Raw genomic sequence first — 72,089 nt, 5'->3', positions numbered from 1 at the left:
ATGATTAGATAACTGCCCCCTCCCCTCACTCACATGCACTGACCCCCTTTTTGAGACATGAAGGACAAGCAACAAGTTCCCTCTCTCTCTGTCTATTCTGGAGAGGAGACAACAGTGCGGTTGGTCAACTTCGACATTTCATGGCCACACCACTTCATTCTGGTGCATTTTAAAGGTCTGTTTTGGTCTTCATTTGGTTTCAGTTTATTTGGTTTTGCAAGCCTCAGCTCATCATGCTGAAAACAATGTACCGGCACGCAAAGAAGCATCCAGGAGTAAGTGGAATTTCATTATTATGAATCCGTCAAGAGCTTGAACATCAGATTAATGATATAGTTTATTACCGAAGCCTTTGCATCATCTTTGGTTGATGATTCTTCAGGAAATGATAGGACTTCATTTTGGAATCATATATAGTGATTAGTAACTCTAGAACAAAGATTTAGTATAAAATGTGTCATTGCTTTCAGAACAAAGCCTTGTCTGCCTGTATCTGTATTTTTACATAATCAAAACATCTGCTGCCCTTTACATCGTGTGAAAATTTCAAACTGGACTAACAGAGACGGTCCAGAATCACCTGAAAAAAAATCTTTTTACATCAAGAAACAATATCAGTTCACATATTCTTGTCTTCTCTTGTAAACATACTATTTTGGAGATAAGATTATATTCAGTCAGCAACAATATATTAACAAAGGATGCCACAATGAACGCAAAGGCTTTTATGTTTCATGCTTAATTTTTACTATCTGTCTAAGAGGAGCACTTCAACTGGAACAGATATGCATTTAATTAGTTAACTGCAAATGCTTGCAAATGCTCCAGTATTTTCAAGCTTGTTTGTTCAAATAATTTCTCACAAAAAGTTGCAACAGCACAAAAAAATGTCCTTAATTCTTATTCGTTGAACATCTGCCACGTTTCTGAAAATCAGTTTGCGGTGACCTATATTTTTGTTGGCAGGCTACCAAAAGCAGCCAAAAGTGACAGGGTTATATAATCAAAGTGAAGCACCAAGCGCACTGCATCAGACCGCATCCACAGTCAGACAGCCTACAGCAGTCAGCCTCATTCATGTTAGCATGACTGCATCTACATCCGCAGCAGTTAGCTGAAGCGAGAGCTGTACAGCCAACACTAGTCCAGTGTGAGAACACAGAGTGGGTCTGAAACATATTTAATCAGAATTTTAACCTAACTATTAAAAATTTCTGCTTAATCCTCTCGAGGCGGAAGCGAAGCATCATTTCAGTAGAAGCCCCTGTAAGAATGAAATAAATAACTGAGCAAATAAATAAATAAACCAGGCCTGTTCTGCTTAAGAGTAGTTTCAGGTCAGGAGCAGATGTACCACCAGATGCTGTGAATGCACACAGACAGATTAAGAGTCAGTCACTCCTTTCTCTCTCCGTCTCTCTTCTCCTTGGACAGAACATGAGAACTGCACAGATGTTGAATTCTTCATAAATTAAAGTGAACAAGAAAAAAAAAGAAATGAAAGTGACACTTTCCACCACTTGACAGTGAGATTGTCATGAAAACAGTCCAAACAAACTACTAAATATGTACACAACATACGTACTGTTATGACATTCTTTCTAGAGCACTGTGGGATCTGTGGCATTAAAATACTGAATATTGAAAACACTGAAGGGATAAAAAGCCAGAGAAAAAAAAAAGCAAAAGAGCTTTCAAAGCAATTTTTATTAAAACCAGGATAATAAAACTCTGTGCTATTATATGTAATACCTCTGGGAAAATCAAACTGTGGAAAAAAACAACCACACTTACCTACCTTGAAACAAAACGTACTTCACTACACTAACAAAATGAAATGAAAGCTAACTACTCTATACTCCCCTGGCCAATAATCAAAAATACATGGGACAGTGCCTGGGCCCTGGCCTAGTGAACCAGTCAGAGTAGACGTCTACGTGATGCAGAACCTCTTACCTGTCTGAAACCCCAGGTGGTATAAATGATCAAGCAGCTTTTGTAAACTGAGTTGTGAGTGTGCTGCCAAAATGCACCAAAAAGTTAAAAGTGTGCAGGTAAAATACCAAAACCAAAGTACTCCCCAACTCAAGTGACAAGCTATTGTAAAGTAAGATGAAGGAAGTTTTGATAAAACACTGTGGTGCCTGCCATGAGCAGCTTAAGAGGTGTGGCCATGCAAAGTGGAGATTTAAAACACAAACAGCTAACAAACAAGTTAAAACACAGTACACCTGTGGTAGCCCCCCCACCTCCTCCCCTGATAACCATCCAGCCTCTCATTAGTGAGGTCCTCCTCAGGTGACTGATGGTAGCAAGCAGGTACACCAGAGACAGGGAGAAAAAGACAGACAAAATAATTGTGTTTACACATAACACATACATACAGTGTTCATCTTGCACACCACTAACTACACAAGCTACTGTTCAAAAGTAGTGCAGCTTTACTCCACATTGCAACTCATACAATATGAACCTACTGTGTGTACCATATAGTGTGTATGTTGCTGTAAGTCATCCTGTAAGCCTAAAATAGTAATTTAGAAGTCAGAGATTAAGTGTGATTTCGTGGGAGTTTTTCTGATTATGTCATACATCTTTATGTATTAATGTCACACGCTCAAACTCAACAAGAAGGTCTGGCTCGACATTTATGTCCCAAATATAAAGTCAACATTATACTGATGAAGATGTGATGACAATAGTAGATCATTGACTCACCTCAGACGACACACCCTTCACCAAGTTATCTTTAAATGTTCTTTTTCACAATCATCACACTCATCTGCTTGGGGAAGAAGTCTGAAACACAATCCACATTATAAAATGTTCTTCTGCACATTGCATGCAATTACACGTTTTCACCACAGAGGTCTCCAAATCCTCAAATCTTACATGGCGTGGCTTTACTTAACAAGAAGTTATTTATGGCTGAATAATATACTGTATTAATGTACCTACATGATTTTTGTTTACATCAAATTATCTGCCTTAAAGATTTGATCGATTGAAATGTAATGAATTCATTCTCAATACTATACAGTTTTCGCAGACATACCAGAATCTTTTGTGACTACATTAATCATTCCAGACACATCTAATAATTCTCAATTTTTATTTACAGCTTCCCACAGGTTTACTATGTTTTATTACACTACTATACAAATGTTGTTAATCTTGAGTGATACATTTTTAAGACGGGAGAAAGCTCTCTTGGTGGCATGATGACTTGCCAGTGTGATAAACCAGTGTTAGAACAATGGTAGAATGCAGAGTGTACCAAGAAACATACTGTGTCAAACTATTAAGCAATTATACACACAGACCAGAATCCCACAGTGTCTTTACACATTTTTTTAAATCAGCTCTATCCATCCATGCATCCATCCATCCTCCACCGCTTATCCAAATCCGGGTCGGGGGGGCAGCAGCCTAGGCAAAGAGGCCCAAGCCTCCCTCTCCTCCGTCACCTCCTCCAGCTCTTCTGGAGGGATGCCGAGGCATTCCCAAGACAGTCGATAGATATAATCCCTCCAACATGTCCTGGGTCTTCCCCGGGGTCTCCTCCCCATCGGACATGTCTGGAACACCTCCCTAGGGAGGCATCCAGAGGCCATCCTTACCAGATACTGAACCACCTCAACTGGCTTCTCTCAACGTGGAGGAGCAGCGGCTCTACTCCGAGCCTCTCCCGAAGCGCCGAGCTTCTCACCCTATCTCTAAGGGAGAGCCTGGTGACCCTGCGGAGAAAGCCCATTTCGGCCACTTGTATCTGCGATCTCATTCTTTCGGTCACTACCCAAAGCTCATGACCATAGGTAAGAGTCGGAACATAGATTGAGCGGTAAATTGACAGCTTTGCTTTCTGGCTCAGCTCTCTCTTCACCATGACGGACCGGTTTAGGGTCTGCATTACTGCAGACGCCGCGCCAATCCTCCTGTCAACCTCTTGCTCCATCCTTCCTTCACTCGTGAACAAAATCCCAAAATATTTAAACTCCTCCACTTGGGGTAAGAATTCACTTCCTACCTGGATTCCACCCTTTTCCGACTGAGGACTATGGTCTCAGATTTAGAGGTGCTGATTTTCATCCCAGCCGTCCTGGCCTGATGGCGCTAACAGGACCACATCATCTGCAGAAAGCAGACGTGAAATCCGGAGGCCACCATACTGGACGCCCTCTGCCACTTGGCTGTTCTGAGAAATTCTGTCCATAAAAGTTGTGAACAGAATCGGTGACAACGGACAGCCCTGGCTGAGTCCAACCCTGACTGGAAACCAGTCCGACTTACTGCCGGCTATATAAACCAAGCTCCTGCTCTGTTTGTACAGGGACTGAATGGCCCGTAACAACGAGCCCCTCACCCCGTACTCCTGCAGCACTCCCCACAGGATCCCCCGAGGGACGTTGTCGAATGCCTTCTCCAAATCCACAAAACACATGTAAACTGGTTGGGTAAACTCCCACACATCCTCCAGGACCCTGGTGAGGGTAAAAATCTGGTCCAGTGTTCCACGACCTGGGCAAAACCCGCATTGTTCCTCTTGTATCTGAGATTTAACTATCGGTCAGACTCTCTTCTCCAGTACCCCTGCATAGACCTTACCAGGTAGGCTGAGAAGTGTGAGCCCCCAGTAGTTGGAACACGCCCTCCGGTCCACTTTCTTAAAATGTGGGACAACCACTTCAGTCTGCCATTCCAGTGGGACCGCCCTATATGTCCACACGATGTTGCAGAGGTGTGTCAGCCAGGACAGCCCTACAACATCCAGAGCCCTCAGGAATTCTGGCCGGATCTCATCCACCCCTGGTGCTCTGCCACCAAGGAGTTTTCCAACCACCTTGGTTACCTCAGCCCGAGTGATGGACGGACCCTCACTCGGATCTCCAAGCTCTGCCTCCTCTAGGGAAGGATCATTGGTGGGATTGAGAAGATCCTTGAAGTATTCCTTCCACCGTCCAATGACATCCCCAGTCGAAATCAGCAGCCCCCCAGCCGCACTGTATACAGTGTTGGTTGGGAACCGCTTTTTCTCGCCTGAGGCGCCTGATGGTTGGCCAGAACCTTCTCGGTACCTGTCGATAGTCTTTCTCCATGGCCTCACCAAACTCCTCCCACACCAGAGTTTTTGCCTCAGCCACCGCCAATGCTGCGATCCGCTTGGCCCTTCAGTACCCATCTTTTGCCTCCAGAGTCCCACAAGCCAACCAGGCCCAATAGGACTCTTTCTTCAGCTTGACGGCTTCTATTACCTGAGATGTCCACCAACGGGTTCGGGGATTGCCGCCACGACAGGCACCTACGACTTTGTGGCCACAGCTCCGATCGGCTGCATCGACAATGGAGGCATGGAACAGGGCCCACTCGGACTCTATGTCACCGGCCTCCCTCTGTATGCGGTCGAAGCTTTGTCGGATGTGGGAGTTGAAGATCTTTCTGGTAGGTTCCTCTGCCAGACATACCCAACAAACCCTCACAACTCGTTTGGGTCAGCCAGGTCTGTCTGGTATTTTCCCCCACCATCTGATCCAACTGACATCGGTTGACAGCTCTGCTCCTCTCTTCACCCAGGTGTCCAAAACACCACACAGTCGCAAATCCGATGACACAACTATGAAGTCAATCAATGAACTGCGACCTAAGATGCCATGTGCACTTATGCACACCTTTGTGTTCGAACATAGTGTTTGTTATGAACAGCCTGTGGTAAGCACAGAACTCCAATAACAAAACACCACTCGGGTTCAGATCGGAGAGGCTGTTCCTCCCAATCACGCCCTTCCAGGTCTCACTGTCATTGCCCACGTGACCGTTGAAGTCACCCAGCAAGACAATGGAGTCCCCGCAGGGAACACTTTCCAGTACCCCCTCCAGGGTCTACAAGAAGGCCAGATACTCTGAACTGCCTTCGGTGCATAAGCACAGACAACAGTCAGAGCCCGTTCCCCAACCCAAAGGCACAGGGAAATAACCCTCTCATCCACCAGTGAAAACCCCAACGTACAGGCGCTGAGCCGGGCAGCTATGAGTAAGCCTACTCCTGCACAATGCCTCTCACCCTGGACAACAGCAGAATGGAATAAGGTCCAACCCCTCTCAAGAGAGTCTGTTCCAGAGCCCCTGCCATGTGCTGAGGTGAGCCCAACTATATCTAGTTGGTATCTCTCAGCCTCATACACTAGCTTGGGCTCCTTCCCTGATGGAGAGGTAACATTCCATGTTCCAAGAGCCAGTTTCAGTAGCCGAGGATTGGAAAACACCAAAGCCCCCGCCTTCGGCCACCACCCGATCCACAATGCACAAGACCCCCATAAGCGCCTCTCCCATGGGTGGTGGGTCCGTGGGAGAGTGGTCCCATGTAGCTCTTTTGGGCTGAGCCCGGCCACCAGGCACTCACCGAGGAGCCCCTCCCCCAGGCCTGGCTCCAGGGTGAGACCCAGGTAACCCTAACCTGGGTGAGGGAAGCTGGGTCTTGTTGTTGTTGTTCATGTGGGGTTTTTGGATCACCCTTTGTCTGGCCCATCACCTAGGACCTGTTTGCCTTGGGAGACCCTACCAGGAGCTTTCGCCCCTTACAACATAACTCCTAGGTGGTGATCCAAGGAGAGGTAAAGTCAGCTCAATTTAAGCTATTCAGTGAAATAATAAAATAAACAAAGGAATAAATACATAATGTAGGCCTATTCAACTAGGCTTCATTTGAAAGCTCAGTGTTTTATGGTGGCTACTGGCGTGGGCCATGCCTGCCTGCCACCAACTGCCCTTTGTAAATAATTCAGGTTCTATTGATTGATGGACTGATGATTGATTGATTGATTGATTTGTTTCCAAACCTTCTTCAAAACGTTTTCCCCTAATGTTGTGACAAGGTACATGGCCAGTCATGTGAACAGCAGCTAGACAGTAAAACAAACTTTTTCTCCTCAGTATTAATAACCATGAGGATTAGCCTCTTTGACCCTCCGGTGGGTCTGTGCGAGTGACAGTTACCCAGTGAGGGGTTCCATTCTTGGACCCCCAAGCAGCCAGCAGCCTAGACAAAAGTGCAGCAGCTGTTATCTCAAACAACATTATGAAATACTCGGACAACCCACCTCAGCTCATGGTACGAAATCAACCATATTAAACGATGAGGACTATGACGTGTCCATCACTGTTCTGACCTTAGAGAGGATGAGAGCGACTTAAGTCCACAAGCGCAACATGCTACAGCCATTTAAGGCCATTTTGAACATACTTGATAAGCTAATGTGAATATCTCCCTGAAAGCCCCTTTGGGGATTATGTAAATGTCTGCTATAGGACGTAAAGTTTTGACAGCTCAGGGCTAAGTCTCTCTCTCTCTCTCTCTCTCTCTCTCTCCTGCCTTCTCACTCTCTCTCTCTCTTGTCCTCTTTTTTACATTCAGTTATTTCCTGCATTCGGGGAAAAAAAGGTCTATTTCAGCATCTGAACTGATTTTTCCCATTTACCCTTACTACATATTTATATTCTAATCCCTGTCATCAACTGCACAGATGTACACCCACAGACAGATAGACACCCACTCACTGGTCCCCCTGAAGAATGTCTGTGATCCTGTCACTCAGACTGACAGGCAGCGGGTGCAAGCATACACATACACACACACACACAGACGTCTCTCTATTTGCTGCGTCCTTGCCCGCTCAACCCAGCTTGACACATGCCCCACACTGTCTCTCTCTTATACATATGAATCAGGGAGAGACAGGGAGGAAAAACAACCACACCAGTGTGTGTGTTTATTTATACACTGGAGGTAGACAATATAATGGAAACACAAGGCAATATATGGATACAAGTAATAAGGAGAGCAAGAGTAGCTATGGTTATTATTTGAATATTGTACTGCATACAGTTCTATGCAAAATACCACCCTTAGTATGTTTAATGTCTAGTCAAGTTGGCCATTCAGTTCAAGTTATTTATTTTTCAGGAGATGTTTCTGAGGAGATTAGATATTCCCTTGCATAAAGAAGAGGAAAGGCAAGTTTATAGGTGTTTATATGAGTTTTATTCTATTATTGTTATTAATAATATAATGAGAAAATGGGTCTCCTAATAACCATGCAAGACCTGATAGATCACCAAAGTCATCCACATCAGATATACAGTACTTAACGCTTTCATCTATCCGAGACAGAAGTAGGTGCTGGAAATTTGCCACCTTGCAGAGTTTAGCTCCAACATACCTAATCCAGGTAATGAAGGCCTTCAGGGGTATATCAGAGTATTAGAGCCAGGTGTGTTGAATCCAAACTCTCTAGGGTGGCAGATCACCAGGACCAGGCCTGGGCAAACATTTGGATCAGTTTCGATAATGCATTATTTGGAGTAGTCCTTTGTAGATTATTAATAATCTCTTAACAGATTATCAGTAACACATCAACAACATCAGTGAAGCAGCAGTAGGGAAGCATCTGAATACACTGAAGTAAATATCTTGTAGATGTTCCATTGATGCATTACTAACATTAAGTAGATGTATTGTTAAACTGCTACTTCCATTATGCAAAACCTAACCCTGGCCCTAATCCTAACACTAAACTTAACTTCAACCCAAAACCTAATCCTAATCCATGACATGTTACTGAGAGTCCATTGAGTATTTGTCATCTAAAAAGGTCCACTCAAAATAAAACATCACCTCCATTTCCAGAGGGAAGCTGGACTAGTCTTCAAAAAAGGATCTAGAACAGAAAAACCCACCCAGACCGACAAAAGTAAACAACTTATCAGCCCAAATTTCTCTCCCCTCTGATATGAAAGAAAGTTTGCGCTTATTTGACTTCTATCATTTTCACCCAATCTATTGTTGTACTATGAATAGTAGTTTAAGAAAAAAAGTTTTCAGAATAGAAACCCTATTATAAATGCTAGCATTGCACAGCTAACTGTGTCCAGCTGAGACTGCATAATGGGCCATTGCTCTGTTTTTTAACTGAGTTTCAATGTGTCAAAGTGTCTGCCTGTCTCTTTCTGTGGGAAGCATTACCTGGGAAAATATGTCATATCTTTGGACTAGTCCTGTCTTGCACATTTTTCCTTGTTTCTGATATTCCACTAGTCTGTATGTACAACTGACCACAATCTTTTACAGTCTGCTAACTCAAGAGTTTCATGTCTTTTATATGTCACCACAAAATGAACACCAGGTGAATGCTGGTGCAAACGTGGATTTATGGAATAAATCAGTCCAAAATACTAATGTTGCTAACAGTTAATAAAACTAAAATTCCACTTAGCATTAAACCAATGACCTCATGCTAATTGATGGCTACTACCTTCTGTTCAAAAGTCATGTTAGCATGTTTTGCCTTGCTATTCCACAGATTCAGGGTTGATGCTACACTATCATCTGCTGTTCCATTATTTGGCGAACACTACTTGCATTGTTCAACGAACCTGTATAATTAGAGAAGATTTTCAGTTCAGCGCTCTCATTATGTTGAAAATCTTTTTTGTTTTAACAGCTTATCCCTCAGTTTTTCTTTATGATTCTGGGTATGGGTGGAGCATCTCTCTACCTGATCCGGCTGGCACAAGGACCTCATGTCAGGTGTGTGTCTTCTTATAAATCACTACCACAACTAACTGAACTGTTCTTGCCACTGTTTTGGATGTCATTGCTGATGACCTGATGTTTGTAGTAACTGGAAATCTAGCACTTATAGAGTCGTATGCTAAATTTTGGGCACCCCTGGTCAAATTACTATTCCATTAACACATGTCAGAGAACACATATCTGCATATTTTAGTGCGCAATTACTGTTTATTTGCTAAATTTAACATTGGGAAAATATCTTTTTTGCCACAAATTCACTATGAGCAGCTATTTGTTCAATGAGATTTGGTCAGCACATTTAAAATGTATTCTGGATATATAATTTATTTTTAATTTGTGAATTCTTGATGCTACAGAGCCTTCTTAGTTGTTATGGAATTATCTAGAGTTTGGTTCACAATTGAAAATCTCATTTTTAGAGGTACCTAGTAATTACTTGAAACGTACAGAGTATTAGCATCATCATTAGCATCCATCTGCAAGTAATTTCTTAACCCTTGTGTGCTGTTCAGGTCTGTGAGACCCATTTTCATTGTTTACCAAAAGAAAAAATTCTTCTGTGAAGAACAGATAAAATAAAACATTTTCAATAACTTCACACTGTTCATGCCCTACACATTCATATTACATGTGGTGTTTGGCTTAAACCCATGGATAGTAAAAGTGTTGGATGTGCTGTGTCTTTCACTCTGTTCTTATCCTACATGGCCTGCTGTTAGTGTGTGTGTATGTGTTTGTATATGTGTTTGCATGTGTTTATATATAGGTGTGTGTGTGTGTGTGTGTGTGTGTATGTGTATGTGTTTGTATATATATGTGTGTGTGTGTGTGTATGTGTTTGTATATGCATGTGTGGGTATGAGACAACATGGACATGTTGCTGACTGTCCATGGCCTGCTGTTAGTGTGTGTGTGTATGTGTTTGTATGTGTTTATATATACGTGTGTGTGTGTGTGTGTGTCTGTGTGTGTGTGTGTGTGTATGTGTTTGTATATGCATATGTGGGTATGAGACAACATGGACATGTTGCTGACTGTTCATGGCCTACATGGCCTGCTGTTAGTGTGTGTGTATGTGTTTGTATGTGTTTATATATAGGTGTGTGTGTGTGTGTGTGTGTGTATGTGTATGTGTTTGTATATGCATGTGTGGGTATGAGACAACATGGACAAGTTGCTGACTGGCTACAGCTGCTAAAGGAGAACCCTTCACTGGCCACTTGTGATATTTTAAATTTGTGGTATTTTTATATAAATTGTTATGAATCTATCGATAAAAAAAAAAAAAAGACAGTACTGCAGTGGGCCCACCAGACCACTGAATAACAAAAACATCAATACCACACAAGGGTTGAAGAATCATATCTAAATCATACTATTGTGAAGTCAGAGTTATACAGCCCTAACAACAACAATCATCATTTTATATATTTGTTTATATAAGAAATTAATGCTATAGAGGAAGGGATACCTTGTGTTGTTGGTGAAATGAGGTATTAATTTAAGGGTTGGCTTAGTCATTGATATCTCTGACAGCTGTAATTTATCTGGTAAGCTGAGGTGGTAGCTGAATATCAGTTAAATAAAAGGCTATAAGTCTGAGATTTGGATCCCATACATCTCAGATCTGATGCAGCCTCATGCTTGCATGCATGCTTTGTTTATTGTATACTTCCAGTTACTCTTTTGTTTCCTGTGCACGTGTAAGTGCAACGGGGCATTCAGGCCTGCTGCTCTGTTACTGCGGAGTGCTCTCTCTCTTTCTCTTTCTCTCTCTCTCTCTCTGTCTGTGTGTGTGTGAGAGAAACAAACTTTGTTTAATGATGAGTGGCACTCTGCCAAAATGCTGCCCTCCTTCAACTCCACTGATAATTACTTACCACTCTCTCTGATCTCCCCCTCTCTCCCCTTCTCTCATTCCTGTTTTACTCATCCCTATCCTGCCTCCTGCATTCTCTTTTCTCTCTTCCCCTCATTCCAACTGTCCTCCATTTTTTCCCTTTTTCACCCCTATTGACCCACTCTCTGACTCTCTCTTGCTCCCTCCCTAACTCCTCTTCTCTGCTCTCCACTCCTCCTCTCTCTCTCTCTCTCTCTCTCTCTCTCTCTCTCTCTCTCTCTCTCTCGGGCCTGGCCTTATCCTCATTCTGTCAGCTGGGACAGGAAGAATAACCCAGAGCCGTGGAACAAGCTCAGTCCCACCTATCAGTACAAGGTAAAAGTGCCTGCTGACTGCGCTCAGATCAGTTTCAGCCTGACAGCGGCGACACAACTGTCATCCTTTCTGTTCCTGGTTCAGCCACCATAATATTTACAGTGAAATGCATTCATCTAGACAAAAAAAAAAGCAAAAGAACCCAACCAAAGCATTGCATGACAGGAATGTACTCCTTAAGTCTCACTGCAGCATGTGTGCCTGAGCTAATAGGTAATATTCTAGGTAAAAGTAATACAAATTAAAAGACTGCAAAAAACAAACAAACAAAAGCCCCAAAGCACAAAGTCTTGCAAGCCAGGCTTTTCTCTCTCATCAGAGAGTCTAGTGCGTTTGTTATTTAACATCTTGAAGAACTGCCCATTTTACAGAAATGGGCCGTCAACTGACATGCAAAATAATCAACCACACACTGTTGTTTTGCTGCAGGGAAGTATGATTTTTCAAAGTGGTATGACAGCAAAATGTGCTTTGTTCTTTGTGCTGACAAATATGCAAGAATATCTTACAAACCTCAAAGAAAACTCTTGAATAACTTTTAAAGATCTGATGCCATGAACTTTACACATTTCCAATCCAGCTGTGTTCAAAATAGCTGACTACACACTGCTCACTCCCTGATTACACCCAAAAGTAGCAGGTAGAATGCAGTATGTGACCAACACAACATTTTCCACTGTGCCAAAGATGCTCTAGTGAAATATTCCAGATGCAGCCAGAGATATCTTTATGACAAACTGCATCTCAGAATGCAATGCTGTGCTGGAGGTTCAGGAAGACATAGCCACTGATGGAAATGCCTGGATATTTTTAGAAATTTTTCCAAATGCTGCTGAACTCTTTAATGAAGCTATCTTAACACACAGGTAACGTGGTTAAACCAGCAGCTTACTAAAGTTGGTCTTAGTCAATCAATCTGAACAGCATGAACACACTGCTTATTATTCAGTCAAACTCATCTCACCAACTACGGAGGTTCTGAAAATTAATTTACCCAATTTAGAAAAGACAGGCATCTTTGGAAACCACACAGGTTTACCACATCCAAGTCAATTTTAAGGTTTTGGCTTTGGAGATGGGTAGAAAACACCACCCTGCACTCTGTCATGGTATTGGGTGGCATTTAAAAGTCATACAGGCACATCTTATGATCTAATTATATACACAAAGGCTGCTAAAGAGATGTCTAAGCAAAAGAGAGGTACCCAAAGAACACACAAACAGAGGTTCCAGGCGCACGAGGCATGTTCCTCACTCTGAGGGCCCTGTATCTCCCCCCATGTGAGCTAATGTGGGTGGCTGTTAGCTGACAATGAATTGGCAGTGTGTTGAGCTCACCAATAAAGCTGCATTACCAGCAGTTTGAAAAGGTTCATCTTTACAAATGTGCTAGCCCTCATTCTCCCAGCTTAGCAGCATTGTGTGATGGCAAGATCTACCGAGTGGGTGGAATTGCACTGGGAAGAAAACTGGCCAAAAACAAAACAACAAACTCCAAAGCAGTGCATCACAGAAATGTCAACTGGCACTCTAGAACAGTTAAACAGAAAAATGCATCAGCCTGTAAAACGGTAGGCCTAGCTGCACTAGCCGTGGTTAGAATCTCCTGTCTGGAAGCCTGTCTGTGGTGCGGTGCTGAAAATGGGCTGCTAGAAGGTGCTCGTTAATGACTCTTCAGAGGGAATAATTCAGGATGCAGCAGGTGAACATTTTGTTCCCATTTGGAGTAACAGAACGTGCCAACACCCTGACAAAAAATAAATAAATAAATAAATGCAGACAGCGAATGAAATAACAGGAAGAGATGCATGTGTTTGGGGGTTGGGGGGGGTGGTTGGTGGGTTTAGGGGCAACATATAGGCCACAGCACATAAAAAGGTCACAACACAGCATGTTTAATTCTCAACCGCAGTCAAAGGTCAAGAATCCTTATTCCACTGCCGTCTTAACAATTCAGTGTGTGTTTTAGGGCAGCTGAGAGATCAATGAAAATATGCAAGAGGAAAATAATCAATGCTGTCAGAAAAATGTGTGTGTGTGTGTGGCCGGAGGGGTGGGAGGTGGGGTGGGGGATGTGTGGAAGCCATAGCTTCAACATGCAAAGTGTGATGCAGCGGAAGATTTCATGCTAGGTGTCTTGGGGGTTGAGGTGGGCAGACAGACAATGTATGTGCATGCACATGTTTTGAGGATGTGTGTTTGTTTCACCACCAGCAGCCTTGACGGTCTTAATTTAAGCTAAGCAGATTTAAATGTATTCCCTTTCTCCGTCTCTTCACAGTTGGTGGCCGTCACTACAGACTACGAAAAGCTGAAGAAGGAAGGGCCTGACTTTTAAAGGTCCTCTCTGTGACTCTGGGGGCACATACAAACACACACACACATCTTCTGTGTTATCACTTACCATCTCAAATCCCCGTCTTCCTGAATCCCTTCCTTAAGACAACTGCGACTGCAAGCCTCTCCAATCTATATCCAGTCTTACAGAGAGCAGAATACAGAATATTAAAGTAATATTTCCACAACAGCAGAAACATATTCAACATGCCAGACACACTTAGAGAAAGCATGTATAAAATTATAGCTGGAGGATATTTTTCAAAGAACAAATAGACAATTTTCTGTACTTAGAAGTTTGCAGCAGGTCATATATAATCCAAAAACGAGAAGTGCATAACAACGTTACTGCGCGCTATGATGAAGTGCTGTTTACCATTGTAAACAACCATAAACAAAGACCTACCTACCAACAACAACACAAAGCATGCTTAAGGTATGTAAGAATGGCCAATAATAATGAATTTGACTAAAGATATCACAAAAAACTGTAGCACAAAGGTGAAGAGTATTAAACTAAATTATACACAGTAGTCTGTAAGTAATTGGACGATGACCGTTTTTGTTATTTTGGCTTTTTGCATCCAGCACAGTACTTCTCACAGTGGAAAGATGAACAGAAATGTGACTTTTTTTAGGATCTGAAGCAGGAGTGGACCTTGATTTTCTCCTCTCACTCAAACATGAATGCTTTTAGTACTATTTAAGTGAATGGGACATCATATGAGTTCCACTTTAACTGTATTTTTAAATCATTTTTTGCTCTCCTGTTGTAGAACCTCCTGTTATTTCATCGATTTGCCTTTGGCTCTTCTTACAGTACCCTCCACAAATATTGACACACCTGGTAAATGTGAGCAAAACCATTTTATCTTTCATCAAAATATGAACAAAAATCTAACCTATATTTGAAGTGCATTGATTTGAAAGAAAATCCCAAATCTTATGATGTAGTAAATATTTAAGTATAAACAGATGCCACCTACATTTGTTATGGTGGTGTAGGTAACTTATGGTTACTTACATAACCAGAAGTTGTTTAGGAGTGTTGCCAGATCCCTCAAAACTCAAGCACCTACAGTTTGCCAAACTTTACTCGGACACTAATAGGACTGTGTAAAAAATATAGCTTTTTGTCAACAAATACTGGAGGTGGCCATGCAAAAAAGCCATGCAAAAAAGTACCTCATCCCCACTGTGAATCATGGTGATGAATCTATGATGTTGTTGGGCTGTTTTTCTTCTAAAGGCCCAAGACAGCTTGGTCAGATACATGGTATCATGGACTCCATTAAGTAAAAGTAGATAACAAATTAAAACCTGACTGTCTCAGCCAGGAACCTCAATTTAAAGTGGGCCACTGGAAATATGGAAACTAAGCTGCAAAAACAGTATAACGTATTGAATTCACTATGTTTATGATGTCACAAACACGAATGCATTTACATAAATCAACCTATTCAGCCTACAGCGGTTTAGCTCTGCCCATTAATGCTGACATTACAAGGAGTGTTTCAGCCTAAACTGCTATTTGAATGAGGCATAATATAGGGCAGCCAATCAGCCAATCACTTACATACACTATATAGTCAAAAGTATTCGCTCGTCTGCCTTCACACGCATATGAAACTGAGTGACATGCTATTCTTAATCCATAGGGTTTAATATGATGTTGGTTCATCCTTTGCAGCTATAACAGCTTCAACTCTTCTGGGAAGGCTTTCGACAAGGTTTAGGACTGTGTTTATGGGAATTTTTGACCATTCTTCCAGAAGCACATTTGTAAGGTCAAACACTGAAGTTAGACAAGAAGGCCTGGCTCACAGTCTCTGCTCTAATTCACCCCAAAGTTGTTATATCGGGTTGAGGTCAGGACTCTGCACAGGCCAGTCAAGTTCTTCCACACCAAACTTGCTCATCCATGTCTTTATGGAGTTCGCTTTGTGCACAGGTGCACAGTCATGATAGAACAGGAAGGGGCCATCCCACAAAGTTGGGAGCATGAAATTGTTCAAAATCTCTTGGCCTGCTGAAGCATTAAGAGTTTCTTTCACTGGAACTAAGGGGCCGAGCCCAAAAAACAACCCCACACCATAATCCCCCCTCCACCAAACTTTACATTTGGCACAATGCAGTCAGAGAAGTGCCATTCTGGCCACCGCCAAACCCACTGCAGAGAACACATCTCCACTGCTCTAGAGTCCAGTGGCAGCGCTTTACACCACTGCATTCGACACTTTGCATTGCACTTGGTGATGTAAGGCTTGGATGCAGCTGCTCGGACATAGAAACTCATTCCATGAAGCTCTCTATGCTGTTCTTGAGCTAATTTGAAGGCCACATGAAGTTTTGAGGTCTGTAGTGATTGACTCTGCAGAAAGTTGCCGACCTCTGCGCACGATGTGCCTCAGCATCCGCTGACCCAGCTCTGTCATTTTACATGGCCTAACACTTTGTGGCTGAGTTGCTGTCGTTCCCAATTGCTTCCACTTTGTTATATCACAGACAGTTGACTCTGGAATATTTAGTAGCGAGGAAATTTCATGACAGGGACTTATCACAATATACATTGGAATTCACTGAGCGCCTGATAGTGACCCATTCTTTCACAAATATTTGTAGAAGCAGTCTGCAGGTCTAGGTGCTTGCTTTTATATACCTGTGGCTAAGGAAGTGATTGGAACACCTACATTCAATAATTTGGATGGGTGAGTGAATACTTGTGGCAATATAGTGTATATCTGTCTTAAAGTCAGCCTGTTTAATTCTAAGGTATAATGAGAGGTCAAGTAAATAGTAAAGTAAAAAAAATTATTATAACTTTTTAATTATGAAATTTGGTAAATAAAAAACAGAAATGGTGTAAGTAAACCTCAAAGAAAAAAATTACATACAAGACAAATGTTGGCTAAAACCCTGTAATGGCTGTTTATACAGGAAATTAAATAAATGAAGGACAGTCTCTGATCTCACACAGTACTGTAGTGTTTTCTTGTCTTATAACAATGTACCAAACTGTCAAATAATATTTTGAATGCAGTAGTGCTTAAAAGTTTGTGAACCCTTTAGAAATGTCAACAGTATGTGAACCTTTGCATTCAGTATCTGGTGTGACCCCATTGTTGATCAGTCCTGCACATCAGCCTGCTGGAATTTGAGCCTATTCCTCTGTTGGTGGGTTTTCTCCCATGAACTGCTTGCTTCTGGTCCTTCCACAACATTTCTATAAGATTAAGGTCACGACTTTGACGTGGCCAATACAGAACATTAAACTTCTTTAATCATTCTTTAGTAGAACAACTTGTGTGCTTAAGGTCATTGTCTTGCTGCATGATCCATGTGCTCTTGAGTTTCAGTTCACGGACAGATATCCTGACATTTTCCTTTAGAATTTACTGGTATAATTCAGAGTTCATTGTTCCATCAATGATAGCAAAGCATCTTGGCCGAGATGCAGCAAAACAGATCCAAACCATGATACTACTATTACTGTGTTTCACAAATGGGATAAGGTTTTTATGCTGCAATCCAGTGTTTTCCTTTATCCAAACATACTGTTCTCATTTAAACCAAAAAGATCTGTTGTGGTCTCTGGTTTGTCCATATGAGCTTCAGCAAATGGCAGATGGGCAGCAATGTTCTTTTTGGAGAGCAGCAGCTTTCTGACGTTACCCTGGGTTCCTTTGTGACCCCTCGGACTATTACACGCCTTGCTCTTGGAGTGATCTTTGTTGGTCGACCACTCCTGGGAGCTTAAAAATGGTGTTGAATTTCCTCTATTTGTACACAATCTGTCTGACTGTGGATTGGTGGAGTCCAAACACTTTAGAGATGGTTTTGTAACCTTTTCCAGCCTGAAGAGCATCAATAACTTTTCTTCTGAGGTCCTCAGAAATCTCCATTGTTCATGCCACGAAACAATTTCCACCAGTTTGTGTTGATCCCTGCTCTTTAAATAAAACAGGATGGTCACTCACACCTGATTACCATACCATTGACTGAAAACACCTGACCCTTTAAATTATCTCCTAATCCTAAAGGTTAACAAACATGTATATATATATATATATATTTATTGAGGAGAATGATACTATATATATATATATATATAGTATCATATATATAGTATCATTCTGTAATACTCTTAGGACATGTAAAAATATGATCGTTTTAGGTCAAATTTATGCAGAAATACAAAAAATTCTGAAGGGTTCACAAACTTTCAAGCACCACTGTACGTATATGCTTTATTGATTCATTTTTCAGCCTCATGATACCTTTTTTCCAGACTGTGACACTTCTTTGGTCCTCATGAAAGACAAGAGTAACACTTGCTAGTTGCAAACGAGACATCTAGAATATACTCTACTCTCTATTGCTAGCTCACTTGTGCAACTAACGATGCAACAACGCACAGCTGGCAATGATAAAAGAGAGGCAATCGTCCACTTACTTATGGTCCATTAAAACTGTGGGACTATTTCAAATTAAACTGACATTTACAGTCACTGTGTCATCTGAAATGTGCTGCCAAAGAAAGCCAAAAAGCATTTATGCCACTGTCCACTTACTTATGGACTGCAATTCTTATCATATGTGTCACGTTCTGAGATTTGTGAACCATTTGACAACCAAACTGCAATATCTGGGACTATGAAGCAATAGATGAGTCTTCAGAAATATCCCTAAGTTTGTGGCTGGCTCATTTGAGCAGGCATTATGTGTGAGAATTGGTGGCTAGAGTCAGTGTGGCGAGAATAATACATGCTATCTAGCAGCAATCTCTTCTGTCCTTCACACAGATGAGTACCCATAGAGAAGTGTTCACTCGCGTGCACGCACACACTCACAGAAACAGATCCATGGCCATGATGAACCATTCGGCTCCTCAATAAAGGATGTATTCCAACTCACTTCCCTGTCTGCATGCCTTTAGTGAATCCACATACTAGTCAGCCTGGTAGGAGCACAGAGCCCAGACACAAATGCATGAATTTCCAAATGTTCCACCTGCTGTATGTGTGTGAGAGAGAGGGAAAGGGCTGGGGAGCTCCTGTCAGGGTCCAAGCACATGCTGACAGGTAATCAGGCCAGTTGAAGCAGCGCACCATGAATAAACACACACACATGCACATACACAGGCCGTCACTGCCAAAGTGGAAGGCTTGGTGGCCCATTATGATTGTATTGCCTCCATTTGTTATTCTTTGTATTGTTATTTGCCTGCAGGCCTTCGGCAATCAAATTCACACACAGCACCACTATGCACATGTACTCCAACACAGTGTGGAGAAACCCAAATACCCCAAAATTGCTTTTGTTTCGTCTGTTTTGCCATGTGAGGACTGCAGTATGAGCACTTCAGATGGGGTCGTTTAATGGTTTAGCATCCAGTTGTGGTCGGAAATGCATTTTCTAGTGAATGTGACGATGCATGCTACAAAATGATCACCTTGTAATCTTACTGAGAGCATCCATGTGCTACCTACAAATTTAGCATCCAACAGCTTGAATCATAATAAAGCTGCAGATGTTATCCTTGACCTTAAATGTTTGTTCAGTGCAACCACAATCTACAGTGCCACTAGATGCTAGTTTATCATATCAGAAATGTCTCTTAAGACTGCATTTTAATACTTAAGAACAAGAAGACACATTCCTTCAAGATGCTGGGAAATTAGTTCATCCTTCCATAACTTACAGACTGCTGTAAAATAGTTTCTTCTGTAGCGCCTATACTTCTGAATAGCATTCCAGAGAACATTAGGATTGCAAGCTCAGTAGGTGAATTCTGAACCACACATACAGCATGGTGCGGAAAAACCAAGACCAAATACACATATATAATCATTTCTGTTTTGTCTGCTTTGCTACATGAGAACTGCAATATGTGCACTTCAGATGGTGTCGTTTTGTGGCATAGCTTCCCACTTGTAGTCTGAAATGTCTTTTCTAGTGAACGTGATGATGCATGCTACAAACATATCACTTTATAATTTGACAGAGCATGCACACGCCAGCCACAAACTCTGAATCCAACAGCTTGAAGCATAATAAGGTTGCAGATTATGGTTGTTCAGTGCAACTAAAAGCTACAGTTACAGACCCCCATTTGAGTCTCATATCTGTAATAAAAAGCATTTTTTATTAATTGAGAGAAGTAAGACACCTTTTATACTGACAAAATACTGAGGAATTCGTTAATGCGTTCACCATTACTATATTAGACTACTGACCACTGGCCAGTTTCCCTGCTGTTTCTAAACTGGCTCTAACTAGTTTAGGATGTGGCAGCCCATGTGCTCAACAGGAAAAGAAAGTCTGAGCACATTGTCGCATGTTTGGGAAACGTTTCTCCTGTTAGTTTTGAAGTGATTGTTGTACATTATTTATTTGCTGGGTTTTTCTCTTATTGTAAGGTTGGGCTAGCCCACTGGCTTTGTGTTTATGTGTTGTCGATATAGAGAACCAGGGGGTGTGGGTGGCAACCAGCCTGTTAATAAGCCTGTGTCTGCTTCCATAACGGTAAACATTACAATATTACTTCCCATTTAAAACAATATAAATAAAGTTTAACATGGGGGGGTAAAATAAAATAAACGTTTTTTTCCCCCTCAATATGATACAATGAGCAAATAAACAATAATTGTGCATTAAATTGTGTGGACATGTTCTCTGTAGAGGGCGTCTTAACTTATTTTCACTCAGAAAGTCATCAAAACATGAAATTTTAGCAAAGGCCCCAAAACCTTTGCATGTGACTGGGTGACTAAAAGCGCTGTGTCTCATTTCTCATTTTGCCTTTCCAATGTTTTATTTACATTCCTGTATAAAGCACTTTGAGATGTTGTAACTAAAATAAAAATGTGGTAAAAATAAAGATTATTATTACTATTATTACTTCAATCTAGCAACGTCCATTTTCAGGAATTATAAACAATATCCAAGACAGGCAAAAGACTCCTCTGCCAATTCACTGGCCTCATGTTGCTCTCTTTTGCTCTTTCTTGCATCCAAGACACTCATGAAGCATACCGTTCATGTCCTGCCAAGGCGCCAAAGGGGACGTGGCTGATATTTTCAGACAAGCCAGTGGGATGAGATAAGGACACACATGTAAATAAGAAAACAGAGGGAGATATGAAGGACCTCAGCACTGACGGCAGCAGGTTCACTGATATGGCTTATTGGCTCTCACTTCTCTAATACAGATGAGACAGAGATAAACACACACATTTTCATCTGAACAGCATTCAGAACAAACTACGCTATGCTCACCAGGCAGACGCTCATGTAAAGAGATGTGAATTCAGTAGACAGGAAATGCCAGTGGAAGCTCCAAACTGCCACCAAGGCAAGAGAGCTACTGCCCTCTTCTGTTTAGCTGACCTGGGAGAGCAGCTTCTTGAGGGGTTTAAAGTAGAAGTTCACTGACGTTTTCAGTGTTTCTGCATAATTTAAATGATTCAATGTGGTTCATTGTAGAGAAACGTTTATGGACTCTTTATGATTTCTTTACAGTGCTGGGGCTGGGATCCAGAAGATGTGATGTAAAGTGAAAATATAGCCATTTTATTTACTCTTTTATTTTATTATTTCTAGTACTACTACAAAGTTCTAGTTGGGTACATGTTTTGACAGCATGGAGTAAATTTCCATTGCTATGCTGTACTTCCAAGGAAATCTCTCAAAAACTACAACTCATCCAGACAGGTGCTGTATGTTTGTTGAGAAGGTCCAAGAGAAGAGTTTATACGAGTCCTGTTTTGAAAACCCTACACTGATTTCCTTTAGAACACCTTTAGGATTTAAGATTGATTTGATTTTATTCTGTCTTCATGCTCCACAATTTTTGAATAACTTGTCTGTGGCACTGAGGGTCTGTGGACGCTTTTAAATGTGACATCAAACTTTTAATTTTGAACTTTTTAGAGTACTATTTTTATTCATTTAATGTTGTTTTATCTTTATTTTATTTTTATCTTGTACAAAATTATTTTTATTACTGTATTATCTCGCCACCCTTGACTATCACTTCATCTTTTTTTCCCTGTAAGCCGCTGTTTGAAATCAGTTTTTATTATTCCTTACTACACTTGTATATTTTTCTTAACAGCTGTTATTTCTAAAAATATTTTAAGAATTATTATTATTATTGTTATTATTATTAATTTATAACACACTTTAAATTATAAACACTTTATGAAGGGTGCTGTGCAACTAAATAAGTTTGATTACTTGCTGGTTGTTAACTGATAGGGCATGCTGGTTCAGTTAGGCTTTATACACATTACAGTACATTAATTGACATGCCACTGATACTGTTTTAAATATGGTTGACCACATTGCTTACAGTCTTGGTTGAATGTGTTATCACATTATCAGAGATCAAACTCTGACTGGTGATGCGTCTAACTGGTAAACTCATGTAATACGGAACCTGAGTTCACACCTAGCATTCATGACTTTGTCAGGTGTTCAAGTGCAGCTTTCTTGGGGTTGACTTGGACATTCATAAATTAATGAGGGCCATCTAAATGGCAAAGAACAGTAGCAGTGTTTGCTGGGTCATCAATGTTAGGTTAGTCTAACCTTTAGGACGGCCAAAAGAGTGTTTATTTCCTGTCTTTGAGTACTTTAATAAATCCGGACAAGAGGCCTGTGATAATTTCGCAGTTGGTTCATTTACATGGTCACCTACTTGCTACTTGGTAGAAGTGGTTTAGTCCCCCTACAACTATAAATCCATCAAAAATGTTTCTAATGTTCAGCGGTACAAGAGTCCAGTATGGTCAAGCATGATGGCATGTCACGAGGGCAGAAGGCCTGAAATTTGATGCGAATTGATGAGATTTAATGTGATGGCTGTGTGTTTGTATAACAACCAGTGTGTCTGATATGCATGTTCATTTTGCAGGTTTTGGTGTTTTACAGTGACCTCATTACTGCTAAGCAGCAGACACGCTAACAACTACTTTGGCAGTCAGAATCACTTAAACAGTTATTCCACTCTAAGTAAGAAGGTGAAAAAAACAATGACAATGAAGATGGAAATAATTAAAACTAAAATAAAGTTGGCGTGTGATGTTTAAATGATAGCCTCCAGCTACTTCTCTCTCTGCTGCTGCTACTTTAAAGCTATAGTGAGAACTGACACCACAAGCTGAGAGCTGCAGTCTGTAATATGGTGTGAACATAAGCACAGGTAAGGCTATGCGAGTCTGTGCTGGATGTTCATCTTCAAAACATGCAATATCTCCCAGATGTGCCTTGTGTGAACTGAGTGTGGTTGAAGGTGAAGTCTGAGGACTATATGTAAGTGTGTATATGCATGTGTGAGAAAGCTAGACGCATACGAGAGAGAAAAAACAACAGGACACTCTGCTTTGTGACTTTGAGTACCATGCAAATTTGTGATAAAGCAGGAGAGCATCTTTATGCTATAATATCATCACTGCCTATTGCTGTGGTAAGAAAAAAGCTTGTACCTTGAAACAGATATGTTAATGTAACTTAAAAAAAACATAAGATTTGCTTTTCAGAGTTTCTGTTAGTCAAAAAAAGCATATTTTTTTTTACAAGAGTGGATCTAACTGAGCGCATTTGTTTGGTTATTCTTGGCTGCATCACAAAGCTGTAAAGGTTGTTAATGTATGGGCACCTAGACATAAACAGCAGTAGACCATAAAAGCAATTTAACAACTAAATTGCTTTCCACATGAATTCAATACTAAAATATTGTTTATAATATATACAGCATTTCATCCTAGTGTTTATTTCAAACAAATTCAATCATTTAAATTCAATTTGACCCATCTCATAATTTGAATTTACCAGGTTGAATATTGGCCACAAGGGGGCACCACTAGCACTAAACTAGCTCTTAGTGCCTACAGTGGTGCATCACATCAAAACAGTTTCTAAATCACTGGGTTGGTTTCCAGATTAAGGCTAATCCTAGACTAAAATGAATCTCCAATGGCAATGTACCACTGGCACTACAATTTAGTCTTGGACTGAGCTCAAACTATAAACTGATAAAATAAACGACTAACTCACTCACACACGTTTAAACGTATTGAAGATTCTCCTCCAGGGAGAGCCCTACACTCATTTCACATGACCGCCATGTTGAAATTTGAAACAATCTGTATGTTTTTAACAATGGATACTTTTTATGGATGTGCGTTGTGTGTGGGCTAAACCATAGAAAGAGAAGAAACTGGCATGAACCCACACTGTGCAAGGCTAAAGAAGCATTCACTGTAAAACTGAATCACAAAAAGGAAAGAATGTTACCTGAATGTTTCTTCTAAAGCTTCAAAAGTCCACATCCGAACTAGAATGGCTGTAAGCAGTATTAAAAAAAAATCTAGAACAGTGATGATACTCTACTGTTAGCACAAACACAGGTGCTAGCCTGCCAATGTTAGAAATCAGTGCTGATGCTCAATAATAAATGGATCTAAAATGAAGCAGTTCCTAATTCTAAAAGAACACGGTGGCTATCGAGCATGGCTCATGTAAGTTAGCTACCTGCACCACTGTCTCATAACTATTTTAGAGACGAGGAGACGGTCATAATGTTGATTGATGTACGTGCTTAGACATTTAGAACGTTGTTGCTAGTAGAACAGTGTTAACTGCTTCAGCATTAACTTAATACACATTTGAATGAGGTGAAGTCAAAGCACTACTTTTCTCTGTACAGTCATAGCCTACTGCTAATTAAATCTGTCCTCAGCTGAATTAGATGAATGTGATCTCAATCCAGTCTGGCTGCTTGGATTTGCTCACCAGTGTTACCTGCCACTCACACTCAAGCTGTGTATGGGCCTGGATTGCTTGCTACTAGTGGAGAAACAAAAACTGACTCAAAGCCAGTTTAACTCATTTAGTCCCAAGATTTTTACAGAGGGTACATGAATTTTACTCCTTGACAAACTATATGCCATTTTCAGAAGGTGTCTTGGAAAGTTTAGTGAAACTATACATTTGGTGACACTTTGAGTCCTTTTTAGATTAAAAACACTCAACAGACTCTCAGTGATATATCAGTGATGTATCAGCAGTGACTACCTTAAGTGAATTATCAAGAGACTTTTAATTAACTGCTTAAATAAAAGCTGTTTATATTCTGTTGAAAGTTGTTTTTCAGTTATTTTTTTAAGTGTCTTAATTCATATCTGTAGATATGAACGCGAGAGTTCACTTAACATGTACCAGGTATAATAGACCATCTCAACATCCTCAAAAAGCTGTTACAGACATGCTGCTGACAACATTCAGTAAGATCACTTTAACTGGATCAGATTTTGGTTAAGATTTTGGTTAAGATTAAGGTTAGGATTAGGGCCAGGGTTAGGTTTTGGTTTTGAGTAAGATTTGCTTGCTTAAAGGAAGTACCATATGAAGTCTACTTCATGTTACATATCAACAATACATCTACTTAATGTAAGCAATGTATAAACAGTATATCTTCAAGGTATTTACCTCAATGGCTGTGCTCACATGCAAGGATTTTTGCCCTTTATATGCTCAATCTGCCTGAAAATAGCAGTTTACATGTGCATTAAAGAAATCCAATCCACAATTATGTGCATGTGTAGAAAACCGCTTAGTTTAGACAGTGAGCATCACATGAGTACCATCATAGATGAGCAGCAGTGAGAAGTGCTGGTTTTTAATTACTTTAAAATGATGCCAGACTCAGGGAAAACGTACGAGGGCGAGAGGAAGACATGTTCAGAGATGGACACCCGTCCTGCTGCCGTCTTTTAAAGTTCAAAGTTTGAACTTCGGCTCCTCTGCAGACCAGTTTCTGCTTCCACCATGTTGAACTTTATAAACTTTCAGTATGACGCAAACATGCAGGCGCAGAACATACTTAAACTTTCTGATTGGGAATGTAATCAGATACAGGTGTTGACACGATTATTCTTCTTCTATTTAATGGGATTATTTACAGAATTACCCACCTCAATCAACCATATAGAAGTTGTATTCTGAATGACCTTAATCGGACTAGTCTATTCCAACTGAGGTGTGTACATGAAAGAATTCCATACTGATTGAGCTATTCTTAGGATTATTATGTTGCCTGTAAACATGGGTAATGTATTCAGATGCTGTACTACTATTACTTCACTGTGTTACTGATATTTTGTTAAGAGCTTCTTAATTATCTGTAAAGGACCCCACTAAATAAAAGTGGTACTGTAAGTTTTATTTCTAGTCACAACTATGACTGATGGGAAATTTGAACAATTACACTTTGTCAATGTCCAGATATTTATTGTCCTAAGTATTGTAATTTGAGCTGTCACAGCAACCTGGAGTTTAAATTACAGCGCAAATTTTCAGCTTTAATCTGAGTATATTTGTATTTAAACCAAGTGAACAGTGTAGAAATTTCCATACATAGCCCCTACCCAACCAAAGACATCACCAGATGCTGGGTCTCTGGGTCACCAGATGCTCTGCCTTTACTGTAGCTGTCTTCAGTTCCTGTTTGTTTGTGAGATGTTTACTTAGACTTTTTCAGAACATTCCACTTCTCTGCCTTAAAAAGTATTGGGTGCATTTGCACTGTGAACCGCCATTTAATTTTGAAACATTGGGCTGAATCTGAGCAAATAATACAGGCATAAATATTTCAGAATTCATCCTGCTGTCAAATCATCAAATAAATGGGAACCAGTTCCACTGGCAGCCATACATGACCAAACCTGAACTAAATAAAACTACCTCCATCATGCTTAACAGATTCTTTGGGTCTTGAGCAGTTCTTTCCCTTTTCTATACTCTTCTCATTATTTTGGCACAATTGAAACGTTGTTCCAGAACTGTACATTTCCCATGTACAGGCTTTTTAAACACAATCTAGCAAACTCCAGTCTGGACCTTGAGTTTTTGAGGCTTGCCAATGGTTTACATTTTGTGGTAAACCCTCTGTACTTTGTCTGATAAAGTTTTCTCTTGATTGTTCACTTTGATATAGATACACCTGCCTCCTGTGTTCTTGATCTAGTCAACGGTTGTAAAGGATTCTTTCTATCAGGTAAAGAATTCTGTCACCCACCACAGTTGTTTTCAGGGGGAGGGGTGAAAAAAGTAGGCTTCTTGAGTGCTACGTGGGGCGTGCAGCACACACAATGCGATTCTCCCACTGAAAACACAAAAGCACTACAGTACACAAAACATGCAGTGTGAAGCCTGCTTTAGAAGATCCTATAACTGGATTTGAAAAGTGCTAAAAATATGAGAGTGGAGCTGAAAAGCTGAAAAATGCACCTATCTATGAAAGGAATCATTTAAAATGACAATTTTGCACAAAAAAATCGAAATTACTGAGTGGCAGTTCTGACTAGGAATTCCCTGTTAAGAGGTCTTACCTTATAAGAAAAAGAGTGTGAGAGCAGGAGAGGAGGAAACATGCTCAACCGTAAGCAAGATGGGCGTGCTCCCCTTCAGCGTCTCTCCATGGGGCTGTCAGGCCGTTAATTGATGAGTGGAATGCTTCCTCTCCTCCCTCGCGATCTCACGATTCATCCATCCTTCACTCTCTCTCTCTCTCTCTCTCTCTCTCTCTCAATGGGGGAGCATTATTGCGTTATAAGTGACACTTACACTTTATTATGAGATAATTATGGTGCATTAGGACAGTTTGGAGCTTAACTCTAAAACAGCACTTAAGCCCAAGCAGCCGTCTGTCTGTAATGACTCGTCATGTTGCTATGCGTTTTTAATTATGACAAGCGTCGCGACGACGGTGTGCCACTCCAAATAAACGAGTCCAATTAATTGCGGGCGCTGTCGCTTATCCGTCCCTCGTTGAACATTGGTGATTTATTGTCAAATTAGTGCCTGCCTGTCTCAGCGAAGAGAGAGTGAGGGAGAGAGGGGGGAGAGAGGAGGAGAGGGGAAGAGAGGGAGAGGGAGAGAGAGAGAGGAGGAGGGAGAGGGAGAGAGAGAGGAGGAGAGAGAGGGAGAGAGAGAGAGAGAGGGAGAGAGGGAGAGAGAGAGAGAGAGAGAGAGAGAGAGGGAGAGAGGGAGAGGAAGAGAGGGAGAGAGAGCGGGGAAGAGAGGGAGAGGCAGAGGGAGAGAGAGAGAAGGAGAGAGAGGGAGAGAGAGGAAGAGAGAGGGAGAGAAGGAGAGAGAGGGAGAGAAGGAGAGAGAGGGAGAGAGAGAGAGGGAGAGGGAGAGAGGGAGAGAGAGGGAGAGGGGAAAGAGAGAGAGCGAGGGAGAGGGAGAGAGAGGGAGGGAAAGGGAGAGAGGGAGAGAGAGGGAGGGAAAGGGAGAGAGGGAGAGAGAGAGATAAGAGAGATAGAGAGAGGAAGAGAGGGAGAGGAGGAGAGAGAGGGAGAGAGGGAGAGAGAGACAGTGACAGCTGCAGTGCTGCAATGCTAACAGTGACAGGGTAACGGTGAGGCAAAGAGCAAGGATGACGGGAGAGCTACTGCTCCTTGACACGGAACAGGTAGGTTTGTTGTGCGTGTGTGTGTGTGTCTGTCCTTTCTCAGTTTTTCTGAGTGAGACAATTTCCACTGCTGGCCTGTCATTAAAGCACAGCTGTGGAACAGCACACATTCAGCTGCTGCTGTCACGCACAAGAAAATGCACACAGAGGGATTATTCTTACATGTACCTGTTCAAGCAATCATTATGTTTGTTCCATAATGCATCAGCTTGTTCTTAAATCACCAGATCAAGCCCAAATCACACTGTAATCTAGGAGTACATGTTCCATTCAAATAACCTCCAAAAAATAAAACAAAACTGAATCCAAAACTGGGAACGTATTGTGTTTAAAAACCTGAATTTTCCTCATTTTTTGGAAATAAGAGTTTGATGTAGTATGTAAACATTTTTTAAATGTGAAATAAAAAAAAACATTTGTACCAGATGTATTTCACTCCCCAGTCCATAGTTTGTAAAAAGACACTACTGTAGTTTTGAATCCGTTTCTGAGATTTGACCAAAAAACAAAAAACACAACCATTATCAGCCTACAGCAGTTTAGCACACGGAACTGGTAAACGGTTTCAGCTTTTGGAATGAGGCACGATACAATGCAACCAATCAGAACAGAGCTCATTTATATTTATCAGTCTTAAAAAGCTCCTGTAGTATGCAAACATTATTAAGATTTCAGAACGTTTCATTCATGTCCAAATGGTCTATATATGGAAATTAAGCTGCAAAAACAGTGAGCTTTGAATTCCTAGTTTCTGTGCCATCATAAAAATCAGTCCCACCCATTCAAGCTTAAGTTAAAATGATTTTTTTTGGCTGTAATGTTGCACAATGCAGCCAATCAGAACACAGGTCTTTCACATATATCAGTCTTAATGACTTTAGTCTCTGGTACATCAGCCCGCAAAAACAGGACAAAGTAAAAAAATAAAATACAAGAAAAATGTAGGTTATGGGCCCTTCAAAGGCACAGTTACAAAAACGGGCTTTGTTTAATTCTAAGGGACAAATAGAGGTGGGAAAATAGTCATGTAAAAATGAATTATGTTTTTGGTTCGTAATCTCACAAAAAAGCAAAAGGACCTCAAGGGGAAAAAATAAATGCAAAAGTAGGATATGAGCCCTTTAAAGGACAGGGGCATGGTACACAGCATATTAAACCCATTAAATTGGTTTGGCTTTTGCTGAAATGAAAACAAGAACGGTTTAGCTACTGCACATTTTATTGGGATTAGACTTTCTTATAAAATCACTTTGTAAAGGTCTTTAAAAAAGGTTACAGATAAAAAGTTTCTTAGGCAGCATTCTGGAGAATGATAGATTAGAGCAGAAGTCCTCAAACCCAGACCTTGCACCCAGTTTCTGGATTTTGTGATCGCTCATAGGTATATCACAAGGTGACCAATCAGTTACGTTACAAAATTTAGGAGCAGGAACTGGAATCAAGGTCTGGATGTTAAGACCTCTGAGAGTAAAGGGGAAAACCAGAGGCTACTGTAGGCATTGCTGGTGGACTACTTGTACAGGGAAAAGACAAGACATGAACACCAAAACATCTCTTAGCCTCAGTGTAATTTAACAGTACCCCATATGTTTGGTCACCAATATCATTACATCACAGCAGTTAGTATGAGGTGAGGGCGATTAGCAGATTAATTAAATCAAATATTTGGTTATAATGTGTGCATCTTCACAGTTAAAGAACTTGGCACTACTTATGACCTCCCTAAGCCATTTCCCCATGTAATCTATAATTCCAGTTACTCTGTAATGCATCAATGATCTGCATCATAAGCTCTGTGCTTATAATTACTCTAAAAGTTACACACATGGGTGTTTAGTTTCTAGTTAGTTTCTTTCTACATAAATAGGAATTAATGTTTTTTTTCTCTAAAATGAAAGCAGCAGTAGTTAGGGTGACAAGGAAAATATTCTATGCTGAGGCATAAAGAGATTCATGATAGATATTTGTTCTGCAATTCCACATTAAGACATGAGAAATGAAAAATGATCTGTAAACATTGAATGCCAGGGCAGTGCAACGATCTGTCAGGATTTTTTTGTTCGAGTGGCTGGTCTTAGATATAGTCAGCTGTTAGTTTAGCTGCAGTCTTAGCTAGGATTAGTACAGATCATATACAAATTGTCCATTCTGTATTTCACAAGCTGGATTTTGCCAGCTTTTGTTTGGCAAGTCCATGTAGTTTCAGCTTTTAACTTGGATAGCGTCACAATTTTCAGTCCTGTAACTAACCATGCCAAACCACAATATTTCGATCTCCTGATCTAACCCGTCATACACTTCACTTATTTCTGTTAGAGCTACTCTGAAAGTGAGCCTGCTGGCACTAGAGCAGATTCCAAGAGGTGCCCTCTGGAGCATTAAGAAAACTTTCAGCATGCAAAACAGTGTATTTGTACTATTGGTCTTTTACAAATCTATAATGCATTTGAGTTGAGAAAAGAACAAAAAAAAAAATACTTTTCATTGATTCAGCAAAATTCTGCACTGTCACCACTTATCACCTCCATAGTACTGTCTTCTGTCATTTAACTGTCTATGTTTAACACTTTTGAACAAAGGATAAAAAAAAAAAAAAAAAAAAAAAAAGAAAAAGAAAAAATAAATGTCTGAATACTGTCTGAATACTGACTACCTTGTTTATTTTATTCATTTTCCTGACAAAAGCCAGAAGGCTTGTAGATTGACTCCTGTCTCTCTCTCTCTTCCTGTCTCTGAGCTGGGTTAGTGGTCAAGGAAGCCTGGCATAGGGAAGGGTCGAGCGAAAGCCTCTACGCGGTAGCGCAGGTCTGCGATGCATGCCACTGTCTCCGTGTCCTCCAGCAGGAAGCTCTTAAACTCCGCCAGCTTTTCTGCACAGCGTCAAACAAAAGATGAGAGGATAAGTGGAGTGGAGAAAAGAGGGGGTGAAAAATACAATACAAGACCCTACTGTCTACTCTTGTCATCAGGTCACTGCAATGCATTAGAATGCATCCCCTGAATCACAACGGTCCTCCCTCGCCCCATCCCACTTAGTGCGACACAAACTAGCATGGGCACCTGCTAGATAATTGTATCCCACCTCCAGTCCTGGATGAAGACTTTTTATTGTTTTCCCTGCTCCTAAAACCTGATCCAACAAATCAGCTCATTACCAGCCCATTATTGAGTTAAAGTGGCTGTGTTAATGCAGGAAAAGCACACAAATGTGCAGGGAAGTGGCCCTCCAGGACCAAGGTGGAAACATTGTTAGATGACGTGACAGAACTGATAGTACTCTCCTCAAAGCACATTTAGTTGTCTGAAAATGCTGTATTAGTGGCAGTTCGGAAAGATGCGGTAGAGCTTTATTTGAACCAGAAGAAGCACCAACTGACTAAACTGGACCAAAAAATAAAAAAACTAACAAACAAACAAACAAAAAAAAACACATTGTCTATTTGAGATTACTTAACTATTTTGAGCCAGGTGTGCCTCTAAAACATTTTTTTTACATTACCCTCACAACTTCAGTCTAAAACTAAATAAACAAACTTTAGATCAGACATACCCAGGCTCCTCATACAAAGCTGGAATATGAAGAAATTTCTGCAAATTTGATTTTTTCCCCAAACCATTATTTTACTGTTTTAAGAAAGTGCTGAGGGTCTTGTGAACTCACTGGTCTTTTTTTTGACTTCCAGAGCAATTTTGAAGCCTTCGTCCAAGAATTCCACAACCTGTTCAAAGTCTGCTTCCTTAAACTGGCGAGACGTTAATGCAGGGGCACCTGGGATGCAACAGAAGCCAATGAGAACAAACCGAATGGCACAGATCACCAGCAGTATGGCTGTTATGAATACAGCAAGAGTATTAGAAGCAAGGTTAGTGATTTTGCGTGTTACTAACCCAGTCGTAGGCCTCCTGGTGTAAGGGCACTCTTGTCCCCTGGGCAGGTATTTTTGTTTGCAGTGATTGAGGCAAGCTCCAAGACCCTCTCTGCTCGAGCCCCATCCATTCCCTGAGGCCTCAAATCTACCAGCACCAGGTGATTATCAGTGCCACCTGAGAGAGACCGAGACTTTTAATAAATTTAACAATAATGATAAAAATATAAGAACAGTTTACTTTTAGGGCTGCACAATATATCTCCAAAACAGTTTGCAGAAGAGAGAAAAAAAAAAAACAGAAAAAAGTTCTTAAATGTTTCTTGTTAGTTAAAAACAATATGTTACTTCAGGTAGTTTGGATCATTCCTACTGAGCCATACATACAATATAAAGGGCAGTTGGAATTTACAAGTTATTAAAAAATAAATAAATAAATGAATGAAACAACTGGAGATTTTGTTGACTGCAACAAAAGACTACACAGATAAAAACATTCATATTTATATTCTTTGCAGAATAACAACTTCAAGGCAAGCTTTTTGTGCATTTTGATAAATTAAGTCACCCAACAAAGATAATTTCAATCAAAATCAAAATAATGAAAAATAATGTAGGATAACATTTAAACACATCACATCAAAGGATCATAAGATACCTTCAAATATATACCTTGAGACTATGTTGCAGTATCATTGTAAAATAGTATGTGGTACCCATCAAGTAGATATCACACAGCCATAACTCATAACTCTTTTAGCAATCTAACACTTCAACAAAAAGTGAAGAAAAACATAAGGATGCACTCATACACTCTCAGAAAACAAGGTACGATACTGTCACTGGGGAAGTATCCCTCTTGTCACTGGGGTGGTACCCTCAAGAGTACATCTCAGTACCTTTGTTCAGGGAACATCATTGTACCATAATCCACTGAAATTATATTTTCTTTTTTAGTTTTATTGACACCACACAACCTGTATCATCTTCAGGCTTTTCATTGTGTAGTTGTGGTTTAAAATGTTAGCTTATGAAAAGGCACAAATATGAAATATGTACTTATCCACTGGGAAAAACGTATTTAAGGTTCACAGCTGGACCGTAAAACCACTGTTGTACTTTTGAGGGTAAATTTACATTATTTGTACCTTGATGAATGAAAAATGTACCTGCACAGAACCTTTATTTCCAACAGTGTATCTACAACAATGAATGTAACAATGAATCTGTATGTATGTCCTGGGTGAGCTGTGTTCGTATGTTTACCTGACACAAGAGTGTATCCTTTCTTCAGCAATGCATTGGCCATGGCTTTAGCATTCTTCATCACCTGTGCAATATACTCTTTGAACATTGGGGTGTTGGCCTGAGCAAACAAAGAAAATTAGAAGAGAAGGAAAAAACATCGTACAGTGTTTTCTTTGCTTTGTATCCATCACACGTATTTGCTGGAAAAGAGCAGAAATCGGTTTCATGAATGAAATACAAATTATTAATATGTAACCTCAGTTTGGATCGGTTTTACCAGACGACCTCAGAGGTTTGCCAAAATACAGCAGGCAGTTATTACCTTGGTGGAAGCTGCTGAATCTGAATGAGTCTCGATGACTCTGATAACTGTGCTCTAACTAGACGCGTCACAATTATTACATAAACACCCAATCGCAATTATTTGAGATAATAGCAGGTATTTGATATGATCGCAATTATTTAAGCTGACTGCCTTCACTTTCCACAGTCATTACATTTCACAATAATAAAAATGTAAATTGGGTGGATTGAGGCAAATAAATATAAATAAAATAAATTAGTAAATGCACAGGGCTTCTGAAAACAAAAAAAGCATGGTGCTCTAACATGTTTAGAGGGCAGTACTGAGTAAAATTTGTTTGATGGCTATGTAGCTAATGTATTTTGTAATGTATCTGTGAGCAGTATTGATTCACCAGTACAACCAGTGTTAGCTGCTAAGTAAATACAGTGAGCAAGTAAGCTGATAGCTCTACACTTTAGACTTTGTTAACTGGCAAAAGCAGTTATTGCTTTACTGGGTAACATTTACCTAGGTCACTAAGACTTAAGCACTCACACAGGACCAACACCTCAGCATGCCAGCAATACTTGGAATGCTCTTGTTAATGCTAGTTAATGTTAATGCTTGTGATATATATATATAGAGAGAGAAGAGAGAAGAGAGAGAGAGAGAGAGAGAGACAACAAATTTGGTTTTACACCACGAAAACAATGAATATACCTTCTGGAACATAAGTGTATATGTACATAAACAATTTCACAACAAAACAAGGTGAATAATATAGGGGCAAAAGTTGCTAAAGAAGAAACAAAGAGGTTTGCTTGGGTTGTCATGTTCAGAGCGCACCTGTCTGAGAGCTACAGCGACCCCAGCGATGGCATGATTGTGGGGTCCGCCCTGGAGAGAGGGGAAAACCGAGAAGTTGACCTTGTCTTCAAGGTCATACTTGACTTCAGCACCTTTCTTATCCACTGAGCGTACCCCTTTACGATAATATATCAGCCCAGCTCTGCGAACAGAAAAAGGTCATTTGAAAATTAACCGACAAATGAAGCGCTTGGTTTTTACTCAGTTGTTCCAAGTTCAAAAACTGAACTTCACCTGAGCTGAAATCCAATTAACACCTAATGTGTTGAGGATATTTTACTTAATGAATTCATTCATTTAATTGAAATAAATCTTGTTTATTGGCAATGAGCTGGAAAACTTAGTGTGCTCATTCACTCGTTACATAGTAACGCTCTTCACAGTCACATGCACTCACTCTCACATTCTCTTACCTGGCTCCTCTGAGGGATTTATGCGTGGTTGTGGTGACAAGGTCAGCATGCTCAAATGGAGAGGGAATAGCTTTAGCAGCCACGAGGCCACTAATGTGGGCCATGTCTGCCAGCATATATGCATTTAACTCTGTACATAGCTAGAAGGAGAAAGAGGGAGAAAGAGAGGGAGAGACTTTGAATAAACACAGCTGTTTACAATAAAAATGAACATATGATATTAAGAGTGCTTAACAAAATTAAAGGGAGGAACAGAGAGGGACAGAGAGGGAGAGAGAAGGGGAGAGAGAGAGAGAGAGAGAGAGAGAGAGAGACAGCAGAAGAGAAAAAGAGGTCCAGTGCATTTACATATATCGTGGGTGATCAGAATGTAAGCGGAGAGTGTTAAGTACAGATGTGAATGTGTCTCTGAGACACGTAATCAGATCACTCAAACCACCTTTAGAGGTGATCAGGTATATATATATATATATATATATATATATATATATATATATATATATATATATATATATATATATATATATATACACACACACACACACACACACACACACACACATATGACACCACGTAACATTTATAGCAAGAAAGCTAAAATGCCCGATGTGTGCAACGAAATACTACCTAATCAACTGTGCATTCAAAGCAGTGTCGAAAGCAGCAGCATGGCTTCTTTATTCATCTCCTCTCCTGTGTTAACAGATCATGAGATCTAAATATCTGTAGCAGCCCTTATATGTACATGAACAAGGTGTTTCTGACAAACATAACAGGACTATGGAGTAGTAAATGTGCTTCCCACCCTTCATCCAGTCACAAAATCCAAACAAGGCCCCTGGAAAGAACACGTTAAAGCACCAATACAGCTCTATGCAAAGATTTCAGCTCCCCAGTAATGTTTTGTTGATTATCTAGCTGAAAATAAGATCAACCAATCCATACAGATAACAAACGGCTGCTTATTTTAATGCAAAATTACTGTTCGCTTGCAAACACATGGGGGAAAAAAATAATTTTTAAAAATAAATATAGCACATTTAATACATTTTCCCCAATATGTTAAACTTAGCAAATGAACAGAAAGTGTTTTCTGATATTTTGCCAAATTACATATCTAAAGTTTGTTTATAGTAGGTTATGTGTTCTCATTTTCACCTAGAAAAATCATAAAAATCAACAAAATGTCATTGGACATTGGGGGGGTGTCCCCAAACTTTTGTATACAACTCAGTGTCCATTTATGATCTGATCACTTGAGGCTGATACACACTCAGAGGCAGAAAGACAGGCAGCTGAAGACAGAAATAATGTACCCTCAGAAAAAACTCAAAAATACTTTCCAGGGAAAATATAGTCCTCACATACAGTTTAGAAAGTGACACGTCACTGCACATCACTGGAAGAGATACAAAAGTTTCTTGCCAACTGATTATCAACTGATAATTTCATGCAAGAGTGCTTAATATGCATAATCTGTGTGTGTGTGTTGCTGATCTGGTGTTTATCGAGCAGTAAAATCAGGCCACACTGAGTCCCGGCAACAAACACAACACACACAATCTGGCCCTGCAGGAACAGAGAGGATAAAGATCCATGAAAGAGAGAGGGGAAGAGAGGAGAGGATGAAAGGAAAGGAGGAAGACGCAGAGAGGGAAACCAAGAGAGCGAGAGGGAGAGAGAGTGAGACAAAACGAGAGCGAGCGAGAGAGAGAGGAGTAGCCCCAGGAAAGCTGGAGCAGGTCCCAGTTAAGAAAAGCCCACCAAACTCTTTTAGAAGAGTAGCAAAAAGAGGGCAGAATGCACAGGATGCTGTGCATGAAATCCACACAACACTGATGTCCAGTGTCACAGTGCCACTCTGATATCAGAAGCTGTGTTCATTCACCCATGTTATTTATTGGTAAAAAACAGCCCTAAGCCTTGTGATCCACTTGGCAGAATGAGAATACTGTATATAGGCTGAATTCACTGATAGTTGCGGCACTGTTCTGCCTGTCTATAAGGAAGGTATACATCAGGTGAACTAATGCTGCTCCACTATATACTAAACATGTTCCTTCACCACCATTTAGTAAAGAAGTGGAGAAAAGTGGAGAAAATGCAGCAGCTTGTTTGCAGAGACGGTAATCAGACACAGCCTTTATATCATACATCATAGCATTTCATTAAACGGAGAGGCAGCTTGCAGACTAAGAAACCAACGATTTTGACCCATACTTGCAAAGGCATTGTCGATACTGTAAAAATATTTATTAATATAGGTGTTTTTTTTTATTTGTGCAATGGTAAATGTTTTTTTACAGACAGATTCTGTTGGTTTAGTAAACTGGCTGTGCCTTATGGTTCTGAGATACTGTATAAATAATGCCACTTTTCAACACAGTTTTAAGGCATTAGTTCAGAAATACCTCTAATGATTTAGTCAATAAGATTTATAAGATAATGAGTAAGATTTCAGATGATTTTTTTGCAACCTCATTTTTTTTCTAGCTCTAGGGAGATCTAACGAAAAGTTGGCACTGGCAATCCACCTGATTTTTAATTGATGGTAAGAAGCAGCTCGGTAACAATAGCTAACCATTGTACAAGACAATAAACAAAAGTATGGTATAATTTTAACATTAACATTTTGAGATGAACTTAAGCACTTTTAAAAGAAAGAAAGAAAGAAAATCAAAGTAAACAATGACCTAATTCTTCCACTCCTTTCTTCTCTTCCAAACCTTTCTTCAGTATCCAAAAGCAAAGTGAATCATATTTTCATTAATGCTGCTACTATGATATTTTTGGCATTACACTGAAAATAAACCAGTGACAGCCCAACATAGTTTTGTTATTAGCAGCTGCGGACTCTAATAACGTTTACATCTCATTTTATAAACACAAAACTGCTTAGTTATGATAAAAAATGTGTGCGTGAACAGAGGCAGAGGCAGAGCGGGTGCGAGGACCAAGTCTCACACAGACCTATTCCAGTGAGGAAACACAACACATGGCACAGTGCTAAAAACATCCTACTGATGCAGACAGAATAAGACCAACAGAGCACATGTCTGTGTGAGTGCGTGAGAGATAGAATGAGAAAGAAGAGTGTGTGTGTGTGTAGGGAGGGAGAGAGAGCCGGGGAGGGGGGGTAAGTGTTGTGTGTGTATGTGTTTGTGTGTGTGTGTCTCTGAGAAAGTGGCAGAGAGCATCTGTGTGACAAACAATGTGAGAGGAGAGTAAAAAAAAAAAAGTGCTAAAATCCAGGAGTGTCAAGAATGAGCATTTTAACAAAATGTGTGTCTGGTCTGTGCAGGGGAGAAAAAGAGATAGAGAGATGGTGAGAGAGAGTAAGTGGGGGGAGGGAGGGGGAGAGAGAGAGAGAGAGAGAGAGAGAGAGAGAGAGAGAGAGAGAGAGAGAGAGAGAGAGGAAGAGAGAGAGAGAGAGAGAGAGAGAGAGAGAGAGAGAGAGAGAGAGAGATAAAGACAGAGAGAGAGAGAGAGAGAGAGAGAGAGAGAGAGAGAGAGAGAGAGAGAGAGAGAGAGAGAGAGAGCGCGCTAATGTAATAATAAAAAATGAAAGCCGGTTTGTTAGAGCAAACTGAAAAAGAGAATGAGAAAATGAGAAAAAAGGAAAAGAAAGACAAAGGAGGACAGGTGGAGAGGGACAAAGTGAGAGTGAGTGTGAGATAGTGAGTGAAAGCGAGGTGTGTGGCACCTTCTTGATGCGGGCGTAGTCGATGAGTCTGGCGTAGGCGCTGGTGCCAGCGATGATCAGCTTGGGTCGAAACAGCTTTGCAGTCTTCTCCATCTGGTCATAGTCTATTAGACCTGTTTGAGCCTAGCAATAAAGGAAAAAAAAAGAAAGAACGAGTGAGGGAGGCATATTATTTTTAACATAAATGCCAAAATAAGTAATTTTCACTTTAAATTTGTAAAATAAAATGCATTTTTGGTGCTAAACACACAAATAAATGTTGATGTTGTGTAAACCTTCTTAAAAAACAAGCAAACAAACAAATAAAAACCTTTAAATGTCACAGCTATGGGCATTGCAATTGATTTAAATGATCACAATTAGACATGATCAAGGCAATATTAACTGACAAGTATCAGCTATATTAAGCCCAATCAAATTATGATAATTTCTTCAGAGAACTTTACTCCATTGCACCCATTAACAAATATCTGTTAATGCAAATAAACATTTATACAAGCCCAGTAAAATTAATAAAACAACATTTTAGCATTGTAGCCCATCATCAGCCAACTGATCTGATCTTCTGGAGTACAATAAATACATCCTCAAATATCAGTCAAAAATAACAGTCAGTGATTTTTTTTTTAAAGCAATTAACAGGTGATACCAATATGACTTACTGTGTATCCCTATTTAGTGGTATATTTCATTCTTAAATATGAGAATATGGGTCCAGATCAAAAAATGTCATTTTAAAAAGGCAGCCCAAAAAACAGAACTTATCAGTTCAGAGTGTCACACTATGCACATCCCAATGACTAAGATTTGGGTTTGGAATACAGGTTCCAGACTTTAATTCATGGGCAACTGCTTTCTGAGGCACAATTATCCAGCCTCTCCCTAAAGACAGTATTGTATATGTGCTTCTCTGCAGAGAAATCTGTGCTTTTAAATGACATTTTCTTAGTCAGCACAAACTGTCAAACGCTGCGTTCCGCTGTCATGTTAGAGTTGTTGCTTAGTAACTTTGATTCCTGCTGTTATGGCATTAATGAAGTTTTTTTTTTACCCTGTTGCCGTCCTTAAAGCTGTCACTGGTAAAGTCTACTGCAGAGAAGACAGCAAACAGCAGGGAAGGCGAAGTCGCAATTGAACACAAAATTCAAGCTCTTCATTACAATGTAGCTGTATGGCACACAGACTGGTGCAAAACAGACTACTGGCTAAAGATGAACTGAAATTGCACTCATTCCCAAAAACAACAACAGTCCCCCTATGCAAATGCAATGTAATGGTGGGTAGAAGCAGTCACTACATAAAACTTTCAAATAGGTCCCTAAAATTGTCCTAGTATAAAACAAAAGTGACCTGAATGTTTCAATGTTTAAAGAACTGTCGTAGCTATGTGCAAATTTAACATAGCAAAAAAAAGGTAATACTGGTTTTGCAGCTTAGTTCATATTGAACACACGCAGTACATGGGAAAGGGGAGGGCAGAAAACATATTTAACAGAAAATCTTTCCACTGTTTAGTGTGTCCACTTTGTCTTTAGAGCTTTCATTATTCCAGGACATTATTCAGTTTTTCAGAGAAATCCACAGGGATATTAAAACAGGCTTCTAGTAAAGACCTTCAAAGTTCAGTCTTAGAAGTTGGTTGCTTTTTTCTGCTTCTCACAATCTAAGATATCCCAAACACACAATGACTCTTGGGTGGTCAGCCCATTGTGCTGTGAACTCCAGCAGCTTCTTTGTCTGGTTTGCAAATGCTCTTCTTTTTGTGTCTATTTCCTTTTCTTAGTAACAGCTTCTTGACAGCTACACATCCTTTCAGACTCAAGTGCTGAATTTTCTTCCTACAGTGGAAGGATGGACAGAAACACCTGTGGAATTTTTCAGATCTGAAGCAAGATCTGATCAATCCCTGGTGATGCTAAAGCTATCCATGGCTAGGAGTTCAAGAAAGCACAATTGGCCTCGATCTCTGGGTGGGTGAGATGGCTCCCTTTCTACCCCTATCATTCAGCGTGATGCTAGCCAGCACAGGCATCTTTTATCTGACGCAACCGCATCGGCAGTTGGCATTTTTCTCAGAGCACGTTCAGATGTCCAATGATGCTGCGTTACTGTAGTATTGTGTGACTGGAGGAGTCCTAACTAGTGGGAATTGGATTTTACTAATTTAAATTTTAAGAAAAAAAAAAAAGATAGTTTTAAGTACTGTTTATGGGGTCTTGCATGATTGTTAGAGTCACATTGCTTTCATATGATTTTTTCCCTTACTTATCCATGTGGATAATATTTAATCTCCTCAGTAATATCAGCTGAAAAATGTACTTGTAGTCGATGGCCGTCTCTGACCACACAGTATTGCCCAAAAAAGTATTTTTGAGTGATCAGATTTTTGGAATTTGTTTTTCCATGATACAGGCCAAGTCAGTGCACATGTAAAAGTAAGAACAGTACACAAGGCTTAACATCCCACACAGAACTCAACTATACTCCTCCCTCCTTCTCTCTCTCTCTCTCTCTCTCTCTCTCTCTCTGCACAGGTGGTAATCTCCCATCTCCACCTCTCGCACTCACAGTCCATCTACTCACTCTTTCACTGACGTGGGCTCTCAGGGCCTGAGCGCGTGTATGTGTGTGAGGAGAAGAGAGAGAGGCCGTGGCCCGCCTGTCGATTTCCTATTATCTCTCCCGTAGAGAGGGGACTGCCCTCTCATCCATCAGATGGCAGACCACTGAGACAGCACACACCCCAACACATTGATCACCCAAAAACTCAAAAACTGCTGCATTGATGAGACGCACGTACACAGAGACACAGACACATTGGTGCTGATCAATGAATTTGAAAATGTGCAGCACAGAAATGTGTGTGTATATACATATACACACACACACACACACACACACTTTGGACACAATGTCCCAAGTATATTGGTGTTATATTATTTCATATTGTCAGTACTTAAAGAGCACTAAAATAAATAATTTTTCATTAGGAAGAGAGAATAACTAGGCTTGTTTAATTGGACTTGGTGAAGCAAAGACATAAAAATACTGAAGAAAAGAAAAAAAAAAAAAAAAATCACTGTATTCATAGTTTTTTTCTTTTTTTTATTTGGCACCACTGAGGCCTTTTGTCAGTATCAACCTATCAAACAAGAAAAAAAAAAAGAAACATGATTATGAATATTGTGCATCTTGAAAAAGTCTTGATATGTTTTTGCCGCATTGCCCACCCCTAACGCACAGTACTGAATAGACTTTGATAGTTCAATTTCAATGAAAGATTTAAAATTAACCTGAGTAACAAATATAGCATTAATATACAATTTCCATGAACTGACATCAATTTTGTCCAATTACCTTTTTAATAAAGTGATTAATGCAGTTTTTTTTATTTCTGTGAAAAGTGAAGGGTTCTGAATTTGAACTTAAAATAAAATTACTAAAATCAGCATTTAAATGATCACAAAACCATAAAATGTCTGTATCTACCTTTAATATAGTGATTCTGGGCTTTCCTACCTCCCTGACATCGAACTTCTCTATGAAATATGTTCATTAACATCTTACAGTAAGACCATAAAAAATCTATTTATTTGGTTCATTTTCTAGTAATTTAATACTAAAAAAATTTATTAATTAAACAAAAAATATTTTAACCTGTATCCCACATTTCGTCCTCAAATCAATTCCCACTTGTAAAAATGTACCATTCCATTTATTCTGACTTACACAAGAAATTTGCATTATCTTGTTTTCTGCAGAATGACCATGAGACAAGTAATCTTAGTCTATTTTCTCAATTTGCACACACAAAAATACAATAATAACAATTATATATATATATATATATATATATATATATATATATATATATATATATATATATATATATATATATAGCTGCTTATCAGAACAAAACCTTTATGTATTGTATATTTTCATTTATGCAAACTAGAAATTAATGACATCAACACAGGCTTTTACATGCCATTTATACATCTCACTAAAGCTAGTAATAGGGTCACAAAAAAGTGGCACATTTCAGAAACAACAGCTCATATATTCTCTGACATGACAGCCTGAGGTGGGAAAATAACATTTACAATAACATTTACTGATGGTTAAGCACTTACATTGATTAATACCTTGTCAAAAACACTAAATGAAAAAGTACATTTTAAAAGAGTTTCAAGGCCTAAAATTAACTTCACGAACAGAAAGAAAATACCAATGGCAAATGGCCTGACTTACATTGAGTTTGTAGGGCATGGACTCAAAGTAGATGGAAGTGGCAGAGATTCGCTTCACATCAGACATATAGCCATGGGTAAGACTAGAGAGCGAGAGAGAGACAAGAGGGAGCAGGGGAGAGAACAAGTGAGTGTGGCCTAATAACTTCATTAGCTCCTGTCCCTGCTAAAGCAAAGAATGAGTCAATACTCATTGTGAGGTTACTGAACACAAACACACTGCCCTCAGTCTGACACAGAGTGAGTATGCGAGTGAGTGAGTGAGAGAATGAGTACACGAGAGAACTGCCTGCACTAAACCCACTGATTGAAGGTACGGGTGAATGAGTTGGTGGCTTCAGAGTAAATATTCGCAAAAAACAATAAAGTTTATCCATTTGAACATTAAATATCTTGTCTTTGTAGTGTATTCAATTGAATATAGGTAGAAAAGGATTTGCAAATCATCGTATTCTGTTTTTATTTATGTTTTACACAACGTCCCAACTTCATTGGAATTGGGGTTGTAAAACTAGACAAAAGTGGGGAACAGAAAATGTAGATATGAACTATTTAATATAGATGAGGGAGTATACAATGGGAAAATTGGATGCAGAACTGACTTGTCTACTCATGTGAACAATGACAAAGTAATGATACACTGAATTAGAATATCTTGAGCAAAACTGAAATCAGGACAGACCAAGCCAATATGAGTTAATAACAATACATCTACTTAATGCTAGTAATGTATCAACAGAACATCAAGATATTTATTTCAATGTATTTAGATGCTTCACATCTGCTACTTCACTCATATGCTGTTAATGTGTTACTGACAAACAAGAGTTTATTAAGCATCTACAACTGACCACTGTAAAAGTGTTACCAAAAATAAAAACTGATTTTTGTGGTTTTAGTGAAATTGTATAAATATATATTAATGCCTTTAAAGAAAACATTACTGGAAATCTTTAAAGAAAAAAATATATAATAAATAATAATAATAAATAATAATAATACTACTACTGAAAAATTAGTTGTTTCATTGGGACAATACTTAGAGTTACTGAGGCCTGAAAACTACTTTTATTTGAAAGGGGACAGGAATATTTTCTTTCTTTTTTTAATTTCTCCTTACTACGGAAATGATTTGAAGTGTTACCTTTGACACTTTGTTCACATTACAAAAAGCATTGCTCATATCTGATTTTTTTTGCTCGGACCAAATTTGAAGGTAGTTTGAAATGAGATTACTAATAGATATCGACAGATGCGACTAAGTCCGGATGCTCTGGGTGCTTAAATCAGATTTCAAAGTTACTTTTGTGTCACTTGCAACGAGACAAACAATGACAATGTTAAATCCAGAGTCATGGAATTGCTGGGGAAAGAAGAAGAGCGGCAAAGCCTCATGCTTATGCCAGAGAATTCTGAAGAGTGTGGAAGGTGAGATGATGCACCTCCATCTCTCCTGCACTCACGTTTGAAATCTGCATCACCAGCAGATTTACCACAGAAACTTTTGCAGATATGTTGATGTGTGGACACTGAAATCTGATCTGATCAGTTGCAAATAACAGTACAGACAGTCGTCTCAAAATATCTGATATAAGAAACAAATCTGCTTTGCCTGCAGTGACTCAAATCTGTTATTAATGTGAACGAACATGTGTCCTGAAATGGCACACAGGAGCATGTTCAAAACAGTAACTTCATGTGAATTATTCAGTCATGAACAGTAGACAAACTAACCAGCAGAGCAAGCCTTGCTGTGAAAATAATCAGTTCTGAACAGCTCTCAGATGTTCATCAGTAGAGCAGGATGAAGGCGAAAAATGGTCAATTTTCAATTCGGACATGGGCACGGTCATTAAGGTTGCATGCCATGAATCAGATAGGCATCCTATCTAGGACCACATATGAAAGTGGCTCAGATCTGATTTGAAAAGAGCAGATTTGGGTGTTCACACTGCTATGAAAAATCTATATCACAAATTTCTCTTATCTCTGTATCAAAAAAAAAAAATCTGATTTTTTTTCAGGCAGGTAATGTTAACGTAGCCTTTAAATGTAGCCTTTTTAATATTTTGATTCACATGCTGAACACTAGTCAATTAACTGACTGACTTAACTATTAAGCCTTTTTTGGTTTCATCTGTGTAAGAAGAGATATATTTTTTAATGTTCATATTTTCCCTAATTATTTTGATCAGCTTAATTAGCTGTTACAACCCTTAAAAAAATCTGGCATTTCTTCTTTTTTTTTTAATCAAAACTTTCAGCATTTTTCATTTTTCTTTCAGCTAAAGATGTTCAACAGGTGAAGCTTTGCCACATCCCTACACAAATAAATGTGCAAGCAAGAGATGAGTAAATATGAGTGAGTAGATACTTCCAAATCCACTCACTGTCCACCATCAGGCAGGTCCAGGCCCATGAGGCGGTCATGAGGACTGAGCACAGCTGTGTAAGCAGCGAAATTGGCGGGGGAACCCGAATAGGGCTGAACGTTGACACCCCAGCGATCCGGGTCCAAATCAAACGCCTCTAGAGCCCGCTTCTGACACAGCAATTCAATCTGATCCACCACCTCTGCACCACCGTAATACCTGCATAGACACAAACACAAGGAAGTTAAAATGGTCAAAGACCACTGCCTGGAATAGAATATAAGTCGCTCCTACACAAAGAAAGATATTTATATACTTATCAAGCATAAAAGAATTTTATTCCCACTGTGAAGTTTGGTGGAAGATTCATGACAATGTGACTAATTTTTTTCTAGAGACCATGGCATGGATATATGGCATCATAGACTCCTACAGGGAGATGCTACATCAAAACGTGGCTGCCTCTGCCTGAGAGTAAAATGGGTCATGGTTGCATTATTCAACAGGACAATGGTCCTGATCCAAAGTGGTTCACTGACCACAGAATCGGACTACAGGTTTTGTAGTGGTCATTCTGGTCCCATGAAACAAAAATAATTGAAAACCTGTCGGCTGAGCTGAAGAGGAGATTCCACATGTGAGGACCAAGGACTCTGAAGCATCGAGAGAGATCATTCTAAGGAGGAATGGTCTCAGACCTGTTTGTGTGTTCTTCCACCTGACTTACAAAAGACAAAGGAGTACGCAAAGCAGGTCTGTAAAACTTTACCTACAAGATTTATTGGCTGAAAATTTGGGTTTCTCTCATATTATTAGTGTTACATAAAGATAAACCTTTTTTCATATCATTTTCTACTCATCTTTGCCTAGTATGCCAATATTTCCCTAGGTCACTACAAAAAATGCATTTTATAATAATATTCCACTTAAAACAAGTCACAATATCAGGCAACATACAGTAATGAAAGTGAAGTTGCTGATGTATTCACAGCCTGTTGTTGACACACAAGTACCTCTTTCCTGGGTAGCCTTCTGAGTACTTGTTATTGAGACAAGAGCCCTGAGCCTCAAGAGCTGCTCTGCTGCAAAAATTCTGTGGGGGAGAAACACACATGCACACACACACACAGTACAGAGTAAACATTTGTTTGTGGTGTTTATCATAGACCTAGGGCAATAACCCCTGAGGAGAGAAAAAGAAACTTCCCCTGCAGAGTGGTATCCTGACAAGCCTCTACCCATAATATCACAGCACCCCTCCATTCCTATCTCTCTTACTGTCCTTCACACACACACAAACACAATGCTAATGTTTGGCCTCAGATCATCAGATACCACAGAGCAGGCAACAGCTCTCAAATGCATGCCACCACCACGCTGTGAAGGCAAACACACAAATTGGAAATGCAATTTGAGGACTTTTGTGCTTTTGCTGCACAACACGCAGCCACTACAGGGGACCAACAGGTAGAGAACGAGGGAGAGAGAGAGGTAGAGAGAGAGAGAGATAAGTGGCATTAGGGACAGGAGATGGGAGGGCAGTAACAAATAAATGACGGGCAGAGAAAAAATAAAAGAAGCAAATGACAAGTTTTTCTAGGTTAAATAAATAAAAGGGACGATAAAACAGATACAAAGAAAATCCATATAGAAATAACACTCCACCTAGCTAACAACAATCAATATACAAACAGCAGTGCAGCCTTCGTAGGTGTTCAAGTGTCATAAAAATAAGATAACAGCTGCAAATTCACAATTTATATTAAACCACAAAATATGATTTGTAAAGTCATTCTAGTTTTGCCAAATGTATGATACTTTAACTGACCACCATCTAGCTTGAAAACTAGCGCTATATTTTACCTGCTGAATTCAGCTCCTGGTTTCAGGTATTAAGGGAACTACAATCATCAGGATCCACTCATGTATCTAAACATGGTCATGAGGACCATTCAGGTGCTTTTTGGTAAAACAGGACAAGTAGCACTGTTCTTTATCAAGCAGCTGTTTCGATCTTTCTGTGCTATGAATTTCGTTTTTGTATCAATGACCTTAAAAGCTGCTGAAGAGGTGACGGCAAAACACCAACCACTTTCAGGAAAGCCTACTGTCTCCAATTTTCCCCATTTGGACAGACATTAACAACTGCTTTTGGAAGATTAGATTAGCTCTTTGTGCTTTATTAGCCACAAGATGCTCACTTGACTGTAGTAGTAAAAGCCAATAGCAGACAGACCAAACCTGATTGTTTATTAAAGTCTTCCAATCACTAACCCTCATTATCTGTACAACTAGGTTGCATTCATCAGATGGGCAATTACTTTTTCACACCTGAAGTTGCACTACTGCAACTATTTCCCACCTTGTGTGAAATGCGAACTAACAAAACTTCGGCATCATTTTTATCCTGTCAGACCCCTCTGACACGGCAGAATCATTCCTGTTACGATTATCAACTGGTCTCCCAAGTTCCTAATACAGTTACAGTGATGGTCATATTCACTACACTTGCTGCTTTTATGCTTCTAAATGTACTGTCTTATTGTGACATCTCACCAAAATATACTGCAACTGCAAAAAAAAAAAACAAAACAAAACAAAAAAACTAAACAAAAAAAAAAAAAACACCACCACTGAAAAAGTGAGGAAAGTGAGAGAAGGTTTGTGAACCTTCTGGAATTATCTGGATTTCTACATCAACAAAATCTACAATATGATCTTTCATCAGAATTACAGACAATTTAATTAACAAGCACCTTTAACATTTTATTTTTAACAGCTATTTCTCTGGAGAACAAATGCTTTAAACAATCAAGGTCTCTGATAGAAAACGTATTTGAACTAAAATAGTGAGAACTGGAGAAGAGTGTAACCAGAATTCCAATCTAATCCCAGTACAGGCTATAAAAAACACTGCTCTTCAAAATGCTTATAACACACATAGATGGCTGGATTTTTCACAAGTCAGAGATCTGACCTCAAGTCCAATACCATTATGGTGTGATCTGAACCAGGATATTCAAGCAAGGCATCCCAAAAACCTACTTCACCTGAGACAGTCATGAATAGATAAATGGGCCAATATAACTTTTACCTGCTGCATTGGACTCACAGTAGTGTACATTCCAAACAAGCTGGAGCACACCTGAGTCTACCTGTTTAATCAATTAGTATCATTCTTAAAAAAAAAAAATAAAAAAAAAGATTAGCTGAGCTCTTGCATCGTTGGAACGAAAACCTGCAGCCACTCCATCCCTTTGCGGATAAAACTGTACACCCTGCCTTAGATGGTTGTTCCACTAAAGAAACTAATATTAGGCATCTCCTGCTCACCTATATCAGAGTAACAAAGGCCAAATTGATAAATTTGAATACAAAATATAATCACTGGTAAGATAACATACAAATAAAATATATTAAGACCTGACATTTAATGTTCAAATATGTTCTAACACTAAAACCTTACAATAAACTCTTTACATAGCCTCGGCTATATACCAAAAACTCAAACTAGCAGTAATTAAACCTCTAATTAATCGCTCAATCCCTTCAAGCTATCAAAATATAGACCTCTCTCAAATCTACCCTTTACATCAAAGATTCTGGAGAAAGCTGTGGGGTAACAACCAAGATCCTACTTGCATAGGAATCACATACATTAAATACTGCAGTCTGGATTTAGACCTCATCATAGTACAGAGACAGCACTTGTGAAAACTGAAAATGATCTCTTTTTGTGAGCGACCAAGGTGGATCCTAATTGGTCCTAACTTTTCCCACTACAGAAAAAGGTGCAGACCTGCGGGTTTGCTGACATAGGCTATTAAGGTAAACTGAGAATGGAGTGGAGGGGCACTGACTTCTCAGGGAGCCATCACATCTTTGCTGCCTTCTGGCTCTCCCTTTTTATTTAGGCTGTAATCGTTAGGCTGGCCAGAACCACTGTTTGAACTCTTAACAATATATACTGTTCTCAGTCAACTGAACAGAACCAAGTGTCTGTGTGCTCCTTTGCCGAGCTGAACAACTGCGCATCCTGTGCCATCTGATGCTGTTGCGTCATCTGCCTTTATTGGGTGCCCCTGCTCACCCCACTTCTGGACCTGTTTGACCACCACGGCGCTTCCTGCTGTCCATTGCTGTGTAAAAACCTCCGCTGGTGATACTGGTGCATGTACAGACTCAAACTATAGTCACAGACATTGTGCCATCTGTCTCACGATACACTGAGCTCTTCTCAGACATTAACAGATCATTATTACAGGTTTCTTACAGCAGTCACTGATGTTCATGGATTTAACTCTCATTTTTTCTGTTATATGTACCTGACTGTAGTCACTGGTAATTACTGGTACTGGTGACATTTTCATAGATCTATTGCTCATTGCTCCTCTGACAGGCCCCTAGGAGTAGTCATCGGCTATCACTGGTTAATCGAAGTACTTCTGTCCAATGACAGATCGGTTTCTTTTTTTCCTTTATGTTTATCTATACTCAATATTTCTATAGTAAATATAAAAATCTATTCTCCATTCATATAGTTTGTTGTATTTTTGTTTTTGCTATCTGGTGTCAACTGGAGTATGGGTTTCCCATTTGAGTCTTGGCTCTTCTCAAGCTTTCTTCCTCTTGCTCCTAGAGTGTTTTTCCTTGCCACTGTAACCCCTGGCTTGCACACTGGCGCTCGGACCCGAATTTTCTGTAAAGCTGCTTTGTGAAAGTGAAAATGCCTGTTGTAAAAAGCACTATAGAAATAAACATGATCTGACTTGACATGAACTGAGGAAAATAAAAGAGGTGATTACCCGAAACCAAAAACACAAAGAATTTTAGACAGCCATGCCCTACTACAATACTCGCTCTCAGCTGTTTGTCCTATATTAAGTAAGAACAGAGTCATACTTCATAATTCGCATTTGACAAACTATAATCACATCAGTCTCTAAAGGATCATTTAAAACTATAGGAAAATTAAAATATATACATTATCAAAATGTTTAAAACTTTTCAATAAATATTGGTTACAAAATCTGCATAATGTCCCTAGTTACTTCTCCATAGTGTTCTGCCAAGGTCCACCCTCACTGAGGGGTACAAAACCAATGGACCAGTGCTGCAGACTCATAAAAGCAATTTGTTTCAGAGGGAAAGAACATGACAGGCTCTCTAGAGCTCCACTGTCTTGTTCCTTCAGAGTTCTATGATTTCATAAACCTGTTTGTTGTTCTCTTTATCAGCTGCTTTGTAGCCCAGCTTTTGTGTAAACAAAGTAAGGGACCCATCAGTGCATGTCTCAGTGGGTAAACAGCTATGCAGAGCTATGCAGAACTAAGAGAGCAAATTAGCAAAAAAAGCTCGATGTGACCTGGAACTCATCTGCAGCACAGTATGAGTCATGGGTGGAACAGGCACATCAGGAGAACCTCAGAAATGTCTGAAATTACACGTAACCAGCAGCTGCACATACATGCTCATAGCGGATGGAGATACTGCTTGACGTATTAAATATTGAGAAATAAGTGGTGCTCATGTCACTAAAGCTATTTTGTGTCAGTGCAAGCTCATGTCTACATACTTAAACTTCAGCCTGTGATTTTGGTCTTGACTGTCCTTCTATAGGCAGTGATGTGTCACACATCCACTCCAAAGTTCTTTAGAACGTTGTTAGAACTTTTAAGAAACATTGTAGCCTCATCACCAAGAAAATCATCATAGAAAAGAAGCTAAGTTGAGGTAAAGTTTGTAGCCAGCTACGTAGCTACCTTGCTAACTTTATCTATGAGCTTGTTATCCTCCTAATCTAAGTAATTTCCATTGCTTTATTAACCTATGCTCTTCACTGTAATGATGATCTAAAGACAGACAGCAGTGTTAAATAACAGCAATAAGAAATCTGAGTTTATAGCAGTAATGTTAGCTATCTGGCTTCCATCTGCACTAGGAAGCTAGAAAAAAACAAAAAACAAAACAAAAAAACAAACAAACCAACCAGTCCATCTCCAAGTACACACCCAAAAATGCTTGAAATCTTGCAAAAAATTCCTGCCACCTTTTAGGATGCATCATCAGAAGAGGGTTTTCCTTGTATTTAAACTGAAAAATGTCACTATCTATAAAAGGCAAGCAGGCATGTTTACAACAGATGCAGTAATAATTCAGTTTTTCATTATGGCAGGAGTGCTGTTTTAATAATGTGAATACATTAAGCAGCAGGTACTCACAAAATTACAAGCAACATTTTTATTAACAGAATAACTACATGTTAAAGCTTCAAATAATTTGTTGGTCACTGTTTGGATATAATGGAGAACTCTCAATCATTTTAACTGAGAATTCCTACATTAATACCACACTTATCGTACCTAGCATAGACAAGCTTGTTGTAAAAATGCAGCTGGCTGAACATGCTCAGTGCAGGCCATACAAAAGTCTGCCTGCATTACAGTGCACATTTTAGGACGTCTTCAGACCACAGAGCCAGGTTTCAAACATCAAAATAGCTTCAGGTCTCAGGAAAAACATGAGGAAAATAATGCCTCAGCTCTCATACATGAGGCAAAACCACCAACCACCAAGAAGCAAAACTTCTCAGAACAAGGTTTCAAGCTAAGCTAATCGATTCTCTGGCGGCAAAGTTTATAATATTCACAATTCTGTTCATTCTTACTACAACCCCACTTCCAAAAAAACTGCAAAATGTAAATAAAAACAAAATGCACTGATGTGCAAATCATTTAAACCTTATTTCATTGAAATCAAATGTTGCAACTGAAACATTTTTGTTGCTTTTGGAAAAATATATGCCCATTTTGAATTTGATACCAACACGTTCCAAAAAAGTTGGGACAAGGCAACAAAAGGCTGGTAAAGTCGTGTAATGCTAAAAAAACACCTGTTGGCACCAATTGGCAACAGGTCAGTAACATGATTAAGTATAAAAAAGCACCAGTGAGAGGCTGAGCCTTTCAGAAGTAAAGATGAGGAGGGATTCATCACTCTGTAAAAGACGAGCAAATAGTGCAACAATTTAACATTTATCACCATAAAGTAGCAAAGAACTCATCCATGGTACACAATATCATTAAAAGATTCAGAGAATCTGGAGAAATCTGTATGCAATGGACAAGGCCAAAAAACAGTATTTACTGGCCTTGATCTTTGGGCCCTCAGGTAGCACTGCATCAAAAACAGACATTACTCTGTAGCAGAAAACAATGCATGGGCTCAGGAACACTTCTGAAAACCAATGTCTGTGAATACAATTCTTCACTGCATCCACAAATGTAAGTTAAAACTCTAACGTGCAAAGAAGAAACCATATATAAACAGGAACCACAACTGCTGCTGCCTTCTCTTGGCCAGAACTCATTTAAAATAGACTGAGAAGTGTAAAACTGTTCTGTTGTCCGACAAATCAAAATTTGAAATTTCTTTTGGAAATCATGGACACTGTGTCCTCAGGCCTAAAGACCACTCAGCTTGTTATCAGTGCACAGTTCAAATGCGAATATTCATGATGGTATGGGGTGCACTAGTGCACATGTCATGGGTGACATGCACATCTGTGAAGGCACCAATAAGGCTGAATGATATATACATGGTTTGACAACATTTGCTGCCATCCAGACTTCATCTTTTTCAGGGAAGGCCTTGATTATTTCAGCAAGACAATGTAAAACATTCTGCAAGTTTTACAACAGCATTGCTCCGTACTAAAAGAGTCTGGCCACTAAACTGGCCTGCCTGCAGTCCAGACCTGTCACCATGGATAACATTTGGTGCATTATGAAATGAAAAATAACAAAGCCCCAGAGCTGTTGAGCAGCTGAAATCTTATTTAAAAAAAAAATCGAAAAACATTTCACTTTCAAAACAGCAGTCCATCTCCTCAGTTCCCAAACACCTACAGAGAGTTGTTAAAGGAAGAGGTGGTGAAACATGGCCGAACTTTTTTGGTATATGTTGTTGGTATCAAATTCAAAATGGGCACATATTTTCCAAAAAACAAAGTTTCTCAGTTTCAACATCTGAAAAAATATAATTTACATGATTTGCTCATCATTGCATACTCCTTTTATTTACATTCTGCACAGTGTCCCAATTTTTTTGGAAATGGGATTATAGATTAATTACAGTCTCATGTACAAACTGAAGAAAATAAAACACTATAATCACAACTTTTATTACACTGAATTATGTTCTTTTATTTGACAAAGTTTAAGCTACAAATAACACACGTTTATGGTTATGTTTGCTATTTGGCCAATGCCAGTGGTTGGTTAGTGTAGTGGTTAACACCTCTGCCTTCTACGCTGTAGACTGGGGTTCAATCCCCTGCTTGGACAAGCCACCTACACTATACCAATAAGAGTCCTTGGGCAAGACTCCTAACACCACCTTCGCCTGTGTAAAATGATCAAATTGTAAGTCGCTCTGGATAAGAGCGTCAGCCAAATGCCATAAATGTAAATTAAATGTAAATGTAAATGCATCGATACAGATCGATGGGCTGTTACATCCCTACTGCTGACCAGATGTTATTTTGGTAGTGGATCATTCTCAGAACAGCAGTCATGACATGGTGACATGGAAGAGCACCTAAGGCTGCTATGGGTTTCAGGCGGGGGTAAATCACACATACTGGCCATTTTACTATGCACACCTACCTTGCTGGTAGACATCGTAAGAGCATAGTGAGAGAATGTACCTCATCTTCCATGCACAGTTTGTGTTAGTTATCCTCCAGCCCTGCAGTCAGGCCACAACTGGTTCAGTATTTTGTGTTGGCAGACCATTCTCAACCCAGCAGTGACAGTGAGGTATTTAAAAACTCCAGCAGTGCTGCTGCGCTTGATAAACCAGTGCAACACCCACTAACATGTCACTATTGTGGTGGTGTCACTGCTGTGCTGAGAACGGTCCACCACTCAAGTAATTTCTGGTCAGCGGTGGTCTCTTTTCATTGACCGACAAGGAAGTGTGCCTCATAAATTACACAGCAGCGGACGGGCTACAAAGTGCACCTTTGTGGTAGATGCAGCTGATAAAATGGCCAACCATAAAAATTTATGTTTATGATTAAACAATTTATGGTTAAGCAATAATATGCATTCAATAAGTGAGGACAAGTATCAACCAATTACAATGTGTGTAGTCAAACAATCAACTGATTATAATGTGTGTACTTTGTTTTGTTTACCTCTGAAGCTATGAGTTCCAGTCCACGACACTGTCTGTCTTTCTCTTTTTGCAACAAGTCCCACATCTCAGGGTCATCTTGGGCCAAACTGTCCTGCCCAGTCCAGGGCCGGTCATGCTCAGCTGGCCGAGCGGCTGCAGAGTGTTGCTCCCTCAGGCCTGCACTAAGAGCTGCAGGACCACGTTGGCTCAAGGGCTGGGGGTACACAGAGACAGGACAAGGAAAGAGTCTTTTTTATTTTAATGCAAATGCCAAACTGAGATCAGGGTTGCAGCTATGAGACCCTGTTAAAATATGCAAGAACAATGACGTACATTAATGTTTACTTACTGACAGAATTTTCCTATTTCTATATTTTGTGAGTTTTAATTATTGCTTCAAAAGCAACACCTGAAACTCAATTATATTCTTTATTTATGCAGTGAAACTTAGAATAAAGCTTGAATGTATTAGATGAAAAAAGTGTAATAGAGAAATTATAATTTGCATAAGTTACAGACATACAATACAGTCTGATGAAACATTTAACAACTTTTTTTGAGCTGGGTACGTCAAATAAATTTGAACTATCTGCTGGGTCATGTAAATGAATATTAAACCACTGCTTTCATCTTACAGCCAGAGAGAGGCAGCCCACTTTTAAGTAGAGCTCACAGTGATGAGTGCAGAAAGGATCATCAGCATCATAGCCAAGAGCTCTATGGTAAACAAAACATCGATTTTTCAAGGCAGTGGCACACTAATGTAAATTAAAAGTTCATTGCTGCTTCTGCAAAGACACAATTAAGTTAGCCTGTCTGAACATGAACAGCCTATAGCACTGCAATGTATGCAGTTGCTCTGAAAGCCAGCATGGGAACGCACATGATGCTACTATTCCATTTAGCCTACAGAGTGGGTATATTACACTACAAAATGCAGCCTCCACTCTTCTGGGAAGGCTTTTAAAAGTTTTGAAGTGTGTTTGTGGGCATTTGTCCCTATTCACTCAAAAGAGCATTTGTGAGGTCACACACTGATGTTGGGATGAGAAGAACGTTCCACTTCAACCAAGAAGCATTCAAGTGAGGCTGAGGTCAGGACTCTGAAGCCACTGGAGCTCCTTCACATCAACCTCGTCAAACTGTGTCTTTATAGACCTTGCTTTGTGCACAGGGGCACAGTCATGCTGGAACAGGACAGGATCTTCCCCAAATTGCTGCTACAACGCTGAAAACATAGAATTGTCTAAAACATCTTTGTTTGCTGTAGCATTAACATCATCCTTCACTGGAACTAAGGGGCCCAAACACTGAAAAACAGCCCCAGACAATTATTCCTCCTGCACCTAACATTATTGTTTGCACTATGCATTCCGGTAGGTACTGTTCCCCTGCTATCCACCAAACCCAGATTCGACCATCAGAGTGCCATATAGTGAAGTGTAATTTATCACTCCAGAGAAAACATTTCCATGGCTCTTGAGTCCAGTGGCAGCATGCTTTACACCACTCCAGCTGACATTTGGCATTGTGCATGGTGATCTTATGCTTGTGCGATACATCCTTCAGCACTTGGTGGCACCATTTTATGACTTTGTGTGGTCTGCTGATTCATGGATAAGCTTCTGTTGCTGCTAAATGCTTTCATTTCACAATAATAGCCCTTACAGTTGGCAGATTTAGCAGGCATCCAAGAACAGTACCATTTTTAAAGTCACTGAGCTCTGCAGTACAATCCATTCTTCTGCCAGTGTTAGTCTATTGAGACTGCATGGCTATGTGCTTGATTTCATATACCTGTTAGCAATGGGTGTGGTTGAAGCACCAGAACTCATTAATAAGAAGTAAGAAGGTGTATCCACATACATATTTGGCCACAGAGTGTGTCTGGTCTAGAGACACGTTTTGAAAGCTAAGCAAGTCAAAGTTAAAAAAATCATTCTAAATGAACTGGCAGCACAGAAAGAGGCGTTACGTAAAGGAGCATATGGGCTGTGTACATGAAGTAGTGCTCGCAGTGATTATTTCTGATTTATCATGAGGAGACTAATAAAAACAAGATGATGTGGCAATGGTGTGAGACTCTGCTTTGAACAGCTGTGTGTTGCTGAAAAAAGCCCATCTTTGAAACCTGTTTTTGCAACTGTTAGAGGCACCGTCTTACCGCTAACAGTTCCAGGCCCAGTTCTCAGCATTTTTGAGACATTTTGAGTTAAAGTCTTACAAATTTAGAACCAAGATTCGGTGTTGTTAGGCAAATTTAACATTGAAAAAAGATTGATAAAATAATCTTGATTCATCTCATCTAGTTATACAACTTACACTAAAGCTGTTAACACCATTGTGGTTGTACATCCTCATCCATATAGGCAAGAGAGAGTGGCCGGTTGAGAGATATAATAATCAGTGTGGAGGGTTAATTATGCTGGAGTCAGCAGTACTGATGAGACACTTTATTGCAGGACTCCACAAAGCAGGGCAAAAATTCAGCACAACTCTTATCTAATCACACGCTCACACATTTCACTTCACACGAGGCCTTTATCAGTTCTTCTTGCTCTCTTTTCCCCTCTCTTGTTCTGTTATTTTCATTCATTTGTCAGTTCAGAGCTCAGTCATCCACTTCTTCTCTTTCTTACTGTTCTCTCCTCCACCACTTTTAGGTCAACAGCCAAACATTTCTTTGACATTTCATTTGCTTTTTCATCTCCATTTGCTCCCTTTTCAAAGGCTATGACCAACCCATGGACAAAAAAGGCTGCCTAATAGCTACTGTATTTTCTTGGAAACTTGCATGCTTGGCGATAAAATTGCCAAGGCTATGTTTGTCCTTAATAAATGCACAAAGCCAGGCACTTCATAAATAACAGTAATAAAGATAATGGACCCCCTGCTCGATCCTCTTTCCAAGCAACCGAAGCTCCTTGCTCCACAGGAGGCCAGGAGTGTGATGGACTACTTCGTTTAAAAAACGTTATTAAAAAACAATTAGCTCAATGATGTGAGAGCATTAGGAGACAATGTATGAGAGACTGGATTTGCCTAGCATGAGAGCACCGACGGTTGGAACAGACTCGGTCACTTCATCAGAAGCCATAATACTGAAGGGTAAGGTGGGCGCCTACAGTGTCTCAAAGATATAATGGGTAAATACTGTAAATCTTATGAGTATATAAATAACACTAATGAGTGTTATAATAGGCCTTAGGGCACATGACAAAATGAATAAGACGTTCATTACTTCAGCGCAAGCACAAGGGCAGAAGGCTAAGTTTGTGGAAGGTTAAGAAGATGCCACAAGTTACAGGCACTGAGAAAAACTTGACTGGAACATAGCACATCACGCCAATAAATAAATAAAATCTTGTATTATTATATCCCTAATCCGATCTGAATATTAGGCAAATCAGTGTACATTTGATTGGATTGGTATCGGTTATATTAATTAATTATGATCCTCTACAGTTATTTTATCCCACTGCATTCTATCTATGCCACTGTCATAAATACAACAAATATAAACAAACCTGCAATAGTGAGGTTAATTTTCCAGTCCATATAAAACAAAATCAGCATTTCACTGAATACAGAAGTGATTGCCTGATAACAGAATTTGAAACATTTATACAGAAAGACAAACTGAGGGTGTATTCTGAATTCATTTTTAATTTTATTACTCACTGATCATAATAATTGAAAGTTGGAAACCAGTTCCTAAACTGATGCTTGTTTCCTTATTCTCCATGACCAATAAATTGTCTAAAAAGTGCTGCACAGCATGGACACTTGTCATGAAAACAGCTCACTTCCAATAAGAAAGTGCTTGGTTCAAATCCTGCCTGAGGCGCTTTTACAAAGGTAATGGACAACTTAAAGAAATGTGACGCTTGTACCCTGAGAGCTTTGCAAAAGCTCAATAATCATCAAAAACAATATTAATGAAGTCTGAAAGTGCTTGGATCCCTATGGCTCTATTTTTATAATAGTAACTACCAATTATGTATAGAAAATGTAAAAAATAGGTTAGTCTTAAACATATAATAGTAAATGCCATTCACTCAAGCTTGATATCCTTTATTAGTGACACAGAACACCGTTCATGCTGAAACAAAATATTTAAAATGTGGAACTGTACAAATATCATGACTTATTAGCTAGTTAGATAGAGTATCAGTACTGACAATGGGCCTATGCTCAAACATCATGCATCTGTATAAGAAGTAAAAAAGTGGATCAATGCATCCCAAATTAAAGACCTGGATTCAGAGAAAAAACTTGAAACTTGTACCATCAAGACTATGGCAAAATAAAGTTGCAACAGCTCACCTGTTGATAAGTCTACAGTATGACGTTACATTTCTGCTGTTATGTTTCCTCCCCTGTGAACAATCACACACGCACATGCGCCCAAAACCATTTGCCTCTTTCTCTCAAGTAAGAATGTGAGGTCAGGACGAGAGGTGCCTCATGGAAGTGGTGCTGCCGCAGTAATGGGCAACAAAGTGGCACAGCTCCCTTGGCCTTCTGTCAACGGCAGCGCCCTGCGCGCCAGCCCCGGGACAGAGAGCAACCAGCTGTCTCTGAGGGGCCACATCATGACCACGCATACACACACAAGCCCACACACACACATGACATGGGTCATTACTCTCTGACGGGACCTGTCCTTTGCTGTCTGCTCATCCACTGGGGACACAGAGTCCACTGCGACACAGAAGCAGAGTGATGTGGAGGGATGTGTTGGGGTGTGTGTGCGTGCAGAAATGTGCATATGAACATGCCTTGCGTTTAGACAAGCTGTGAACACAAACTGAGCTGTCTGACAGACAGCTGTATCTGTCAACTTCAGAAATATGCTGATTTATTTCACAAAGCTAGCAATGCATCAATGCCGATACTGGTATGAGGTATTGGCCCAATATCGTGCTCATTTACTCATACAAAATGCACCAAAACCAACATCCGATGCTATCTGATATCATGTGACATAAGCCTAGTATGTATTTACACACTTATGATCAAACGATACAGATTAAGTGTGAGTAAGCCTTTACTTGACAAGACTTCGAAAATCGCTGGTCATTTTACACACTCTGTCTTGGCATATACTACGCAAAAAGTCTCGTAGGCTGGCAAAACGGAGGCAAAATAGTCAATATTTGCTGAATTTACACTGTTTGACTGAACAGAACTGTGAGGTATGAAAATTATGTTGATGTTTTTTAAAACTTGTCTTTGTAAAATAAGCTGCAGAGAGACTGTGCTGTCCAATGACCACCTATTTTTAGTTTTAGTGCACAGTGTGGCTTATCAATGGTTTTCTCAACATTTGTCAATGTGTTTGCTCAGTACTCTGGAGCACAGCGTGTCATTTCAAATTTCATTTTATTTTACTGAGAATTATCTGTAGACAATAAGACAAATATGGACAAGTGAACACTCCGGACAACACCTCTGTTGTGATTCCTGCTGTCAGTGTGTTACAGCGACTGTTGAAAAAAGCGGATGAGGATCAAAACTATGAAACGCACTTTACTTCTGCTGTATAGAAGCACTTTTCTGATGTGGAACAAAATCCACTCTGCTGTGCAAGGCAACAAGATCTAAAGTAACTGTTAGATCCTAGTATCAATGCATACTCCTGGGTTCATGACTATATCACTCAGCATAGAAAACTAATGCATGTTAATTAAAATCAGTTTGATTTTAATGATTTAACTGTTAAGGTACTTTGCACTCACACTAGCAACTACATCATTCTAAGTAGTTTAATCAATATGGTATCAGTAACAGTTTCGGTAGTGACAAGTACCAAAGAACATGCTCTCGTACTCCACTCTCCTTGTCCTTTAAAAAAAAAACTGTTTGCAAACTGAACTAATTTTCCAGCAACGGAATAAGTTTATGAGCTTAGCGAGCGGAATTTAAGCAGGAGTTTTAATTTAAAGTATATATTATTATACATTTGTAATAATATTTTAATTAGGCTACATGAACACCATTCTGCAACTGACGCTTGGAAAATTAAGATACACTCTCAACTAATCAAACATTTTATTAATACTGGTCCACCATCAATTGAACAACACTCAGAAAACACTCCATGGAGGATACATAACTGACACATATTTTAAGATAAGATCTTTTATTAATCCCACAACGGGGAAATTTCCAGTGTTACAGCAGCAGTTTGTTACTGGTTACTATATAGACAAGATATATTAAAACTAAACATAAAAAATAAGATAAACACTAGCCTTCACAAAAAATAACAAGATAAAGAATTATAAATAAAGTTAAGATATTTACATTGTAAGGATATTTTGTCTGAAATTCACAAGGTGTATTACACACGAGGTAACGTTTTATATTACACATGGAATGGTGAGGACTTAAGAATATAAACAATTATACATAGAAAGCTCAAGAGTATACTCTATAGAGATATTTAAAAATATATTGTACATGGAGTGTTGATTATATTGCGCACAGGAAAAGGTGATAATCACAGCATGTTCTGTAGGTGTGTAAAGACTAGTTGGGGGTGGTGGGGGTTCTACTGGGAGCAGTGCTGGTTGCACAGTCTAACAGCAGCAGGAAGTAAGGACCTGCATAAGTGCTCCTTCACACACTTGGGGTGAAGCAGCCTTTCACTGAAGGAGCTGCCCAGAGCTGCCAGAGTCTCATGTATGTAGTGGAAGCTGTTCTTCAGCATGGATGCTAGTCTGGCTAACATCCTCCTCTCTCCCACTGTCTGCAATGGGCCTATGGGGCTACCCAGGACAGAGCTGGCCCTCTTAATGAGTCTGTTAAGTCTCTTCCTGTGTGCCATTGAGATGCTGCTGCCCCAGCAGACCACTCCAAAAAAGATGGCTGATGCCACAATGGTGTCAAAGAAGGTGCTCAGGAGTGGCCCCTGCACTCCAAACGCCTCAGTCTTCTGAGCAGGTAGAGTCTACTCTAGTCTTTCCTATAAAGTGCACCTGTGTTTTCTGACCAGTCTGGTCTATTGTTAAGATGAAAACCCAGGTACTTATAAGAGTCGACCCTCTCAATGTCCCTTCCCTGGATGTTCACTGGTGGAGGGAAGTGACTGGTTCTACAGAACTCCACCACCTTCTCTTTGGTTTTCCTCGCGTTGATCAGGAGAGGGTTCCTCAGATACCACTCCACAAAGTCCTGGGTCAGTTCTCTGTACTCTCTGTCGTCCTCATCTGTAATGAGCCCGATGATTGCTGAGTTATTAGAGAACTTCTGTAGATGGCAGTTTGGTGAGCTGTAAATTAAGTCTGCAGGATGAAGAGGAACGGTGCCAGGACTGTACCCTGTGGGGCCCCTGTGCTGCTGAACACCATGTCAGTCACACTGTCGCGTGCCCTTATATACTGTGGTCAGTTGGTGAGTCCAGAATCCAGTTTGACAGGTGGTGATCCACCCCTGTGTTCTCCAGCTTGTCCCTCGAGAGCCTAGGCTGTATGGTGTTAAAAGCACTGTAGAAATCAAAGAACATGATTTTTACAGTGCTCCCAGGCTTCTCCATGTGATAAAGAGCTCTGCGTAGGAGGCAGATGACAGTGTCATCCACTCCTGATGCCAGGATGAAGGCAAACTGGAGTGGGTCCATAGAAGAGCTAATCAGAAGGTAGGGATATACAAGGACCAGGCTCTCTAGCGTCTTCATCAGATGTGACGTCAGTGCCACAAGCCTGCAGCTGCTGAGGTCCTTTGGTTGCTGCTTCTTTGGCAACGGTACCACACAAGATGTTTTCCACAGTTGTGGTACCTTCCTGAGCTTCAGGCTCATGTTGAACATGTGTTCCAACTATCCCACACAGCTGATCTGCGCAGGACTTAAGGAGCCTGCGGCTGATGACATCCAGACCCGCCGCTTTCCTCACTCTGATCTTTCTGAGCTCATTTCTCATCTGGGCTGTTGTAAGGAGGGCTGGTTGCTGGAGTGTGCAGGTAGGGGGGGTTGAGCTCACAGTAGAGAGATCAGTGGCAGGTGGCTGTGAGGTGAGAGTTGTGAATAGGGGGCAATTGATGGAGGGGGCAGGGGTGATAAAATCTTTTGAAAAATAGATTGAGATCAATCACCCATTTTTGGTCCCCTACAGCTTGGGGGTCGGGTTTCTCATGCCCAGAGATTGTTTTCAGACTTTTCCAGACCCCACAGATATTTTTACTTTGCACCTGTTCTTCCATCTTCTTCCTGTAGTTGGCCTCCCCCCCAGGACAAGACTAAAGGTTGACCTGTTTAAATATTTTTTAACAAAATAATTCATCTTTGTTGAATTCATCTTCACCCAAACACACAGAGGTGCTCAAAGCACAAAATAAAATATTGGCTCACAGCCTTCTGCAATATACAATACATTGCAGTACCGCAAATTCCGAGGTGATCATAACGATTGAGAAACGATATATTGTGCCTCCCCATAATTTCATGAGGAAGACTGTAGACCCAGCAATGAGTCTGTAGCACGCACACAAAATTATTCTGGAGCATTATCAACACTTACAGATGATAATTATTAAAATATTCAGAGGACTGGAAAAAAATGAAAATTAGAGCTGATAAGACACAAGGACCAGATCTGTCATGGAACTATATTCGGAACGAGAGATATTACAGGCTCTGAAGGTGAACTTTGAAGCAGGAACTTTGTAGAGGCACAGAGAGTGAGAATAACTCAAACACACACAGCCCAGCACAGACACACACAAGCATAGCTCAGCTGGCATGACTGACACAATGTTTGTCATTTTAGAATGTGCCATTTCACATCTGCCCTGCCTGACTCACACAAGAAAGTGGCTCAAAACAGAAAGAGAAGGGAAAAAAATCATTTCATTTTGCTTATTATTTTTTGTTATTTTCTTGTTTCCAAGGGAAGGAGTCAATTTTACAGATGACTGCTGTCCATCAAGGTCTCGCTGGATGACAATCAGCCATGTAACACGGGTGACGGAGAGAGAGCGTGGAACGAGGGATGGGGTGAACGAAAGTGTCAGCAGGCTGCAGAGATCAGTCAGAGTGACACACGCTCTTTTCTTTCTTGTCAGTGACTAATAGGCGAGCAGCCGTTACAAATTACCCGCCGATTTGGCCAAGGATGACACACGGGGCAGGGGCAGGAAGCAAAGTGAGGGAAGTAGCCTAAGCCCTCACTCTCTAGTACTCGGCTCCTTGCAGTCTGAAGGCGAGTGACATGGAACAATCAGGAGTGTGGAAAGCCAATTTCCCACAGAGACCAGAACATTATCGCCGTAATCCCGGAGATGGAGTCGGCTGCGAGGAGCGATCCTGGAACGCATCCGTCCCTGTCAGCCCGCGTTCGCTGGTGCATGATGGGGCACATCTGGGCCCGCCAAAGTGAGAGAAAGAGTAAGGGAGCTTGCACTGAAGCCGTTTCAGGGGAACATGAAGGGCGCAGGAGGAATCTTTTTAATATGCATCTAGACTAACTCTGCATTTCTAAGTGGCTGCTCAATCAGTTCGTTTGGCTTCCGGATTTGACGGCAGCGTCCTGCCAATGCCATCGCAGACAGCTGCAACTCGCTCCCCCCTCAACGCGGTCCCTCCACCCTCCCCACCCATTTTCGCAAAACTGGGACTAAGGCACAGCGGGGCTAAAAATAGAGATGAAACCATTAAAATATATGATCTAATCAATTATTAAGTAGCCTTGAACCTGGAAGCGACAATCCAAATATGGCACTTTAACTCTCTCTATTCACAAGTCAAAAACAATTTAGCATAAATTAGGCTACAGATAATAAGGACATCTTAAAAAAAGGAGAAATAAACAAACTAATTAAAAACGTCTGGGGACAGACTGGTCATGACTGCATTTGCTAAGGCCTATATCAGTTTCTTTCTGCATGTTTATTGTTACACACCAGCATCTGTGCACCTTAATGGTTTTTAGTGTGTTTTTTTTTTTTTTGGGGGGGGGGGGGGGGGGGGGGGGGGATTCCACTATGTATGCACAATTCAATAACTAAGATGTAAACAAAGTCATTCAGAGTGGTTTGATGTGGTGTTTGAAGTAGTTAATTATAGAGACAACTGATTTCTTTACAGTGGTGGTGATAGGAACCAGGGGTTACGTCTGTCTACAACTCAAAAATGGCTATTTTTTAAATATCCAAAAGACACGTGTCTGCTGAGTTTTTTTCTACAATCATAATAAATAATGGAATAAGGAAGTGCATGTGTAACCATTTCATCTAACAGTTTTCTGTGAAGTAGCTTTTAGAGGCATTAATTACTTTGGACGTCTCATTCCCATCACCAACACTGTAAACGATTCTTACCAAGTTTCTCTAGAATGGCACATTTCACATCAAATCAGACTGATTGACTGTTAATATCTTAATTTAATTATGCAGAAACTTTAGGAAATGGACAACTGTGACACAAACTGAGTTTTTGAGCTTACTTCGCAGTTTTAGACGTGTGTGATGATTTAGCCACGCAGTCTACATGATGCTAATTGACAGGGTAAGTGCTTACATTAGTTGTTACCTACTTACATCAGTGTAAAAACGTGCCCAAACATGTTGGCTAACTGACTACATTTGGGCAAAACTGTTCAAATGTGCCAAACATTTCTTTATTTTAAAGTATAACCACTTTGGGGACATTCAGGTCTCTGTCTCTTCTAAACCCACACAGGCATATGGGGCTAAGAGACAGGGGTGTGCATACAAAGTACTAATTTCATTGGTCAAGGACAGAGGTGAACTTTACCTCTTTTAAAAGTCATATTATGCAAACGCAACAACAAGAAGTTAATTATTGAATCATCTGGTTAACAATGTTTCTTATGAAAGAAAGGAGATTAGAGGCTATGTGCTGACAGGTGAAGAGGGCAAAGGGAAGCACAGAAAACATCCATCGGCTGCACATCCTGAAAGAATCTGTTTCACCGTTACACAGCCTGTCTCAGAGAACTGAATAAAAGCAGCTTTGTAGGAGTCTGGGCGCTCTCAGCCGTTCAACTGGAGTCGAGTTGGCTCTAGATCTGTTCATCCTGGCTAAGGAACACAGCTTTAATTTGGCAAAAGCAATCCACTGCACCGCCACCCTAAATTCAGATAACTGACCTCATTTCAGAAAGACTTCCTCTAATGTCACTAAACGAATTCTGAGGAAGACAAACAGGAGCTTTAGTTAAGATCTGCTGATTTACCAAATCCACAGATATGTAACCTAGTGTTTATGTGTGGCTTTCCAGTTGAGGCCGGATCCTGCTGGAAGAATCCAGATGACATTCACAGCACTTTGTGCATTAATTCTTAGATTAGGTCAAAAACACAGCAGCGACTGAAGCCAGTCGTTTTTCACGTCAGGACTTAACCAGCATACTAGCTAATGCCCTAATTTCCCTTAAAGTCCTTAACTATATAGAACTGGCTTCAGAGAGGGCAATAAGAGCTGCCTAAAAAAGCACAAGAGAGGCATGTTTTCATATCACATTATGGGCACAAGGAACTTATTTACACAATTGGAAAAGCATGCAAACATGTGAACCTTTTATTAAACCCATGAGTGACCTAAAAGTGAAAGCCAGTGAGCACATCTAGCAATGGTCTATCTGAGCAGAAACTAGCTTAAAGAAATAAGCCTGCATCTTACATACCTTCACCAAATATGCAGTTTTTGGGGTTTGTTTTATTGCTTATTAAATCATGGTATTACACATTAACTTATTAACTATACAATGCAGATGCCTATGGGTTGATAAACCTTTGCTGATGTTGTATTTTGCTTTGCACTTCAATCTATCAGCTGCAAATGTCTTGGAAAAAGAAAAGAAAATGTGCTTTTAAGTTTTGAAATTTCCTTCACAAACTTTTCTTGCCTTAATGCATTAAAGCATAAGAATGGACGCTGTCATGTGCGTGCCAACCCGCTGTGTCATATTTCTCAGTGGATGTCAAAAAAACAACTTAATAACAAAAAACTGAAATACTGATACTTGGTACTAAATCTCAGAAAAATGCTTTATGAGAAGCTCAACTCTTTAGCTTCATATACCAAACCTGAAGTACGAAACCTGGGTGTGATCTTAGATTCTGAGCTCTGTTTTTATCCCATATTTCATAACCGAAAAATCTTGTTAAAATTCAGCCGTTTCTATCTCAGAGTGATGCAGAGAAACTTGTTAATACATTTGCTACAAGCAGAGTTGATCACTGTAATTCTCTTCTTACTGGACTTCCTAATAAAACAATACATCCCTTAAATGTCATACAAAATGCAGCAGCATCCTAAGAAAAACAGAAAAGAGAGAACATATCACTCCAGTTTAAAAAGAACTGCACTGGCTGCCTTTATCCTTCAGGATAGGTTTTAATGTTCTGCTCCTAGTTCTTTAAAGCTCTACATTACCTTAAAGCACCGCTTACATTTGTTACAGTGTCTGTCTATGTTCCAGCACGTTAAGTTATACTTTTTTTTTTTAATCCCACAAACGGGGAAATTCCACCTCCGCATTTAACCCATCCGTGAAGTGAAACACCACATACACACTAGGGGACAGTGAGCACACTTGCCTGGAGCAGTGGGCAGCTCTATCCACGGCACCCGTGGAGCAATTGGGGGTTAGGTGTCTTGCTCAAGGACACCTCATTCATGGACTGTCGCCACTGGGGATTGAACCAGCAACCTTCCGGTCACAGGTCCAGTTCCCTAACCTCCAGCCCACGACTGCCCAATCTTAATCTAAACTTAATCTTAGATCTGATGTCAGATAATGAGCTTCTGCAAATACGTTCTGTAAAATACAGAAAACATGCAGAACAACCTTTCAATTATTAGGCTTCTAAACTGCGGAACTAATCCCACCTTTTATTAGACAGTCAATCTCCGTTCACCCATTTAAGAAACAATTGAAAACGTCTCTCTTTAACCTTGCATTCGATTAAAATTCTATGTACTATAAAATATTATCACCTGTCTTTAAGCACTTTGAGATGCCACCAGTTAATAAAGATATTTTCATTCGCCTTCATATGCCACATGATTTCTTTTTAATCACTACAGGTTAATTTAACCATTTCCCTTGTGCAATCATCAGAGGTGGATGAAGTACACAGATCATGTAATTGAGTTAAAGTAGAGATACCCAAGGTAAAATATTACTCCAGTAAAAGTAGAAGTCCTTACTCTAGACCTCAACTTGAGTAAAAGTACAAAAGTATTTTCCTTCAAATGTACTTAAGTATCGAAAATAAAAGTACTAAAAGAGTAATTATGCCTCTGATGTCCTGGTATCATTTTTCTAACAAGACTCACTTCATGAACTAATTTTAGGTGAAAATCCTCCCGTGTCTCTCTTGGTAAACTAAAAACAGTCTTTTAATAGAATGTCATTAATTAGTGACGCTGACGTCTATTAAAATGATCATAAGCACAAAACACTGAAGGTAAACAGTTTCCATCAGGTAGAACTGAGTGGCTCTGAAATCACTTTTACACACAAGCAAAGTTTCAGTTCAAGATTACTTTGTAAATTAGTTACAAGTTGAATAAAAACTGTCTTTAAACTCAGGATCACAAATAAGTTTTCCTTTACTGTATTGATCTGTAGGCCTCTGTTCATAAACATAAACTAACCCAAACTAATTTACTATAAAATGAAAGTGTTTGTATGAATTCAGAAAAAAGAAACGGGCCAGTCACGACTGTATGTGTGTACATATTTCTATATTGTGGTCTATTTACAGTTAGGTTAGTCGTTTAGGTAGACGTATGTGTTCCCAAATTTTTACACTGCTGCGCTGACGTTGAACCGTGTGCTTGCACTGGGTTGGTATGACCTACAGGTCAAAACAAGCTCAGAACAAAGTGACCGCTGTGCCCTGATTGGTGTTCTTGCTTTGCACTTCTTTTGTTTTGACATGTTACGTGTTTATACACACAGAAACCAAAAGGAACGACAGATTTCTCAAAATGTAGTGGAGTAAAAAGTCAGATATTTGACTTTGAAATGTAGTGGAGTGAAAGTAAAAAGTCGGCCAAAATGGAAATATTTAAGTAAAGTACAGATACACGAAAAAAACTACTTAAGTACAGTAACGAATTACATTTACTTAGTTACCGTCCACCACTGGCAATCATTCTAATCTATGGTTAGTTCAAAAAGACTGCACTTAATTATAGGCTGTGCAAACAGAACATTTACTAATTAGCATCACACAAATACACTCTGAACGCCACTTGGAAAGATTGTTGTGTAGATTTAAACTGTAGGGGAACGTGCAAATGAAACTAAAACTAAGATAGATGAGGGTCCACTTTCAACTCTTTTTTAAAAATTGCTCTCGCCCACTTTGACTCACCACTCAGAGGTGCATCTCTCCTATAGTATGCAAGTGACCACTTGCAGCGGAAGGGGAGAAAGTGAGGGGTGGATTATTTCAACGGAATGCAATCGTCCACGGCAGGTCAGTCTCAGTGAGCTTGTCCCCTCGCCAGGCAAATGTTTTATAAGAAGTTTGAGCATAATGTGCATAGCATGCGAGTAATTGCTTTGTCTAGCTATAAACCTATATTACAGCCACTGTAAAATGCTATTCTTCTTACTCTTATTAGCCATGTAGCCTTTGGCATGCTATCGAGCCAGCTAGCAGTGGAAAGTGATAAAGCTGTATCAGTATTCATGTTTAACAGATAGTAGAAGTTTGTAGCTTAAAGCCCACAAATCAAATGCTATGGTTTTAAAATGTTTTACTATTTTAAAGTAGCTTAAGGCCACAGCTCATAAACAGCCATAATTCCCAGGTTTGGAAAGGGAAACGAATCAGTTCACAATGATTTTTGGGTGAGTTCTGCTGCTGAAGTCGACACTGGTTTTGGCTCAATCCCTCAGCCCTCCACTTCACTTGAGCTAATAAGGTAATAAAACAGCACTTAAGATGACGCCAGAGATTCTCCTGAGGAGAAATTAGGGGTCAGAGTGGACGAGGGGTGGTTAAACCCGGTACTGAAATGGGGAGCGGGTCTATTCTCTCAGAGAGAGTAAAGCTTACCCAAAAGAAGGGTGCCAATGAACCAGTTTGGCAACATTTTGGCTTCCAGCCAAACAAGTGCAGAGAACCAATGGACAGTGCTACATGTCATCTCTGTAGAACATGGTTGTCATTACACATTTTAAAGTGATATTAGAAGCTAGTGATTATATGGTAAACATGTAACCACCACGGAAAATGCCAGCTGTACAGTAAAGCTCTACAGGTCTCACATGTGGTACATTTTGACTGAATTTGGATCATACTATTGCTTAATGCAATAATTTTGCAAACAATAACCATGTGTCTAAATTTACATTATCATTCATGCTGGCTCCTGAGGGCATATACATCGTCTTCAGTTACACAGTAGCTGTACTGCACAAGTGCGAAATCCCCATTTCTGTTGTCAGCTGCTGTGTAACTGAAGAGCAATGCCTGCAAACCTGCCAATAAAGTCTGATTCTCATTCTAAATATTTCACATTCTTGCACTGCACCCAAGCTTCTGGTTCAACACAGCTCCTCGCATTATACCATCCACTTTCACTCAGGTGGGTAAGTTAAGGAGAACGTGTGTGAAGCCTGCAGGGTGTCCACTGGAAAAGAAGCTCTCGAAGTTCTGATGAAAGACGAACTGCACGGTTGCATCATCGTTTCACCGCGCATGCAGCACAGGAGAGGCAACCCACCGCAGTGCTATTTTCTAAAAGCGATTCACAAAACTACTGGACTGCTTTATAACTCCTGCACGGCTGGATAAGGTCCAGCTGAAAAATTACGCATTCAGGATTACACTGTTTTGAGGTAAAACGGACACATGTTGCATTATTTTAATGATTTGAAAGTTCAGCGTCTACTCACTTCTATCCACTTGACTATTAGTTAGGTATCTGCTTCTTGTATTATCAAGAAGATGTGATAATAAAGTAGTTTTAGTCATGAAGAAAGCCAGCGCTGTAGCTAACCTTGACTGAATGAATGTCAGTAGTTATATCTGTAGTATTGGCTGTATTTGCATAAATTATCAAGGCAACGGTAGCCTAATTTGCTAACCATTCAGAAAGCCGCTAGCCAGCTAACGCTAAACTAACGTTAGCTGCCACGTTCATGACATACTACTGCAGTTTGCCTTCTCTTGTAACTTAAGCTATCTAGTTTTCAGCAATAAAACCACATGAACGCTGTTAACTACAGCAGGACAAAGAGAAATTGATATTTCTCATAAAAACCTTGCTAGAGCTAGCCTGCCGCTAACATACAGCTTGCTTGTCGCCACCGGACTAACGTTAACGCTGCAAAAGAAGCTAACAATGCTTCAGAATGAATAACAGATAATTTATGTCTATACGATGTATTAATACCGATATGACAAAACCCGCTTTAATACTCACCCTGATAAACTGTCTTAGTGTCAGTGTCAACATGACGGTAACGCTGTGTTGAGTCTCCGGCTCTGCCTGCACACATTCACCCTGTAAGCCAGTGGTAGTCTAGAGCAACGTGTGCAGGGTGTTCATGGGAATTGTAGTTTCTTTCCTTGATCCTGCCTACAGCCTCATAACTCCTCTAAAAGAGATTCAGAAGCTGATTAAACCTTACCACAATGAAGGGTTATGGTAACGTACTGCAATAATAATATCAATGGCAATTATGTCCAAGGCAGTTATTACCATTATTGAATAAACCAATGAATTCTGAGATTATCTGATCTGATGAGTCTGTCTGAGGTGTGAATGTGGTGTGGATTGTCTATGGAGATCATCATGATGATACTTCATCAAGAGTAATGGCAAGCCTATTGACCGATACGCCAGCACTACTGGCTGTTCATGATGGCCCAGGGGAAGAAACTCTCTGAACCAGCTGGTTCTGGACTTAGTAGTAGCAGTAGTAGTAGTAATACTCAAGAGTTTACTGAGTTCTACTTGTATGTATGAAGTTTATCTTAGAACAGTCATATATCCAGCCAAAGGTAGGCAATTTATGAATCCATTTTCAAAGAGGAAAAGATTCAGCAAGGATTTTAAAGTACGGGTGCTCTGTCTTGGTCCTGGAGATCCACCGCCCTGCAGTTTAGCTCCAACCCACATCTAACACATTTGATCCAGGTAATGAAGAGCTTTTGAATGTTAGAACCAAGTGTGCTGGATCTGAACTCTCCAGGGTGGTAGATCTCCAGGAGCAGGATTGGGCACCTCTGATATAGAAAATGAGATTTTTTTAACTTACCTGATATTGTTTCTCACTTAAATCTAGTTCATCTT

The 72,089-nt window shown here is 39.9% G+C and overlaps 2 protein-coding genes across 2 annotated transcripts; one reads left to right on the top strand and one right to left on the bottom strand.

Annotated features, from left to right (window-relative positions):
* The first annotated feature begins 29 nt into the window (after positions 1–29).
* On the top strand, positions 30–15,655 carry LOC108431808 (NDUFA4 mitochondrial complex associated like 2). The gene is made up of 4 exons (XM_017705179.2): positions 30–275; positions 9,495–9,580; positions 11,741–11,801; positions 14,083–15,655. The coding sequence occupies exons 1-4, from the start codon at positions 234–236 to the stop codon at positions 14,137–14,139; spliced, it is 246 nt and encodes an 81-aa protein (XP_017560668.1). The 5' UTR covers positions 30–233; the 3' UTR covers positions 14,140–15,655.
* Positions 15,656–29,818: 14,163 nt separating this feature from the next.
* Positions 29,819–71,326, bottom strand: shmt2 (serine hydroxymethyltransferase 2 (mitochondrial)). Its single transcript, XM_017705180.2, has 12 exons — positions 71,217–71,326; positions 54,822–55,016; positions 46,636–46,715; positions 45,641–45,841; positions 43,252–43,333; positions 39,001–39,123; positions 35,298–35,437; positions 34,864–35,026; positions 33,750–33,849; positions 32,506–32,661; positions 32,279–32,386; positions 29,819–31,487 (listed from the first exon to the last, which is right to left on the bottom strand). The coding sequence occupies exons 1-12, from the start codon at positions 71,247–71,249 to the stop codon at positions 31,360–31,362; spliced, it is 1,509 nt and encodes a 502-aa protein (XP_017560669.1). The 5' UTR covers positions 71,250–71,326; the 3' UTR covers positions 29,819–31,359.
* Between the last annotated feature and the right edge of the window lie 763 nt (positions 71,327–72,089).

Source organism: Pygocentrus nattereri, chromosome 26, assembly GCF_015220715.1.
Source record: "Pygocentrus nattereri isolate fPygNat1 chromosome 26, fPygNat1.pri, whole genome shotgun sequence".
Taxonomy (NCBI): Eukaryota; Metazoa; Chordata; class Actinopteri; order Characiformes; family Serrasalmidae; genus Pygocentrus; species Pygocentrus nattereri.
Note: the sequence above shows the minus strand (reverse complement) of the source record. Positions and strands in the feature narration are given on the sequence as shown.

Bases quoted from the DNA above. Each gene is read 5' to 3' on its own strand.
- LOC108431808 (XM_017705179.2), top strand. From the start codon at position 234: ATGCTGAAAACAATGTACCGGCACGCAAAGAAGCATCCAGGA. The intron at 276-9,494 runs GTAAGTGGAATT...TTGTTTTAACAG, and splicing joins ACGCAAAGAAGCATCCAGGA to CTTATCCCTCAGTTTTTCTT. The intron at 11,802-14,082 runs GTAAAAGTGCCT...GTCTCTTCACAG, and splicing joins GTCCCACCTATCAGTACAAG to TTGGTGGCCGTCACTACAGA.
- shmt2 (XM_017705180.2), bottom strand. From the start codon at position 71,249: ATGTTGACACTGACACTAAGACAGTTTATCAGG. The intron at 43,334-45,640 runs GTGAGTGGATTT...CTCGCTCTCTAG, and splicing joins GACCTGCCTGATGGTGGACA to TCTTACCCATGGCTATATGT. The intron at 33,850-34,863 runs GTGCGCTCTGAA...TTGTTTGCTCAG, and splicing joins TCGCTGTAGCTCTCAGACAG to GCCAACACCCCAATGTTCAA.